General features: G+C 36.8%; 3 protein-coding genes across 3 annotated transcripts; 1 reads left to right on the top strand and 2 right to left on the bottom strand.

The window, feature by feature from the left end:
• Window positions 1–1427: 1427 nt before the first annotated feature.
• On the top strand, window positions 1428–32315 carry WC2_15 (blue light receptor). The gene is made up of 9 exons (XM_051217311.1): window positions 1428–1571; window positions 12890–13219; window positions 14008–14270; window positions 15930–16232; window positions 17328–17851; window positions 19400–19709; window positions 21327–21405; window positions 23485–23697; window positions 29086–32315. The coding sequence occupies exons 1-9, from the start codon at window positions 1469–1471 to the stop codon at window positions 32118–32120; spliced, it is 5160 nt and encodes a 1719-aa protein (XP_051064698.1). The 5' UTR covers window positions 1428–1468; the 3' UTR covers window positions 32121–32315.
• MS3_00008973 (uncharacterized protein) lies at window positions 7460–12404 on the bottom strand. Its single transcript, XM_051217312.1, has one exon. It carries the CDS (start codon window positions 10316–10318, stop codon window positions 8408–8410), a length of 1911 nt encoding a protein of 636 aa, XP_051064699.1. The 5' UTR covers window positions 10319–12404; the 3' UTR covers window positions 7460–8407.
• A 15275-nt stretch (window positions 32316–47590) lies between the features above and the next one.
• MAP2K6_5 (Dual specificity mitogen-activated protein kinase kinase 6) lies at window positions 47591–70241 on the bottom strand. The gene is made up of 10 exons (XM_051217310.1): window positions 70208–70241; window positions 67336–67472; window positions 67181–67292; window positions 66975–67035; window positions 64209–64316; window positions 60514–60753; window positions 58492–58543; window positions 56163–56290; window positions 52611–52991; window positions 47591–50176 (listed from the first exon to the last, which is right to left on the bottom strand). The coding sequence occupies exons 3-10, from the start codon at window positions 67249–67251 to the stop codon at window positions 50054–50056; spliced, it is 1164 nt and encodes a 387-aa protein (XP_051064697.1). The 5' UTR covers window positions 67252–67292; window positions 67336–67472; window positions 70208–70241; the 3' UTR covers window positions 47591–50053.
• Window positions 70242–72089: the final 1848 nt, after the last annotated feature.

Raw genomic sequence — 72089 nt, 5'->3', positions numbered from 1 at the left:
TTCTGGTTCGTTGTCCCCAACTCTGCTAACTCGATCAAGAAGTCTGGGTAAGGTGTAGAAAGTGTATTCTACAGACAAACAGCAGATAACAAGTCAAATCAAACACACAAATCAAGCGTATTTATACAATTATTTACAATCGATATTGTCATAGAAAATTTTTAAACATTAATCAACGAGTTCATCAATTGACCTATTTGCGCATTTAATCGATAGTTCATCAATTGACCCCAATAAAAATATCTAACATTTAATCAATAAGATGATCGATAAGATAAATTTTAAAAATATGAGTTTGGGAATCTATCGTCCCCAACAATTGGAGCACGACATTCACGATGTTTTTTTATTTCAAAATTTAACTTTCACTTCATTTGCTCACTTCATCCAGTGAGTTGAGATCAGTCTCAGAAATGTGTTCACGGAAGACATATGTAGATGGCTTTATATGACTAAAGTGTAGTTTGCAGTAAAATTCACACTCCTGTGTGCTTAACTGACACACTAATCGAACGGAAAATGGTCGACAATTCAAATCCAGATCTTATGGAGAGCGCCTTATATCAATGAGTATTCACCAACTAGGTTATGGGCGTTTCAGATTTGACCTTATAATGATTTATAGAATTCTAAACACTTTTGAACATTGCCTTAGATACTCACTTTATCTTGGTCCAAACACAAACCTCAGGGTCGACGTGCAGAAATGAGCGAGACAACACATGTGAGTGGACTGTTGATACGTTTCTTACTCTTTACGAGCAGCCGAATTCTAGAATCCTTTGTCTGGTTAGGTGTTCAGAGGGATTTCCCAGGAGTCAGTTGAGAAAAATCGTGACATATTCCTAACGAATCAGGACAGTATCCCAACTTAATTTACGAAAATATTTCTTTTGCCTTTAAATATATAGAGGTAAATAAATAACCAAACTCAACAGCCCTGTAAGTCTTCGACATTTGATGTTGATCACATTGGTTTTGTTGGACACATTCAGTTGAAGACACTTGGTCACGCATTCGCACCACATAACTGGTGGGTACTTAGTTCCATGCATCCCTTTCAACTACTAGGCAGCTTAGACCAAACGTTACTTCGACATATCGACAGACTTACAAATATATCTCTGAACTCCTGTATTCCTGAATTCTGATTTGCCTGGTTTGGAATACTCTGACTATAAAGGCTTTACTGATTATGGCGTTGTCAAACTGGAATACTTGTGGCATCTTCAAATATACCCAGGTTCCTATCTGGAGATGTTGGTGATCCACAGTTACTAGATACGGAGGTCCGTTAGGCGAAAGCTTCAATATTCCGTTCAAAACCATTTGAACAGTTTAGGTATCGTACTTTTACCGACCACTGAGAAAGGATGCTTATCTATGCGCATTGAATGTACATGTGAAAATTGAAAATGTGTGGTTACACTCAATGGTTAGCGCCTATCTTAAAATGTTGGTATGACTGATGTCTTCTCGTAAGAGATCCTCCTACAGAAGGAAAGCATCTGTTTTAGCTGGCCTGGAAGCCCTCAATTCCTTTAAGGTTCCGAAAAAGCAGAGTAATTTATGTAAGTGGAAACTCAACTGTTTGTGTCGTCTTTAGTCTGGGTTGCATTGCTTTTCCTGTTGCCTCATGTTTTGCAAGTATCACTTAATTATTCAGGGTCCACTAATCCTTTTGTGGTATACATGACTTTTAAGCTATTCTTACTGGTATTGTCGTGAAGATCTCCAAGTCACGCGTTTTGAATTAATATGCTCGTTTAAATGGGTATGTTATTGGAGATTCACTAATGTTCTACTGCCTTTGCCTTGATGCATTCCTTTCTTATGATGTATAGTTAGAGATATATTATAAAAATGTCTTGTGAAACTGAAACAGTCGTAGCATGCCATGCCTACAAATAAACATAGTCACACCTATTAGCAGAGAATTTCTATTCGCGTTAGCGTTGAAGCAATAATTTACCGTGTTAAAACCACTTAAGAAAGAAGGTGAAGCAGCGGCGTATAGTGAGTTTACTGAGATTGATGTCTTTCCCATAAGTTCATGAAGAGTAAGCCTATAGATTATTCATAGTCTATTTGACAAATTTGAAATAGGATGACAGAACGGTAGTATACTTGGAATTGAGTGCGGGTAAAAATGTAGATCAGTTTTTTATATAGCGATGGATTTCGAGCATTCCCTACAAGAGTTTTCAAATCATGAAATACAATATCTTTCAACACTACTGAGACCATTTCACACATCATTTGATCAGACCATTGACGTATATGTATATTGGTTTCTTGATGCAGTTTAAGTAGTGATTCTATATATCTATAAAACATATGATTGTTGTAGAAAGAACATTCAGATACTGGTAAGTGCGGAAGTCATACTTTATCTAACTTATGAAGAATTACTTGAACAGATTCACTTATCAGTGATTATTTATTTATTTTAACACATAAGCATTGGTACAAGGAGGCACCAAAAAGATGTGCTCCACATAAATAATTCGATTTGTGTAGGGGCTGGGCTACTGCTTGGGTACCCAAACCGGAGCACGTGCTTTTCTTAGGAGGCCAGTAACCAACGATTGACTCATACGCCACTTGTTGCTTCAGAATCCTGGAGCCCATATGCACGATTGGTTTAGAATCAGAGTTTTCCAACTCCCTTAGGTGGACTCTCCGTGCCCACCAACACAGTTAAAGAGCCGGACATTCGGTCTTCGTCATCCGTTTCGTAAACAACAGTAATGCCGCGAGGTATTGAGTAGGACTTTCCTAGCAGTGGTTGTATGCACTTGTCTATGTGAGAACATTTGGGGATGAGCTGACTCTCTCCGCTCTCGGCTGTACTAGCGCATTTAGCGGTGACAGTCCCGTTTCATCAGGAAGCTGACAAAATACAGTCTTTTGACCGCCTTTCATAATAATGGCGACATATTTGAGTTGCGTTACCTTCCGTCTAAATGTATATTGTTGCTTCAGGACTGGTCTATGTCAACACCTGGAATAATAATAGAAAGTGAGTTAGTTGAGTGTGATGACCACTTCACACATCTCAAAAGTGTGATCGACTCTGATTGATTTGTGTCTTACAAAATCTGGATACGGATTCGTCAAGCGCAGATGGCTTTATACCAACTTGCATTACGTGCAGCACAGGCGAGATGTCTTTCTTCCAACCAAAGGACGCGTTTACTGGTTGGAAGTTCGATTTGTTTCACTTTAATACTGAAAAGTAGCGTTTAGAAATAAAGGATATTCATAGGTCATTAGTTTTTTCCATCAACACCTATCTGCACTCATCCTGTGTAGTGAGCAGATAGAAGTAGTCGAGAAGCTCGTGTATCTGAGTAGCTGAATAACTGCTGGTGGTGGCGTGATTGATGAGATCAATCCATGTATAGTGAAAGCCAGAGAGGTTTATGCCAATCTGGGTCATCTTTGGCGCCTTCGTGATGCCAGCGTGACTGTCAAAGGTCGGATCTACAACGCGTTGGTGAAAGCAGTTTTCCTCTATGCTTGTAAAACCTGGCCTCCGATTCGGGAATGTTAGACGACTCTGTGATTGATCATCGTTGTCTCCGAAGGATTGCTGACATCCAGTGGCAACAACATGTTAGTAATGCAGAGGTTCGGCATCGTGTGTTCGGGCACAGCGACGATACTTAGATCGGAGTCACTGTCTTGAAATACCGACCTCGGTGACTTGGACATGTTCTACAAATGTCGTCACAGAGAATTCCACACCGTGAATTATTTGCCGATGCTGGGAGCGGTTGGAAAAATCGGAGAGATGGTCAGTGTGTGACACGGTGTCGTTGTATGGAAGAAAGCTATGCAGGACTGGCTTCTGTTGGACCTTCACAGGATTTGAATCGACAATTGTACCTCTGTGCTAATGTGGTGTAGCAACTCGAACTGATGTACGTACGTACGAAGTTCTACGTTGTTGCTGACTGACTGACTGGACCTTCACGACTCGGTAGTTGGGGTCCTAGAGATGGTGCAAAACAGTGGCCTAAGACGTTATTTTCTTTATAAAATGCGGATGTAACTTTAATTGGAAGAATTTGTTCTGGTTGTACCTTTGCTAACTGAACTGTCCCACTATTATTATTTCACCATCATACACTAATTTCTGTCCGTTGTTGTTCCCCTTTTTCTCATACGCACTTTGCATTCTCTATCTGTCCACATTCTCATTGTTATTGTGTGGCGCATATCTTTTTGGTGTCTTTTCGTACCAATATTTTTGTGTCCAAACAAATCAATATTGGAACCAACGAGTAACCTAGGTAAGGACAGTTAGTCGGTTGGTGATGTTGTAGAGATTCGTTAACTGGGAGTGTTCGGGACATGTATTTCTTATGCCAAACCACCACCTCTTTCGATGAGTAATGCCAGCTGATGTGAAAGTAACCAGTGGGGAAGCTACTGGAGACCAAACAGCCACATAACATCAGTCCATGACGTCATTGTTTGTTATTCTGCATCATGTAAGATACCGATCACTTGGGGTTTGTATGATAACTGCCATCAATGGTTGTATGTTTGTTGAATTTGTTCGGTACTGGTCACAGTGATGCCACGTTCCTTATTTCCCTATAGATCCTAAGATCCTATATTCCTTCATATATACCTTCATTCAGGTCTTTTCGGACCATGTTATTATTGTTTAGTCTTTTTCATTGCCATCGCCACCAAACCATTTAAACCTCTTTACTACTCATCTTGTTAAGTTCGTTTCATCGTGTTATTTTGATATGACCTGGCTCAATCCACATTTGTGCTAAGCTCTGCGTTCATGACTGACTATTGAAAAGTTGATAATCGACTGTGAAGTAAATCTTCATGGACTTATTCTTAAAAGTTCTCGTATACGGTATAAAAATAAAATACGAAGATGTCGGAAATTTGTTGATTGATAAAAATTGTCCAAGGAATACTTGCTACTCTACGTCGTTCTTTATAATTGTAGTGACAAGTGTAATTCGTTTAGACTTTTTCTATGATATGACTTAGCTCGGTAATTAATTGTCTTTATGTTTATGGGAAAGGATATCTTGTGAATCATTTATATGGACGTATCGTCTAAGACACTGATTTACTTATTTATTTGAACACATAAATATTGGTACAAAGGGGCACCGAATACATGTGCGCCACACTAGTCGCTTGATTTGTGTGTGGGCTATGATACTGCCTGGGTGTCCAAACCGAAGCACGTGGTTTTCTCAGGGGGCCACACCCGGAGACTTCGACCTAAAGGTCTGTTTCACAAGGCAGTGGAGCAACGTCAGGAGATAGTCCCACGGTAGCCAGCGACCAACGGTTGGCTCATACATCATTTCTCCCTTCAGGATCTTGGAGCCCATGTGCACAGTTGGTTTGGAATCAGGGTTTTTTCACTCCCCTAAGTGGACCTTCCGCGTTCACCAACCCGGTCAGGGCTCCGGACATTCGCTTTTCGCAATTTCTTAATCAAAACCCCGTCTCGAAAAGGCAGTGAGTAGGACTTCCGTGTCACTGGCTGTATATGTGTGTCCATGTGAGAGCATTTCTCCCCACCCTCGGCCGTAATAGGGCATTTGGGGGCCACTAGCTTCTGTAAAAATCGGAAACCATTGATTTAAGTTTCTCGTTGGTTGATAGTATAGGGATTTGTGCCTGCAAAGTCGTATTACCATATAGTAACCTATTGATTCAGCATACTTGATAAAACATGTTTTGATGGCATCAGGAATCGACCTAACCATATTTAATAACTTGCATGTATTATGGCGGCGTTGTGACCACCATGTTTTACTTAACTGATAGTCCTGACCGTAGCTGCTACCTTTATGTGATGGTCGGGTGTGCCTATCATAATGATCCGATCAAGCTATATTGGCTGGAGTAGTTGTTTTTTAGGTTCTAGCATACCAGGTAGTTCGATTGGAGAACAGTAAGATTATAAACAACAAACTTGTGGTCTGGGGGTAAAGTCTTATTGTTGACTGTACAACGTTGTGGCGGTTGTGAGTTGATATGAGTTATGTTGAACCTTCAATACTCCTAAATTGTTATTTACATTTTATGTGAGTGGTTTTATCAATAACGGTTTGATACAGCCTTATAGCGACTTCTGGTTATTCAGGTTAAAATGTAGTGCGCGCGTGTGTGTGAAGTCACCAACTATTACAGTCATATGATAAATTGCAAGATTTCTAAATATAGTATATTTGATGATAAATTTCGGTATTCGCCGGTATGCGATTGATCAAAACTAGTAATAATGTATACTACTACTTTGTACGTATTGGTTCCATATTGATTCCTGTTTTTTTCTTAAATGATCCATTTCAATATCTTTCTTCCTTGTGACTTTTTCCTGCTTTGCCAACAAAAAAAACAATGAAATGATGTATGTGTTTAATAGATTCACTTTAATTGTTAAATAGAACAAAAATTTCACTAGTCAGTAAAATTTGTCTCCAAATGCTCTGGTACGGCCGAGAGTGGGGAGAGTCTACTCTCCATCTCCAGATGTTCTCATATGGCCATAGCCTCTGCCAGGGAAGTCCTACTCATTGCCTTCTCGTGGCGGGGGTGTTGTTTACGAAATTGAGGACGAAGACCGAATGTCCGTCTCTTTAACTGTGTTGGTGGATACGGAGAGTCTACGTAAGGGAGTTGGAAAACCTTGATTCCAAACAAATGGTGCACATGGGCTCCAGGATTCTGAAGCAACAAGTGGCGTATGAACCAATCGTTGGCTACCGGCTACCATGTAAGTGCATCTCCTTACGATGCTCCATTGCCTTGTGGATCAGACATTTAGGTGGAAGTCTCTGAGTGTGGCCTCCTAAGAAAACCACGTGCTTCGGTTCGGGCACCCGATCAGTATCACAACCCTCACACAAATCAAATGAGATTTTTGTGGTGCTGTATTGTCGGTTATTATGTTAAGCCCGTATACCTTATTCTCGCTTTCGGACAGCCCATCCTATTTATCCTACTTGAGTCACATTCTGACACTTATTTATTCGCTTATCAATCTTGACTGCTTTTATATGAGTGCGTAGGTGTGTGTACGTTTCTTATCCCATCACTCATCACATGTTTGTAACTTACTTTTGTGTAACTATAAATATTGATTAACGCTTGGTTAAACGGGAGTTGGCTTACCAGCCATCTGCACTCCGCGTCGTTTCTCTTCTCTCTATTTCATTCGGTTTATACAAAAAATACATGTATTCACAAGTCCATTCTCGTTATTCGACATTTTTAATTCCGTTAGTGACTAACGCAATTTAAGTCGATGATTATATACGAGGATAGGCGACATATATATTTCAACAACAATCATCATTACAATCTGTTATAATCTCTTCCTTACGGTTATGACCCAGCTATTCCTATTGTTTAGTATTCTCGGACACCGATTCACTCGACAAGTCCCCAAATCAGAACACGCTTGAACAGAAAAGAGATTATATTCCAAATAACAAAGTTAGATGGAAGTAAGAAGCACAATAGGGAAAACGTTAGTATATTTATAGTTTTTACATGAGAAGATTCCAGAGTATTCTCCAAGTATTGACTAGTGCAGATTGGATAAGAATTAGTCAATCAGCATGCACCAAAGCAATCGTGCATTGAGCATGCTTTAATCCAGTCTATTTCCCTCTAACACAATCACATTGGAGTCAGAACCCGGGTATTGTGAGTCGCGAGTTGGCTACTCTAAATTCTACCAATTGACAAGCTTCAGATATCCCAGTTCGACCCCAATACTGTTCCCAATCTCCAATATATCAGAACACGAACCGTAGATGAAAAATCGTTTATGGGGTCAGGAGCAGCAGAATAATGATTTACAAACAAATGCATATTTATACAGTTAGGATTACTATAAATATTGACCAACAGAAAGATGACACGTTAATTAATATTGACCAATAGGAAAATGACACGCGAAATAAATATTGATCAGTAGGGAAACGACCAATAGGGAAATGACACCATTTAACGTTCAAGGGTAGCGTTAGACTTAACCGGATAATTGTTTCTGGGATATTCTTCTGAGTATCCCAACACCTCCCCTTTGGAGAAGTTAATAGCGACGTAACCGAGGGTTTACTTGAAGTTTCTTTGGGTGTCTTCTTTTGCGATCCGACCTCCGAGGCAACCACACAGAACCAGAAGGATGTTCTACTTGAGTAGATGACTTAGTCGTCTCTGTTGGAGGTATTGGCGGAAGTTGAAACGTGTCCAACAGCAAGTCGAGTGGGACATGTTTTGTAATTGCTTCTTTCTCCTTCGCTTTCCTTGACCTGAGTTGATTTGTGGTGCCTGGTCCAGATTTCTTGGTTCACCTTGACATCATACATGACGTTCCCATGTTTTTGTGTGATTTCACCCTCTACCCATTTATCACATCCATGTCTATAATCTCGCGCATACACTTTTGTACCAACTTCGTAGGGAATCTTTGCTGGGCCACTTGCTTGGGTTTCATCGCACCATGAACTGTCCGTAGCTTTCGCCCCATAAGCATCTCAGCAGGGGATTTGGAGTTTGGCAATAAGTCATGCGGGGTCGTCCGGTACGCAACTAGAAATCGTTCTATGATATCTTCTGTGGTCCCCTCCCCTCGTGCTTTAAGCATGGCTCGTTTAAATGTATCAACGAACCTTTCAGCTTGTCCATTAGATTGCGGGTGATATGGCGGAGAACGAACATGGTTGATCGAATTTTGCAGGCAAAATTCTCGGAATTGGCTAGATGTGAATTGTGAACCATTGTCTGTTACTATTGTTTCTGGAAGACCATGCTGAGCGAAGATCCGATTAAGGAGTTTGATGGTTCGAGTTGTAGAGGGTGGCGCAATCGGCAATATCTCCGGCCATTTGGAGTATGAGTCAACCAGTATCAGATATGTGGTACCATCTAGGGGTCCGGTGAAGTCAATATGCACTCGCGACCATGGTTTTTCTGACTTCGGCCAAGGTACTGGAGGCAACTTAGGAGGATTTTTCGCAGCTTTTTGGCAATGTGAACATCTTTTGACGAAGTCGACAATCTGCTTGTCCATATTTGGCCAATATGCATAGCTTCGAGCGATGGATTTCATACGGTTTATCCCTGGGTGTCCAGAGTGGAATTGGCGTAGTACTTTGGAACGTAGGGTTGTTGGAATTACTACGTGATCACCGAACATCAGACAGTCGTTAACAATACAGAGAGCGCTGCGACGATTCGCTAGTTGTTGCATATCACCACTCAGCTGCTTGACTGGCCATCTGCTCTGAACATAGGTGATCGCTTCTTGGATAATCGGGTCTTCTCTGGTAGCTCCCCGAACATCTTCAGCGGTAACAGGCATTGCTCGAACGGCATTCGCCAATAGTGTAGCACCGGAATCCTCTTCGGTTGATACTGTGGCTATGAGTGTGTCCTCATCAGTGGTAGAATGGTTACTGATAAGTCTGGACAGTGCATCCGCTTGACCAAAATCTTCGGAACGTCGATACTGGATGTCGAAGTCGTACCCCAATAACGCCAACGCCCAACGTTGAAGACGATTAGCCGAATGGGCAGGAATGCCTTTCTTTGATCCAAAGATTGATAACAACGGCTTGTGGTCTGTGAGCAAGGTGAAACGGCGCCCATAAATGAATTTGTGGAATCGCCGGACAGCAAAAATTAGGGCTAACGCTTCCTTCTCTATCTGGCCGTAGCGTTTCTCAGCAGGTGTTAGTGTTCTCGAAGCGTGCATCACCGCTTTCTCTGACCCGTCGGGAAAGACATGTGAGATTACGGCACCCAGTCCATGTATTGAAGCGTCAGCAGCAACCACAATGGGTAGTTTCGGATTGTAGTGGGTTAGCAGAAGATTGGAACTTAGCATGGCTTTAAGTTTTGAAAAAGCTGATTCACATTGCGTTGACCAATTCCAAGTAGCATTCTTTTCTAGCAGACGATTTAATGGATATCGTACGTCATGCAGTGATGGAAGAAATGCTGAATAGTAGCTAATCATCCCCAAAAATGATCGCAGTGAGGAGACATCAGTGGGAGCAGGCATTTGTTGGATTGCGTAAGTATTCTGAGGATCAGGGTGTCGTCCGGAAGCATCAAAGATAAACTCCAGGTACTTAACGAAACGTAAGAAGAATTGGCATTTTTCTGGGCGAAGGCGAAAACCATTATTCTGGAGGCGTTGCAGAACTAAGTGGGTTCTGGTATGCAATTCATCAACAGTTGAGCCGACAATGAGCACATCGTCAAGGTATGTAGCAACACCAGGAACATCTGCCAGAATAGTGTCCATGATCTGCTGGAAGATCGCTGGAGCAGTTTTGATACCGAAGGGTAACCGGGTATACTGAAAAAGTCCTCGGTGAGTGTTGATTGTCAACAACTCTCTGGATTCTAGAGCGACTGGAATTTGGAGGTAAGCGTCTGCCAGATCCAGCTTAGCAAAATAGGTACCACCATTTAAAATAGTAAATAAGTCATCTGGGATCGGCAGCGGATAGTGATGCTGTTGTAGAGCCGCGTTGAGTCCTGTAGAAAAGTCTGCACAGATGCGTATGGAACCATTGGATTTTTTTACAACCACAATTGGTGCAGCCCATGATGAATAAGAAACAGGTACTAGGACACCTTCAGTTTCCAAACGTTGAAGTTCAGCGTCAACCAGAGGTAAAGATGCATATGGGACTGGACGCTTTGGGCGAAAAACTGGCGTAGCTTCTGGCTGCAGTTTTAAAACAGCTTCAGTTGTGGAACAAAGTCCGAGACCAGGCCTAAATAATTCAATAAATCGTTTTCGAAGGTCTTCAGTATGCTGTTGTGTAGAAGCAGTAGTTTGGACTTGATTGCAGACAGCGCTAATAGGAAGATCAGCGAGACCAAGTTCTTCGAACCAATCTAAACCTAAAAGGTTGAGCGGAGAATCGGTGATGTAGCATGTCCCATTGAAGGTTGTACCTCTGAATGAAATACAGCAACAGAGTTCACCATGAAGGCGGAGATGACCCCCACAAGCACTGACGGCTGTTTGAGAGGATGGTTTGATGGGAGGTTGACCCAAGGTTCGCCAAGTCTTCTTCGACAAAATGGTGATATCTGATGCAGTGTCCAACTGCAAACGAACAGGCTGACCATTGATTGAGAGGGTCAGAAATTTGCGTCGAGTCGCGGCATGAGTATGAAAGACTGCTGCTAAACTCCTTGAGGTAATCGGCGTTTTGTGAAAACGACGCTGCGTCTGTGCATTTCGACGGTTATTGAATCGGTTGGATTTGCAAAAGCCGCTTTTGTGACCAACTTTCTGACAGCGATCGCACACATGCTGTTTGAATGGACAGAACTTCACATAATGCCAGGCCCCACAGTGCCAACATGGCGAGGGGGTTTCTTCTGAACCGGTTTAGAGTGATTAGAGATAGAAACAGCGCTGGCGTTCGAAGGACTCGAGTTTGTCGATCTCGAAGATTTTTTCTGGTGCTGAACAGCATGAACTTCGGAACCACCCTGGCCCCCAGATTGAACCAAAGTGGTGTCACGCTGCTGATTGATGATACGCTGGTATTCGTCTATGATCGCATTAAGTGTCAGTGTTGGATCTTGTTCAAGGCGGTTGAGCAACCGAGTTCTGATGTCGGAGAATTTGGGTGACTGAAGACTGCATATGAGTATTAGGGACTTGAATTGGTCTTCAGTGAGGGATCTGAGCTTGAACCGTTCGCACTCACGGTTAACAACGCCGACGTGGGTCAGGAAGTCATCAGATTCATTCATGACCAGTTTTAAGCAGCGATATCGGGTACTGAAGAGTGAGTGATGATCACCAAAAAGTTGGCTAAGGGACTGAATAGTGGCGTCGAATGAACGGTCGCGTGGGTTCTGCGGTAGAATGAAGTTGCAATACTTATCCAGCTCGGATGGACCAAGTTTACGGAGAAGAAGACGCACCTTCCACGAATCATCTCTGTCAACAAAGTCAACTTTGAAAAGGTCTTCATAACGTCTGAACCAGGTATCAAATGTAATGTTGGCATCAGGATCATAAATAAATTCTGAAATACCACTGGTAATACCATCAACTGATTCAGGAATTGTCGGTGCAGTTGGGACTCGGGAAGATATATGCGTCTGAGTAGTCATCTCCATCAGCTTCAGCTGCTGTTCGAACAATTTTTCTAATTTGGCTGGATCCATGGTTAATCACCAACTTGTTCCTCAATCTCCGTCGCCAAATTTATTGTGAATCGCGAGTTGGCTACTCTAAATTCTACCAATTGACAAGCTTCAGATATCCCAGTTCGACCCCAATACTGTTCCCAATCTCCAATATATCAGAACACGAACCGTAGATGAAAAATCGTTTATGGGGTCAGGAGCAGCAGAATAATGATTTACAAACAAATGCATATTTATACAGTTAGGATTACTATAAATATTGACCAACAGAAAGATGACACGTTAATTAATATTGACCAATAGGAAAATGACACGCGAAATAAATATTGATCAGTAGGGAAACGACCAATAGGGAAATGACACCATTTAACGTTCAAGGGTAGCGTTAGACTTAACCGGATAATTGTTTCTGGGATATTCTTCTGAGTATCCCAACACCGGGTCACTAGTGTGCATATGTATCTGGTGCCCGCTTGTACCAATATCTATTTTTCAAATAAAAATTGGTCTTATACGTTGGTTTGTATTCTTATTTCAATTCAAAATAACCAGCATTTCAATAAGATCATTCTACTTAAGTGTAATTGATCATTTCTGTTAATTCATGGAGTTTTACTTCTCAATTTATAATAATAACCTTTTCAGTTTTATGATATAATTGTTTTTTTGTTTTCTTCATTTGTTTAACTTATAGCACTTCTTCAAAATGTTGACTTAAATTCTGTGGATTATTCCGAAGAAATCTATCCTCAAATTAATCAAAGTTTTCGTTTTCCTCAACTTTCATCTTATTTTGATGTTGAAAAAGCTTGGTTTATTCATAATAAAACATTAGAAGATTTATTTTCTCAAGCTCGTAAAAGATTTCAAAAAAATCCTATCAACAATATTGTTACAGGCGTAGAATCAAGTTTATGTACTGGTTTTTTAGTAGTTAATAATTGGAATGATGTTGAGAAAATCGCTAGTGATGGTCTTATTCCTGGTAATGATCCAGATACTTGGCTTGGTCAACAAAAGTTAGGTGAGTGTTTGATCTATTCAGATGTATTCTTTCTTAATTACTTTGTGTTTTCAACTTTGATTTTCTTATTCAGTAACGAATCGTTAGTGTTAGTTGAGAAAATTTGTTATTGGTTAAAGAATTATTGGCTTCAATTCAGCTTTCATTTTATATTTATCTACTAATCCATTATACACTGACAAATAACGTTCAGTCATGTGTACCATTTTTTATGTGAGCCGAGATATTGTCGAGTTACTGAAACTAAGGCAGTTTTCTTAGAAGGCAAATTCCGAAGTCTTTGACCTAGAAATCTAATCCACAAGACTGTAGGAACTCTAGGAGATGCTACCACATAGTAGAGTAGCCGGTAACCAAAATAGGTTCATACACTGTTCGTTTTTTCAGGATCCTGGAGTACGTGTTTACAATCGGTTCAGAATCAGGATTTTTCGAGTCCTCTAGGTGAATGCTCCTTATCCACAGGCTGTTTAGACGGGAGACCTTTGGTTTTCATCTTCCGCTGCGTAAAGCTAGTGAGTAGGATTTCTGTGGTAGAGGCTATAAACACATGATCGTATGAGAGGATTCTGAGGAAAGTGAAATCTCCCCCCTTTTAGCTGTACCACAGCATTTGGTGGGTGCATACTATTCAGTAGAATGTTTATATATATATGATTTCTACGAATTTAGAAATGGAAGACCCAACTGACTAACCAATTAACAGGGATCTACTCACATCTAGTTCAAATGTCACGGGTTTCCTGACAATTTATAAATTTTTACTTCACATTATTTAAAATCTCCAGGTCTATCAGTGAATCAGTGTGCAGATTTAACAATCGCTCGAGAGCAAAGTCGTTTGTCGGGTAAAAATAGTAATCAATTTCTTTACTTAATTATGGTTCGTTGGATCAAATCTCGAGCGTATATTGTATCGCCAGAAGCTGAGAATAGCAAAGATCGTTTAGAACCTCAACCCGGCTATGCTTGCCATGTTTCCACCTGGTCTCGTATGGACTTATTAGATCCAAGTAAATTAACTTTGGAACAAGCATTTCATTTATCTCAAGTAAGTTTTGTTTACTTTGACCCATATATTTTGACAAAATTGATAGATAGTCGCGCATCATAATTAGTTCGAACTGAACTGTACTCTGTAAGTTTGATATTCTGCACAATAACCTGATAGCTCTTTTTAAGCTGTCAATAGAAGTGACACATTTAACACCAATCATGGATTTACATGTTATCTCAAACAAATCCCATCGCTAGTGAATGACCCTAGAATAGTTTGGAAGCTTCTGCTATAAAATATATGTAAATGCTTGTTTTCGCTACCATATATTTTGTTCGGATTTATTGGAATATATATATTGTTCTCACACAAGTTTTGTTATGGTTTGAGACAAGTCCAGTGCAGTTACACTGGCATACTACACAATGAAGACTTGATAATACATAAATACACAAATCATAAAACAAGCTGTATATGGTTTTTTGATGACAAACTAAGTCTTGCAAACGTATGTATATATATTGCAAGGTTAAAAAAAATAAACACTTAAATCCTGTGTGTATACTTCTAAAACGCAAAACGCATCTATATCTCGGGGTATCAGCTCTTTAACTAGAGGAGCGTGCTGTTCGATTTGACACAAAGCTCTAACGTTACAACATTCAAGTGATAGTACTGTATTTCCATATCATTAAAAATGGTATGCCAGTGAGATCAAAGTAAAGACGGGTTTTTAATAAGGTTACTAACAATGAAATACAATGAAGAAAGCAAATCAGGACACCAAACAGGTAGGCTTTTGTGCTAGCAGGGGTGGGAAAGTGAGTACTGCTTTAAATATCATCTCATCGTGTGAATTAAAGTCTTAAAATACTAAGAAAAGAATAGGGGCTAACGTTGCACGCCGGTCATATTGTCTTTCTAGAGAGAGTGGTAATAGAAAAGTTTCCTCTTTTTTGTTTTGAAGAAAAGAATGTCACTTAACGGAAAGCTGGTTGGTCACCCAGTCAGTTTTGAGCACCGTTAGAAACCCCTGTACGGTTGCCACTTCCCAACAGCCCACACCGTGGAAGGTGAGACCGGATTATTAATGGTTTTAGCGGACTGGAATTGTAACTACAGAGGCTAAGCGACAATTGCTTGAGGCCGAACACATACGGTGTTTTTTATCAGTTTTTTTTATCTGTCTACTATGTACTTCAAAAAGCCTTACCACCGACGACGGAAATCCGTGGGGTAAGGTAAAGTGTGACATTTCTAGGGTCAACCTTTTCTAAATCCTTCAGTTTTAAAACGGTAGCTTCATTGCAGATACTGGTTGCCTGACAAAACACTACAGCCGCCACAACGTTGTACAGTCAGCAATACGACTTCGCCCCAAGACCATAAGCTTGTTGTCGCTGATCTTACTGTTCTGCACCCGACCTACCTGATATGGTAGAACCTGAAAAACAACTATTCCAGTCAATATAGCTTGATCGGATCATCATGATAGGCACACCCGACCATCACATCAAGGCAGCAGCTACTGTGTAGCAATGTAAACTGATGCACATGTGTTTTGTGTTGTTTATGACTGATCGACAACCAATCAAAAACTGAGTTTAATGAATAGACTATGCACGATATTAAAAACACGAAATGATGTAAGTTGCATGACGATAATAATTACCATCATTTTTGTAACAATCTTTCTATACACTTCTGTTTCAGGTGTATTTATACGAATTTGATGAAGATTTAGAATTACGCACAAAGCTAGAACATGTAATTCCCTACGCTGTTTTAAAATGTCGTTGGATGTTGACTTCCAATGTAGCTTCAAAACTCGATACAATCTCTGTAGCTAGTGGTTCCATTTTGATTATTTCACCACAACCAGATATCTCATGTCTTTTGTCTGTATCACGTACAGCTCTACTGCCAACTCCTCAAATCCCTCGTATTCATAAGAAGTCTTCTCGTGCTCAATCACACAAACCTGTCATGTTGAATTTTGATAATAAATCAAAATCCGTAAGTGTTGTTGATGGATATTTTGCTTTATTTTCATTTTGTACTGACTTCGTTTTTTTTTTTAAAAGAAAAAGCTATACCCTTTGTTACTAATATTCCTGTGGTTTTAGCAAACAATCAGTAGACAAAAATAACTCGAATGACTTCAACGATTTATGTCAACATTACCATTTCATGTCGAATCAATATCTGAAGAAAAACCAACTGAACACAGTTTAATTTGATGGGAATAAATACAATTGGAATGACACAAAACTAAAGATTTGAACAATGATAGAAAGTAAATGCAATTATACACTAATTCAGTCAACTTTGAGCCATATCAAGCCGCTTTTTAAATTATAAACGATTTCAACCAAGAAGTCTACATTTATTGGTTGGCACTTAGGTAGAGTTTTGGTCATGAAGCTTTCATTCTTCTGAATAATATAATCAGAACAAAATTCAGGTAGGAGTGAAGTATTCGAATTTCTTCAGGTATAACTCACAGCTTGTCTTGTTGAACTCGATCTTGATTGGCTATTGTCGACCTTTATCCTGTCATTGTCTACAACAAAACTAATTAAGATCGAGGTCGACAGGACAAACTGTGAGTCATATATGGAGAAATTCGAATAGTTAACTTCTACCTGAAGTTTGTCCTGATGATGTTATTTCAGAAGAATAATGAAAGCTCCATGACTAAACCATCCACCTGAGTTACAAATCTCCACTGGTTTACATGATCTATTCCTATAATTAATGAATTTATTCATGAACTGATTCCATATTATTATTTGACTGATCTTAGCTCTTCTGTCAACTTACTCATGTGCCAGTTTATATTGTTGCATGTTCGGATAATAGTCCGTAGTTATGCCAAGCATTTGATGATATTATCCAGTCAACTTTTCTTTATTTTTTTAAAAAAAAAGCAACTTATTATTACTGAAGAAATATATAATAGATAAATAACTGTGAATAATCCAAGTTGTTTTTGGTCAATTATTGGACTGATTCTACTGAATCACATAACAGTAGTATTGTACATACGTATTGTTTTTAAAAAAAAAATTCGTTGATAATATTTATCTAATTATTTTCATTACATTTTAGAAAATTGCTCATTCTAATGTGTCAGGATGTAAAAATCGTTACAGATATAAAGCACCTGCACTTCTACCTAGTCCTACTTCACTCAGTAATAATAATAATAGTGTACTTCAAAGCCCTCCTATAAATACTACTATGTCTCCTGTTGGTTCTGTTACCACTGTCGGATCAGATAATAATTCAGATCAATTATCATCTCCAGTACAAAGATCAAAGCGGCAAGATTCTGGTGTTTTAAATATTTACATTGCAAATGCACGAAAATTACAGGCAAATTGTAATTTGTTTCAATTTTCTGAATGCATTAAATCTATTGATAATAATACAGTGACTGATATAAGTAGTACTTGTAGTGGTGGAGTAATAAATTATGATAATCGTAATCATAATAATACAATTGTTGATGAATTACCTTCAACTGTTATTGGAGTTTCATTACTTGTATGGGGCTATCCAAAACCGGAATATTCATTGGCAGTGGAAATATCAACTTTTCGTAAAGGTGAAATAACTGTATTCGATGGCATGTAAGTATTGTATTACTGTGTAATACGTGTTAATGAAAGTAAATGTGATTGACCATTAAGTGTGTACAACGAGGGATTCAATTTACTGATTATTAGATATGTGATTTCTTTTGCTCCCATTGAGAGTCACTGAGTGTGACTGCTTGTAATTATGTTGAATCAAGTATTATTTAGCGTTACTTTTGTTCGCTATTCTTGATCGTAAATCCTGAATATAATATAACGTGATCCAGTCTGTGTTTTGTATTCGAGTTTCCAATCTATCGATATTACAAGCTCAATCATCCAGACCAGCTTTATTATCAGATCACCGTTTTTGCGTAGTATATCGCAGAAGGAGAGAAAAAATGTTATAAACCATCCGTTAAATCATGTTATTATTCTGAAATATAGATATTACTATGTTTAAAAGTTCATACTATGATAGAATGTCACTAGGCAATTATATTTAGTGTTACAAATTATTTCTATAACTTTTCTAACACCTATACAATGATGGGATTTACTCTAAACATCACAACACTAATACGTTGTCCTTCATTAACATCTGTGAATTTACTGGTTGATTTTACAAAAGATATTGAATTACTGTACTGTGTGAAGCGAAACTGACATCAATCTGTCAAACATGACATTGCGGCCATTAGTTAAGTTGTTTGATAAATTAGTTAAGATTCTAATATTTAGAATTCAAGTGACTTTTTTGTTTTGTCTTGTGATCGCCAATTTGTTATGGTTTAAGTTAAATCAATCCAGGATCATGTGTTAAATTTACCAATCAGTATTCTAATCTATCACTTCTCCGCATCTACTATCTCTTCCGTAGCCTAGTATCCTAGAATTAACCAATTACACGTCTGACCAGCACCGTTAACCTTTATCTGACGCAAGCTAAGCTCCTTTTTGTCTACTATCTGTGAGCACCTCTCTATCTCTTAGCCAGAGAGAAATCAGGAACAAGCCTCTACTATATTGTTTTGAGCTTACGTGAGTTTATATACAAACATGAGCAGATCAAAGTATAAAATGAAAAATCACAACAGCTAAAAATAGTTATGAATAAGGCAATCTATAAAAAATCGACAACAATAGTCAATGGATTGAACATAAGCTTACTCAGTAATTATGCAATGACAATATATATATATTATTAAAAATCTATGAACTAGTTCTCGGGCTTAACATTTCTTCACTTTTCGTTCTGATACATCAACAGTGATAGTGTTTGATTTTCAAAATTGAAGTAGGTAGACTAAGTTCATACTTATGAATTCAATGCTTTAATCACTAAACAACCGTTAAAACTTGACCTTTTCACCAATGTTCCAATTCAGTCGCGTCAGCAGATTCTGATATTTCTAATTTATTGACTAATTATTGTGTACTATTACAGTTTGTGAGAACTTTCAATGATTTTTATATTTTGCTATTGATTATTACCCATCATCAAATATTTAATATGTATTTACATGTAAGATTTTGACAGTGTTTTTAAATCGTGATTATACAGGTACTCTATAAGGAAGGTTTTTTTAAAAAAATTTATAGACTTCAACCATGCCTACATATACAACGACTAGTTACTCATACATCTTTACACTATGAACTTGCTGGTTTACAACCTTGGACAACGAAACCGTTCGATTTGAATGGACCTCCAGTCTTAGTCTCTGTCCCACGTGATCAAGAATGGTGCCTTCCTCGTTTGAATCCTGTTAAAGCATCATCACTACACTCGGATCCAAGTCCATTTGGTGGTTATCGAGGTAATTATTTCCGTCTAACATTGCACGATGAATCTGGTGGACGTCGGACAGAAATGGCACAATTATGTCAAGCCTTACAGAATAGTGCAATGGTGAATAAATAGATATTTAATTGTTCGTTATAAATGAATTTTCCTCAAACTGCTTTTAATTTCATTAAGATCACTAACCGGTCTAAACTAGACAACTATTGGAAATCTGGAAGCACTTAATTGCCGTTTCGTAGTATTGGGACTCCTCAGGAGTGTGCATCCACGGCCCCGCAGTCGGGAATTGAACACATGCCTTTCAGTCTCGCGCGTGAATGCTTAACCTATAGATTACTGAGCAGGGATTCAGTGGTGTACAAGTCTAACTTCTACTTTTAATTTGTTTATCAAATAACTTATTTTCAATGACAATTATGTGTATCGCACCCAATACACACATCCAGATCATATTTTATAATGTTTAACTGAGCGAAATAAGATAAGAACTTTAATTTGTTACTGGATGAATCACTTTAAGTCACTTTATTTTTATAATAGGAAATTGTATAATAAACCCAATGACTAGAAAAAGGCAAGATAGTCTAAAATGAACCTAAAATTTTTATTAAGTTGTATATCTATGATTTCTGTCAATCTACCACGAATAAGATATGATACAGGAGTGTCTCGCTCCAAGATTGCCGTACATTTGCATGAAGAACAGTGGGACAAAAAATTATTATTATGTACATCTAAACGTTCCATACTATTAAAAAAGCACAAGTATTTATAAACAATAGTCTACGCAAGGTACTTCAAATCCATTGACTGGATAACATCAGGAACAACCCACTATGATAGAAAACAAACTGACTTCCATCTTAAGAGGAAATTAGGAAAAGACGCCGGAGGTGAGTAGGGCGTACGCTGAGAAAATCATTGAACTGCATTACGAGGGAAAACCTAACTTGGAATCCTGAAGGGAAACGGAAAAGAGGAAGACCAAGGAATACATTGCACAGGGAATTGGAGGCATATTTCAAAAGAATGAATAAAAATTGGAAACAACTGGAAAGCATAGCGCAGAATATAGTTGGTTTGTGAATCCTGGTCGGTGGCCCATGTTCCACTAGGATAACAGTGAAGTGAATGCCGAAATGGTCGAATAAATCATGGTTTTCATACCTAAACATAGAGGGCATATAACACAAGTACAAAATAACATCAAAGCTGAGGATGCAGAAAAAGCTAATACAAACCCATCTTTATCATTGCGCATGAGATTGAACAATACCATCAAATGTCTCATTCAATTAATTTACATGTTTGCGTACCGCATCAAGGTAAGACGGTAGGCAAGCCATTCTAATCAAGGCACGCTATCGGAGGAAGTTGATTTCGCTCCTAGCTAAAGTTTCAACCTACATACCCTTGTCTGCGTTAGAAAGGCAAATATATGCATACCAATGCTTTGTGTGTCAAATTATCGGGTTACGCCAAACTACAGCTTTCTAGCGTTATTTCAGTGTTGTCATTTTTATAATGGGCTTGGTTTTCTGTAGAAAGTGTATGTTGTAACCGAATTGGACTGGTGAGTAAAACAACTTATCAGATAGAAACAACTGATCACGGCTGAAAATAAGACTCGTTTAAGTCATCATATATCGGTAGTGTATATAAGACGTTTTTACAATTAATTACAAACCCCTATCAAGCTTTGTACTGTTTCTTGTATTTTAGGCTGGTGTTGTCTTTATGCCTTGTGATGAATCTAGTATCATGTTTTTATTCCCTGAATGTCAATTTTCCAAGTCAATAGGTATGTGTATAATTCAATATATATGCTACCATGTTGTATTGTTATTATTATTTTGTATGTCAATAATGGTTGCTCAAACCCTGTGAATGACCAATTTTACACTCATGAAAAGACTACAATAAATTCACTTATTTTTTTAATCTATTTTTACTTATTACATACGTGTTGTTTTTTCCAACAATACTTGTATAATTCGTCCTCAGGACATTTTGATGTAATCTTAGGTGTAAACAGATTAATGAATCAGTCAGTCAGTAACAACGTAGAACTTAGTATGTAGGTACGTACGTATATCAGTTCGAGTTGCCATACCACATCAGCACACAAATACAATTGTCGATTCAAACCCCGTAGTGGTAGAGATAGTAAAAGTATAAGCAGTAATTGGAAACATTAGGGTTTGAACATGTTATTCAACGAGTATAATACAGTGAAATAAATTCGGAAAGATAAAAGAAGGTACATAAAGAATTGAGAAGATTAGAATTTGGCAGAATACAAAGAGTGGATGCATCTGCACCATTGCAAACGATTTTGAGCGATGTCATTCAAGGTTTCTAAACATCGGTTGCTATCGTCTCGCGGATATCTTAACCAGGTAGTGTACACCTACGAACATGTCTCAGTGCACTTGCCAGTGACTTGATGGATTTGTTCCATGTTTTGATCTGGCTACCCTTATCTTTCTTCCAACCTACTCCGACACCATAAAACATCGGTTGTCGGGGCAGTCGGTGTTTGAGCAGACTAATGAATAAACCCATTATTTTATTTTTATTAATAATTATTGAATGCAGAAGTTCATCAAATATATTGTTTTCTCTTCTAAATGAAGTTATTTTTTAAGTAGTTCGATATGCATTTATGTTGAAAAGTGTTCACCTCTGTCATAACTTGTGCCCACCAATTAGAAAACATTGATTTATCGATTGGACAAATGACACATATAACCCGTACGAGCAGTCTAGAGTCCTTATCGGTGGTGCTTACCGCCTAGCTCATCCTGTTAAGTCCTGTTAACACTAATCGCAGCCTCTGTGATATGAATCATGTATTTCAAATATACTGGGTTTATATACCAACCAGACAGACCACATCGTACCATAAAATAGGAAACAACATTTGTACAAGATTTAGGCAAACGTGGCTGTGAATAAGGGAGATAGTAATTGATAGACAAGGTATAACTGAAGAATGGTAAATCGTAACATAACAGTTCATAGATCAAAATAAAACTTATGATAAGAGGAATATGAATATGTATAGTTTAGTTATTTAACAATTATACAATAAAAATATACATATAGTATTGTTCCATAAAGAGGTCCCAAAAGTTACCATTCATTATTATCATTGCGACATAACAACCTCAAAACTGCAACATTCTATTCACAAATTAACGGACATGTAATCTAATATTAATTATTTTAATGTATTGTGGAAACTTGAACACTTTACACTGTAAAGTGAACCTCATTTGTGCAAAATTAAAGTTCATATAAGATAAATATTTATTGTCATATTGAATATCCTTTTTGTCGATCGAAACTCTACTATTATTTAATATATAATGTTAAATAAACCTATATTTTCACAGTTTAATTCATGAGTCGGTCTAAGCTAGATCATCATTAAAAACCTGGAATCACTGGATGGTCATTTTATCCTGGTATGGGACCCCTCAGCAGTGTACATCCGCGATCACAATACATGGGACTCGAACCAAGGACCTTCGTTGAGCGCAAACATGCAGTGCTGAGGAATCCCATGGCAGAACGAAACGGCCGTCCAGTGTTTCTAGGTTTTCAATGGTGGTCTAACTTTGATCGACTCATGAATTCAACTTTGGAAGTACCACAATCTCCATAAATCCCCATACTGATAAACTTATATCATTAGTAGTATTTAGATATGCTTCTACAAACTGTATTTGTGTGATGTGAATAATACCTCTTCTACATTGACATTCTCATATTGAGTGTTTCAGTATCTGTAAACTCGTATTATAACTTATAAATATAATTTGTTACCTTTCAATCTTCTATTTTGTTAATGAGTTATTTCCATTACTGTTTTTAGGCATACCTGTTGTTGATAATTTGGATAGGAATTTTCTACATGCAATATTACTTACACCTCATAGTTTACATCGATATCCATATAGTGAAATGTGTTGTTGTCAATCAAACAATGATGTTGTCACCCCTACTTCAAATGTATCACCATTTGCAGTGGCTTCTGCTTTACCGATGGGAACATCTACAGACAAATTGTTTGGACAACGGAAAACAAGTAAATTTCCTGTCATTTAAATTTATTTTTTGCTTCGGTCGAGGTTTATTTCAGTCGAAAAATAATCGCTATTAATCCAGTTTCCCTTCAAGATATCCTAAGAAGATTAATTTATTTTATTTTATTTGAACACATAAATATTAGTACAAAGGGGCACCGAATACATATGCTCTACACAAGTCACAAGAAGAATTTGCCTATTATAATGTGCGCATCCAAAAGATGCCAACCAACCACACTACACTTACAACACTGGAGAGTACTTTGTTTACAATTAGATCCCTTCCTTACATCTTAATATTTCTTCTGCCCCTACAACCAAACCTTCTATGGCTTAATCTTTGTCCCTAATCGCCATTAGTGCCAAAAATTCAAATTCGCAAAACGCTACTCCTGGTCTTTTGATACTGCGTCTTAAACTACATGTTGGAGCTTTCAAACTTATAATCTTAAGTCAAATTGAATAATATGGTTCGTTACCTAAGACTCTAAAATTTTGTGCCGATCGTATTATCTTAATTGTTACTAATTCCGCAAGCATTGTAACCCCATACTGAACCACAAATCAACGAAATACAACAACACACATACCTCTAAAAAATTTGTGTGAGTAATCAATTGGGTTTCATCGGGTCACATCACATGTTACAGTTGGAAAACCGAAAACTGATGACCACCTACGGTAAAAGGTACGTCCCACTCAATGTGGACTTATCTAAACTCATTCTCAGGGTAGCAGGTGTAAGGAAGTAAGTTTCACGGTTTAAGCGAGTGGAACGCGAACAAGGGATTTGTGAGTAATTAGTTGAAGTGTGAATGTAGCATATTGGAGATACGGAATGAGTTGTCATTTATTTATTTATTTGAACACATAAATACTGGTACATAGGGGCACCAGATAAATATGCGCCACATAAATCATTCGATTTGTGTGAGGACTATGATACTGACCGGGTGCTCAAGTCGAAGGAAGTGGTTTTCTTAGGAGGCCACACTCAGAGCCTTCCACCTAAATGTCTGATCCACAAAGCAGTGAAGCATCGTAAGGAGATGCAGTCCCATGGTAGCCGGTGACCAGCGATTGGTTCATACACCATTTGTCCCCTCAGGATACTAGGGCCCATGTGCATGATTGGTTTAGAATCAGAGTTTTCCGACTCCACTAGGTGGACTCTCCATGTTCACCAACGCAGTTAAAGCGCCGGACATTCGCTTTTCGTCCTTTCAATTTCGTGAAAGATACCCCTCCGCGAGAAGGCATTGACTAGAACTTCCGTGGCAGAGGCTATATACGCATGGCCATATGAGAGCATTTGGAGATGGAAAGCGGATTCTCCCTACTCTCGGCTGTACCAGGGCATTTGGGGGGATGAGTTGAAAAGAAACAAATAAATGGTAGGAAGAATAAGTTAGTATCTGTGAAATAGAACAAATTTGGTAAGCTTGACATAAAATGTCTACTGATGATACGGCATGAAGACAATTTACTAATGAGAAAAAACAACAACACGTTGACTATAAGTAAACCTGACAAATGAGAGCAGGTATTTTTTATGGACAAAACTGATTACACTGGTAAAATGATAGACAGACAGACATCAACATGGACCCTGATACAGACCGAGAGTCAGTAACTTCGTGTAATAATGCTATGTTTTAGTTTGACTGCCACTAACTTTCTTTTAATCTTCGGTGTATGCTGTATCTCCGAAACATGATTACACGATTCGAGTCTAATCGTTCACTTAACCTTACCGTGTGGTATGCGCTACTTGCGCGGATAGACATAAGTAATGTGTAGTAGCAATTGGAAGTGGGATGTGTACCAACAGAAGATTGAAATAAAGGGAAGAAGAAGGGAAACTGCGAGCAGTCGGAATAACAACAAGATTCGAAGAATAGTCGAGAGTGTAAAGGAAAACTCGAGAAAGATATACAAATGATGTATTCGATGTATGATTTTCATGTTTTATGAATGCACTGTAGTTTTGCGTAAAATAGTATACTGGTTTACCATACCTGAGTTTTCATACACTACAAGAGGACCGGCTCGATATATGTTTCATGTATTTAAAGATTTGACTGCCACCTCTTATAGCCTAGCTGGCGTAGGTATAGCGCTAAGCTCTTAAGAGGGACAGGTCCTCTTGAAATGGACTACTGTTAAGATTAGTTTATGCGCTGTCCGGGTTGTAAGAAAACAGAAAGATAAGGACACCCAATTACCTCCTAATCATTTCTGTGTACATTCCCAGCTACCTCACTTCAGATACAGTAAAGGATAAGTTTTACAGGAAGCTTTCTACTCTTTTGAAAAATTAAAAACGTTCTAATATCCTGATTGTAGCATGTGACTTTAACACCCAAGTAGGTAGTTTTAATTAAAGTGAAAGACACTCATGTGGATTCTACAGTGTCACAACTCAGCGAATAGACAACGGCTACAATCTGCCATAATTGTGCTGGGACAACTAATTATTATTAGGAGATACCAACTTTAGGCACAAGAATTTCGTCTAATAGGATGCCCTTAATGTCGGTCTAACAACGTACACGTGTAGACTACGTTCACATCAACCGCCATAGAGGAAGCTCAGCAAAAGGCTACTGATCATTCTGGAGCACACAATTAGCATCTAATGATACTCTAACACGAGCATGTGATCGTTTGGATCTTATTAAATACAGAAAATCCACAGAAGAAAAACCTTTTAGAGTTCAACTTAATGACGAGTATTTTTCAGCAACTAGTGAGAGAGTTGGTCTATCGTCAAGGTGATGCTCACCTTGATGTCGGTTAAGATGACATTCGAACATCTGGCTCAGCACCAGTGACTTAAAACAAAAATTAAAGAAGATCAGTAGACTTTAACAACCTTTGCTGGATTGACAGATGCTCGAAAACTCACCGTATCAGGTTCAAAACTATGAAGAGCAAAGGCAACTTGAATGTAGAATGACGTAAAGTTTACACAGCCTTCGTAAGCAGTAGTGGACAGCAAAAACAAAAGAGGTGGGAATTGTAGAGGCGATAGCTAACAGTAGACAACTATTCCAACTGGTCGAGAAAACAGATACAAAAACGTCAGGTGTTAATGAGAATGTGACCCAGTTTCAGTTCAGATCATTAGAACGTTGGACGAAACACTTCATAGAACAGTCCAACTAGCTTCGAAACAAACCAGATTGAGAGATTAAAATAATTTTCCCTATTGTTAATGAAGTTGAGAAGGTTATAGGTAATCTGAAGTAACAGAAAGCAAGGAGCCCTGATGGGCTTGTTGTGGAGAACTTTAAGTCCAGTGGTTCAGTTTTGGCTAAAGTTTGCAAGCTGGACTCTGTTGGCGTGGTTTTAGGGTTTACCTACCGTGATGACTCAACATTAATGTATTTCTTTCAGTCAACCAGCGTCTCGAATAAAGCTGCCTTCCTATAACGAAAGGAAGTGTTTGAAACAGGTCAACCCTAAACATATCACACCTCACCTTACCATATAGATTCTTGTCGCCCATGGTAAGGTCTTTAGAACATAGAGATATAATACATTGAGGACTTCTCAGCAAAACGACGTGTGTGTTCGGCCTCAATCAGTTATTTCTTGAGCTCTAGGGTTATGCTCACAGTTCGTCAAAACCATTAGTAATTCGAGTTTGGTTACAAGGCCCCTAAATTACCCGGTACCCGAGGTTGAGGGAGATTCCACTCTTCCGCTCGAAATGCTCTTATATGACCACGCGTATATACCCACTACTGAGGAAGTTGTACTCATGGCGAGAGCGTCTTTAATTTATTGGGCGAACAATAAACAAATTTTCGGCGCTTAAATATGGTTGGTGGATGCAAAGGATCCAATCAGGGGAATTGAAAAACCCTGGTTTCAATTCAGTGGTTCACATTAACTTCAGGCTCTTGAGGGAACAACTAGCTTATAAACTTGTTCTTGATCATAGACTACCTTGGGACCGCATCTCTCAATGTAGTTCCACTGCCTTGTGAATTAGATATTTAAACCGAAGGTTCTGTTAATGGACCCCTAATAAAACCACCTGCATTGGTTTGAGCACCCTGGCAGTATCACAACTCACACAGTAATTCAATGGTTTTTGTGGCGCATATATGTTTTGGTTCCCCTTTGTATCAATGTTTATTTGCTGAGGTTAATAAATAAAATACAAGACCTCCAAAAGCAAGTATTCTTCCAAAATGTGTACAGTTGCCCACACCTTCCCCCTAACAACTTTCAGGTTAAATAGCGTAATACACATAACATATATACATGGTCAATGAAGTACATTAAACTGAATTATGATGAACTTCATCTACTGTCCTTTTGTAAACGGAATATATTCTAAAATATTGTTTTAACAATGAAATATCAATATATTCGGAATTACTGAATACACTTTGTTGAAATGTTTGAATTATTTTTTACTGCTAGTAATTTCTACTTGAGTTTTATTGATAATGATAATCATTTATCAGAGTATACCGTTAATTTTAGTAATAGAATGAAATATCAATGGTTAAGATCAAGGGGCAGTTGAAGCTAGACCACCATAAAAAGCCTGAAAGCACTGGACGACAGTTTCGTCCTATTGTGGGACTCCTCAACAGTGCGCATCCAGTGGTCTAGTGATTAAGTGCTCGCGCGCGAAACCAGTAGGTCCTGGGTTCAAATCTCGCAGGGGCGAGATCGTGGATGCGCACTGCTGAGGAGTCCTACAATCAGGTGAAACGGCCGTCCAGTGCTTCCAGGTTTTCCATGGTGGTCTAGCTTCAACTGACTCATGATCCCAACCATTGAAATTACTATAATATCCACAAAACCCATCTGATAATAATGAGATATTTCACAGATTGAAATCATGAGTCAGTTGAAGCTAGATCACTATGGAAAACCTGGAAGCACTGGACGGCCGTTTCGTCCTAGTATGGGACTCCTCAGCAGTGTGCACCCCGCGGGACCTACTGATTTCGCGCGCGAGCACTTAACCATTAGACCACTGAGCCGGCATCTAACGGTGTTGATGTCTAACTTCAACCAATCCACAAAGTTGCGCCATCATATACCATTGTCTTCAGTGAGCTGATATCTCACAACAGTAATGAGATATGTTAAAGATTTAACAAAGTTTGTATAAGATTTGTAGTTTAGGTGGATGATTTTGATGATGGAGTTTTGTTCTCTAAACTTGGATGGTTTGGTCGACGAAAGTTTATATAAATCGCAAACAATGTTAATTTAATGTAATTGTTTCTTTTGAATTGTATTCCTTCATGACAATTTTTTGTACACTGATTAGATATTTATGATTCAGTAATATATTTTTTTGGTAATATTTATAATAAATTTCTTAAGACCATTTTCTTTCTTTTTTATTGTTGTAGCATCCATATGTACCTCTTCTATGCAATTGAAACTTCCATTAAGTAGTATTCTCACAACATTAACCGATGGTGGTCGAAATCTTCTTGGTTCAGCTTTAATATCAGTATTAGCTCATCAAAGTATTGTGAATGATAATAATAATAATAACAATAATAATAATAATAATACAGAAATCACTAACACAAGAGTATTGTCAAATGATAATGATCGTAAATTACAACATAATCCACATTTAGATCCACGACTTCATCGTCGTCAAATTTATCCAACAGATGAACCGGATTTGTATGCTCTTGCCACTGCATTAATCTCATCAACATATCAGAGGAAAACTGAAAAGCCATTAGAGGAACAATCACAGTTAGAAGAACAACAAAATAAAATTCAAGAAACTGCTACTGCTATTAATGAAACTTATGTGGAAAGTTGTGATCCTAAAGAACTAATTCCTGCACCATCTAGTCCAGAAGTTGGATCTGAATATCATTCGGTTTCATTAATGGATGCACAGATTATACCAAAAGAGATTCCGCTTGATGGGCAGACTTCTAATCCGACTACAGTTGTAATGAATCCAATTATAGCGTCTAGTCCATCAAATTTCGATTTATGTCATAATTCACCAGTAATGCATCAGAATACATCTGTTGACATGGAAATTGATAATAATGATCCATGTGATCAGTCATCTCGTTTAGATAAAAGTGATATGGAAATTGATCATCCCTTTGATCAACCTGCGAACACAAGTCCATTAACTCTAAAGTTTCATGAACCTGCTCCGAGTCCACCGAAAACTACAAACTGGAGTTGTCCGTCACAGCTATCAATATTAGTAAGTGATTATAGAAGAGCATCGTCACCTAACTACCGGCGATCTACACCACCACCCAATGATTCACATAATTCTTCTACACATCGGTCAACTAAATCTAGTGTTAAACGCCTTCATAGGTCGTCTGCATATGCAGACAGTAAATATAATCATAAATATAATGATTATGATCATGATACGAATCGCCGATCTCGTAGTCCTAGTTATCATAGATCAAAATCGAATTCATCATTTCGTGGGTGCCATAGGTCGTCACCTATTTCAAAGTATAGTTCTAATGAAAGGCCTAAATCTAGTTATTCAGATCACCATCGTCGTTCATCTGGTCACTCTCGGTCAAGAAACGCTAGGGATAGGGGACGGCGCACACCTCGTCGCCGAATATATGATGAGGAGTCTCCGTACAGGTATTCTTCCCGTCGGCATCGAAGGAGTCCATCATATAGTGACTCAGATTATTACCATAGTCGTCATTATCGTTCATATTCTAATGATTCTTCAGTCACTGGGACAGATTCTAATTCAGTCACGTCTATCAAAGGTCGAAGAGATTATCATCACTCAAATATAAAAAAGATAAGAGAGCGACATCCATCTAAATCACAGCAATCAGAACGGAATTCGCACCAAACAGCTCAGTATAGAAAAAATAATTATGTCGAAGTAAAGTCGGGACATTCCAAAGAAAATATTGATCAGTGTCAAAGCTACAGCAGTATTGACAATGAGAATAATAGTGACAAGATTATTATTAGTAATAGTAGTAATAACGATAATGATAATAATAAGCGAACAAGTTTGAATAGTAGTGATAAAAAAAGCCAGGATTCGATTGACAACACTAATCAATATAAGAATCTCAATATTAATGATGATAACAATAATAATAACAATAATAATACACCTGTTGTTTGTAACACAAGCATCGATCCAATCACCTCAACGGATTTACCGTCAATAAATTTTAACAAACCTGTTGTTGATGAAAACGAAGAAGGTGAAGTACTAGATGACGATGATGATGATGGAGATGACTGTGACAATGGCAATGAAGAAATGATGCAAAGTAAACACCATATTAACATCAGTACTTGTCGTAAATCTGAAAATCGGCAAATAGTACACTCATCTCGAGATAGAGAACATCTTAAAATACGGAATAAAGGGACCACTAGTCATAGTGCAAGTACCCCACGTAAGAATAGTGATAAAAAAGAAGAAGAGCAGGAAGAAGACGAAGACTCATCAGTTGATCCAAGTTCATTTCAGCGCTTACAAGTTGGCTATATTTTGAATCACTTAGCTAAACACGGGAATGTAGAAACCGAACCTAATATTGATGCTGATCGGCAAGCAATCATCTCAATCGATAGTTCACAAAGTGTTTCTCGTGATGACGATGAGTATAAACTGATAGACGAGACATTCAACTCTACGGAATTGTCAGATTATTCTATTCAAGAGAGTGAAGTGTCTTTAGAGGATGAAGATATGCGACAGTCTGACCACCGATCCGTAAAACATTATGGTAATTTCTATCCATCTAATGTGTATCGTCATATGCTACGTACGCGTCGTATACAAAGAAAAAAGAACGATGATTCATTCTCGGATCGCGACGATGAAATTTTCAATGGTCACAAAGAGGACACTGATTATCGACGACCTCCAACAAACTGGTCTAGTGAGCGTCATCATCGTCGTCCTTCCCTACTAGGCACTTACGTAGATTCATCCACATCCAGTGGTTCTGAATCTCAGCCTCGATATTCATTTTATCGACCAAGAGGATCAAATTCTAATTTTCCTAAGACCAGTCGTAAAAGAGCATATTCTCCACGTTCTTCGTCATTGTTACCTGACGATGATATCAATAGACATAATCTACCACGTTTTCAAGATGTATCATCGAATACTTTTCATCAACCTTCTTTAGAGTATCGTCCTGAGATTGCTCCACATTGTCGTAATAAACCCAGAGATCAACCTTTACTTGGCCCACCTTGTGTACCTATTATCCCATGTGTAAATCCTGCCATCTCTCATACCCCTAATCCCGGTTTACTTCCCATGACTATTAGATATCCTCCTCCTCAACTTACTTCAACTGTTCCACCTACATATATATGGTCTTCAATGCATCCATTCTATTCTCAAACTGTGAATATTTACAATCAACCTTCAAAACCTTGGCAATGATTATATCGTTTTGGTTTGTATTTTAAAAGATAAAACTAGTCAAGTTTTTCAATTCCTCTGTTGTTATTATTATCATTGTGTTTTTTTAAACTTATTCGCATTTATTACTTACAAATTTGATATTATTAGATTATATATTGTATGAATCAAGATTGGTGGTTGTGTATTGTCATCATCAAATTACCATCTATATATATATATATATATATATATATATATATATATATATATATATATATATATATATATATATATATATATATGTATATTATATATTGTAAACATGGTACATATTTTCATCCCTATTATTGTTTTACATTGTTTCTTTCTTTCTTTCGTTCGTTCACGTTTACAAACAATCGCAAAAATTGTAACACATTCAACTTACTTTTTTTTTTGTTTTAGTGTACTCATTGGGGGTGGGGTGAATGTACATATATATATATATATATATATATATATATATATATATATATATATATATATATTGATGGAGTTTTGTTCTCTGAGTTGGATGATTTGGTCGTGGAGTATTCATTGTTCTTCTGAACGACATTATCAGCACAAACTTCAGAGAACAAAACTCCACCAAAATCATCCAGCTGAGTTACAAATCTTCTCCATCATCTCATATATATATGTATACATACATTGATAGCAGATAAGTGGATATTCTTCATGAATTGTTCTTCCTTTTTCTTCTTTGTTTTTTAATTACTTATTATTCTTTAATCAAACAACAGATATATAAATATCCATATTTATTATTGTGAATATTTTGCTTTAATTAAAATAGAAAATTTCCATTTGAAAAGAAAGAAAAAAAAGAAACAACTTATTCCATTGATATTAGTTATAAGATTCATAGAAGGTTCATTCAATAGTTTTGGAAGATATTCAATCAGTCAGTTGGTAACAACGTAGAACTTAGTATGTAGGTACGTACGTATATCAGTTCAAGTTGGCATACTACATTAGCACACAAATACAATTGTCGATTCAAACCCCGTAGTGGTAGAGATAGTCAAAGTATAAGCAGTAATTGGAAACATTAGGGTTTGAACATGTTATTCAACGAGTATAATTCAGTGAAATAAATTAGGGAAGCGAAAAAAAGGACATGAAGTATTGAGAACACAAAGAGCGGATGCTCCTGCACCATCGTAAACGATTTTGAGCGATGTCATTCGACATTTCTAAATATCGGTTGCTATCGTCTCGTGGATCCCAACCAACTAGTGTACACATACTAACATGGCTCAATGCACTTGTCAATGACTTGATGGATTTGTGCCATATTTTGATCTGGCTATCCTTATCTTTCTTCCAACCTACTCCGACACCATAAAACATCGGTTGTCGGGGCAGTCGGTGATTGGGCAGACTAATGAATAAACCCATTATTATTTTTATTAATAATTATTGGATGCAGAAGTTCATCAAATACATTGTTTTTTTCTCTTGGAAATGAAGTTATTTTTTAAGTAGTTCGATATGCATTTATGTCGAAAAAAGTGTTCACGTCTGTCATAACTTGTGCCCACCAATTAGAAAACGTTGATTTATCGATTGGACAAATGACACACATGAGCAGTCTAGAGTCCTTATCGGTGGTGCTTACCGCCTAGTTCATCCTGTTAACACTAATCGCAGCCTCTGTGATATGAATCATGTATTTCAAATATACTGGGTTTATATACCAACCAGACAGACCACATCGTACCATAAAATAGGAAACAACATTTGTACAAGATTTAGGCAAACGTGGCTGTGAATAAGGGAGATAGTAATTGATAGACAAGGTATAACTGAAGAATGGTAAATCGTAACATAACAGTTCATAGATCAAAATAGAACTTATGATAAGAGGAATATGAATATGTATAGTTTAGTTATTTAACAATTATACAATAAAAATATACATATAGTATTGGTCCATAAAGAGGTCCTAGATGTTACCGTATCTTTCTTCCAACCTATTCCTATACCATAAGACATCGCTCTCGGGGAAGTTGGTGGTTAGGCATACAAACAAGGAATACAGTGGTGCTATAAATGGCAGCTGGAGCTTAATACAACTAAATGTATATGGATATGCTTCGATGTTACATCATTCAACTTAGTTCTTACCATAAACAGTGAAGTGTTATCTAGGTTACATACAGTAGTAGTAGACTGAGGACTTAGATATTCGTACGATTTGTTTACAGAACAGATATTGAACTTGACTTTCAAGTCTCAACGTCTTATAGGTTACATAATTCGAATCCTTTATAACAATATGTCTAGTATTTTAATGCACAAAGTTTGTGTTCGACCACTTCTAGAATACGGCCTGTTTATTCTTAGTAATGCGCGCATAAAGGATCAATGAAGGCTGGAATCATTACACAAACGATTGACACTTCGTATTCTTGGAACTGACTGTACCTTGAATTATAATTCTAAATGTAATAAACTTGAGCTTTACTCTTTATGGTAGAGGAGATTCATACTAAATCTTTTTCTTCAAAATACTTAATAAAATATCCTTTATATTTAATCAAGTAATTCAATATACAGAGACTTCGCATTACGATATCCGTAACTCCTCATTAGTGAAACAAACCCTTGCTAAATCATCTCTTCATGAGGATTACTTTACCTGTAAACTTTCTAGACTCTGGAATAATTTACCACAATCAATCCGTACTTTAAGGTCACCCCTATTCTTTGTTCGCTGCATTGATGCATACTGCTCCTCTGATAATGCATGAAATGTTCGAGCACCTGTAAGTGTATCTTATTCCATAAGTGAGATTATAGGAACTTTAAATGTTTAGCCATCCTTATTAGTGAATTCCCTAAGTAAAAGCACCTACCTACTGTCACTTTATGTTAACATTGTCCCTAGCAACCTTAACTAATTTGAATAATATCTAACATCAATAGTATATCACTGTGTCACATGAAACATGCATTATGGTAAACTTGATTGACATATATTGGTAATTATTGCTTTCAGTAGTTGAAATCATGAGTCAGTTGAAGCTAGACCACTATGGAAAGCCTGGAAGTACTGGACGGCCGTTTCGTCCAAGTATGGGACTCCTCTGCAGTGCGCATCCACGTTCCCGCACCCCTCGAGATTCGAACCCAGGACCTGTCAGTCTCGCTCACGAGCGCTTAATCATTAGGCCACTGAGCCGGCATCCAACGGTGTTAATGTCTAACTTCAACGAGTTTCGCGGGGGATTGCGAATGCGCACTGCTGAGGAGTCCCATACTAGGATGAAACGGCCGTCCAGTGCTTTCAGTTGATTCATGATTTCAACTATTGAAATTTCCAAAATCTCCACAAAACCTCTTCTGATAATTATTGCTTTGCTGTTCCGTGATCAATGCTTCCATTCAACTTTCTTTAGTTGTAAATAATTATCACTAATTCGTTCTGGCATAGGAAATGACCTTAGATACACCGTTCATAAATCAACAGGCTGTCCACTTAAGAAAAATCAAAATTTCTCGGCTGATGTATTGGATTACTTTAATAAATGTACTACTTAAATGAATCACTGAACTAGTTTACTTAAAGCTATCTTAGATCACATGTATGTTCTCGACATTTAATGTCACCATTTATATCAATCTGATCATGGCTGTAAACTGGCGTAAATTATGTAATTATTATTTTTATAAAAAACTAGTCATCGATAAATTCACTTCAGGTTCTACAATTCACAGATTCATATTATTAATCGCGAAAAATGGTCAGACTGAGGGCAAAGTACATCGTTTAAAGTTAAAGTATGTGAGTGGTAAGATTGTCAAACAAAATAGAATAAAATTGTTCATGTTGATATGACTTATATGGAATGTTAACTTTAATCTGGATATATGTTAAATGAAATTTTCACAGATTGCAATCATGAGTCAGTTGAAGCTAGACCACCATTGAAAACCTGGAAGCACTGGACGACCGTTTCGTCCTAGCACGGGACTCCTCAGCAGTGCGCATCCACGATCCCGCACACCGCGGGATTCGAACCAAGGACCTATCAGTTTCGTGAGCAAGCGCTTAACTACTACACCACTGAGTCGGCATCCAAAGTGGTAATGTCTAACTTCAACCAATCCACGAAGTTGCGCCACCATATACCATTGTCTTCAGTCAGCTGATATCTCACAACAGACCTGGTTGTACTCCACTGGTAACGGCTTCCCACTAGAACTCCAGGAGTATCTCTTGAAGTCAGTCACTAGTGAGCGGATGATTATTATCAAAAGGGGTTTGTGGAGATTTTAGAAATTTTCACAGATTGAAATCATGAGTCAGTTGAAGCTAGACCACCATGGAAAGCCTGGAAGTACTGGAAGGCCGTTTCATCCTAGTATGGGACTCCTCAGCAGTGTGCATTCGCAATCACCCCGCGAGATTCGTTGAAGTTAGACATTAACACCGTTGGATGCCGGCTCAGTGGCCTAATGATTAAGCGCTCGTGCGCGGAATTGACAGGTCCAGGGTTCGAATCCCGCGGGGTCCGGGATCGTGGATGCGCACTGCTGAGGAGTCCCATACTTGGACGAAACGGCCGTCCAGTACTTCCAGGCTTTCCATAGTGGTCTAGCTTCAACTGACTCATGATTTCAATCTGTGAAAATTTCTAAAATCTCCACAAACCCATTCTGATTAAATAAAACTGTTAAGTGACCCATGATCCGAATAAATATGGGTCAAATAGGGTGAGAGATAAATAATAGTACTGTTATAATTTGATCAAATGTTTAATGGAAGACTATATTGTATGAAAAATTAGCAAGGTGGGATGAATGAAAAGTGAATGTATCATGTATTGGAGAGATTAATAATGATGTTTAACCAATACTAATAATATAAAGATTTGTGAATAAACATAACAGAGACAATTACATTTCACTATAAAGGTTTGTCAGTATAATGATCAAATTAGGTCATTCAATAGCTAAGGTTACTATTGATTAGTTGGCCAATAGAGGAGGAGTGGTTGGAGATATTTCGTCTGTACGTATAGCTCCGGTTTCTTCATCCTGATGGCTACTACCTACTTCAGCCGTTTGGAGAACTTTAAGTGTGCCAAGCTTATGCAAAAAATTACCCTATAAATAATTGAATAAGATTGGTTTATACTGGTACTATGACCAGTTTGTAGTAAATGGACCAATATCGAACTGTTCACTTTCTTCACCAAACCTTTATTTAGCCACTGTGAAAGTGTTCATGAGCATAAAAATGTAAATTCCTGGAACTTCGACCAATATAACTTGCTCCACAGGAGCAGTCGAACTGATAAATATTTTCTATACTCATCTTTAAAGGTTCAGGTTTCTATTCCAGTTATTTTAAGTTAGGTTGTTTGATGATGAATTTCGGAAAACAGTTACAAGCGAAGTTAAACATTGGCATATTTTGCAGTGTCAACTTTTGTCCAATTACACTTATGTGGAATAGTATTCAATACAGTCTTTTAACCTGTTCCTACACTAGCCACAACTACATATTGATGTGGGTGGAGGGTGGGCTTTTGTGATGTCTTAGCTACCCCAGTCAATTACAATTCACACCCTCATCAACTGGTTTGGTATATTTTCTTAGCATTTCGTGTTTAACCTTCCTCGTTTGGTTTCTCCACGATGCATTACAAATGGTCCAAAAACATGCAAGCTTTGTATATCTTCTGTTTTCATAGACCATGTTTCAAAGCGATGGGCTGTCGCCATGGACGTTCACTTAGAAATGAACATCTCGCTTACTCTAAAAGTGATAAGTTGACCGAACGTACTGAGTTCGTGCAGCGATTTCAAATACCAACTTACCGAAATTGATGAGACTTCTAAGATGACTGACGTAGTTTACTACTTCACTGCTTATGGTTTATCTAGATCTTGATGCAGACTATTCCAGAAGCAATATTGTACAATCAGAGTGAGAGAAACCCATCACAAGTCTGATCCCATTGTTACTTTTAGGGTTCAGATGACTGAATTTAGTCTGTGACAAAATTGAACGTGAAGATGGTGAGCAGGCTAGACGAACACCTCTCGGTGACACTACTACAAACTTGGCAGTATGTAGATAAAAGATCTGTATTTGAGTCAAGGAATGTCTATTTCCTGCCGTCAGGAATTATCCCTGATTTCCAGAATTATGCTCAAAGTACATATTCGACTGATATATTAATGCACAAATCTGCATCCACTCTAGATTCCTTTGGTTTGATGTTTACAAGCCTTGGGGTGGCCTTGAAAGTTTATTCAGGCTAATACTTTAATGACCAGTTCAGTTAGACTGGTTTCTTTGCGGATATTACGAGAGGATCAAGAGATTACGTAAACATCAGAACGACCAAAGTTCCAGACTAATCACTCAAAAAGCTAATGGGAGTTAACTTACGTTGCGGGTTGTTGCTGCCCTCTCTCTCTCTCTCTCACCTAAAGTTAAATATGACCCTAAAATTTTCAAGATTTGGGGATAATTGAGAAAAATTCTCGTTCAGGCTATTTGGAAACTGAGGGACTACAAATGAAGAATAATTATTTCTAATAAACATTTGTTAGTCAATGTTAATTTTTCTCATAAAATTGCAATGACTCTCAGTTACTGCTCAGAACAGAAATCGGTAGCGATCACAAAGTCAATTTCCTGTGCAGGAATTTCTCAAAAAACTGCATGTATAGATCTTCGCTTTTCCCTTGTGTGACTATATTCTCCTTATGGACTATAGCATTATCCAACTTTTTCCTACTAGCTCCGTCGTTTTATTATTTGTTTAAATACATAAACAGTTGTACAAGGAGGCACCAAATATGTATGCGCCACACTTCATTCGATTTATGTGGGGGCTCAGATGCTACCCAGACGCCCAAACCAAAGCAGGTGGTTCCCTTAGAAGGCCACATTTCGGGCCTTTGACCTAGAGGTCTAATCCATAAGACAGTGGAACAACTTTAGGATATCCAGTTCCATGGTATCCAATGACCAACAATTGGTTCATACGCTGTTTGTTCCTTCAAGATCCTGGAATCCATGTTCGCCATTGGTTTGAAATTGTGGTGTTCCAATTCCCCTGGGTAGGTCCTCCGTAACCACCAACCCAGTCAAAGCACCGGACATTTGTTTTTCATCCTCTCAATTTTGTTAACAACACTACCGATGAAAGAAGGTAGTGAGTAGGACTTCTGTGTCAGTGTCACATTCTGTATGATTCTTCCGATTCACAATTTCTTTCTATTTCCGTTTTTCTTCTCTTCAACTCGATCTTCTCACCCTTCTATTGCCAGGTTTTCCCCTTTCGATTAGTATTACATACTGTAGTGAAGAAGAATACAAGTAGGGACAATCGAATGTATTATTTCGATTTAACAGCAATCATTTTTTGTTCTCGTTCTCTTTATTTTGATCTTCTTAACCCTCTACCTCCAGGCATTTCACTTTCAATTTAACAATACATACTACTTTTATCTGTCAACTTCAATAGCACACACCACAATACTACTTATGTCAATAGACACCACAATATTACCTATAGGAGAATTGATTAGTTGGGATAAGAGGCATCAGTTTTATTCTCAATATGACATTTGGACATTCTTGATGTAACATTTTAGTTAGTATGATGTTTGTTTTAAACTTCTCATTGTAACATTATCCCAGGTAAATATCTTTTTTGTAATCTTCAATGTAAAGCTCATTCAGTATGACTGGAATGGAATTTCATCCAATGTGACAATTATATTCTTTATATTGTTCGGTGTAAAATTTGTGTTTTATATTACCCCGTGTAATTTTTCATTGACATAATAGTATTAATCAATTAGTTAATTGTTTACAAAATCAGTATAAAAATGAATGTGATTTATGATGACTTATTTTGAGAACTTAGTATAAGGATGGTGACCAAAATGTGGCATCAGTGTTTGAAGTCACTAACTTCTAATCTTGGCCATGTTGGTAAATGCAGACTACTTGATTGGAGTCCGTGTAACTATCGTAACCAATGGTTGGAGACTGTGGGTGACATGGCTCAGAATCGATCACACTGGTGAAGGTGTATACACTCACTATCTTCCTTTAAACTATCAGATTGAAATTGCTTTATATCTTTCTTTCAACGAACCAATTCTTTCTCCCTGTATCATATTCTTATATGCAATCTTTCTCTTATACTTTACTACCATTGAAGTGACTACTTCTATGAATTCGGTGTTCATCTATTTATGCTAATGAGGTATAGCAACTTGAACCGATGCATTTATGTGCCTGGTCCTACGTTGTAGCTGACTCGCTGACTATGGAAAGCCAATAAACATTTATTTGACCCAATCTTTATGTTCTCATCTCCCTTCTTGAGAATAACAGTGGTTCACATTTCCAAATATAAGCGTTAAGATAACGAATAGAGTAGAAATACATAGAGCTACGGTAAAAACTTATACTGAACATAATTCAATGACATGTTACAGGTAATATAAGTGTCTAGCTAAATGGAATTTGCATTAAGTTAATATATATAGGAATGAATACTCCCCAGCAGATTCGTCCCCTTTTTTCACAGCTTCATAATTTGAGACACTAACATCAAGGTAGTTGAGCAGTGACTGACCGCCTGTAAGGCGGTTGATTGATCACTAAGCAGCGAACAATACATTATACCGAATTGAATCCGTCGTTTCGCTGAAGATTCCAAACACCTTGGTAACGAGTTTCAACTAGCACAAAACCTAAGCCGACTAAGGTTATCTACCAACTACCTCCAACCACTTAGCATCAATGCATATTACATGCCATCTCAAATCACTTAGATTAATAATCAAATTACAACCTGATCGATAGAATTGAATCAGTACTGTAGGATTAGACAAATATGACATTCGTCACTACGAAATGACTAATCAGTTGTGTAGAATGAGTTTACTGATTTAATTCATTAATGTAATGTAGGTACAATTATTAAAGATTTCGCAAGTATATAATTTCAATCTTCATTGACCACTTTTAAGTAGAATTCACGTTTTTTTATTTGTTGCCATGGATTTTTATTCATTAATGATTGTATAGATTGAATTCAAGATTTATTTCTGAGATTGATGAACTCTCAAAGAACATGATAACAAATAAAATTGTGAAAGGTGACCAGTGGAGTTTAACCAGGTCTGTGGTGAGATATCAGCTCACTGAAGACAATGGTGTACGGTGGCTCAATTTCGTGGATTGGTTGAAGTTAGACATTAACACCGTTGGATGCCGGCTCAGTGGTCTAGTAGTTAAGCGCTTGCTCACGAAACTGATAGGTCCTGGGTTCGAATCTCGCGAGGCAAGATCGTGCATGCGCACTGCTGAGGAGTCCCATACTAGGACGAAACGGTCGTCCAGTGCTTCCAGGTTTTACTTGGTGGTCTAACTTTAGTTGACTCATGATTTCAACTACTGAAATAAAATTGTATTGAAATGTATGTCATACTATAAGGAATTAAGTGATTTAAAAGGTAACCATGTATTACAAAAAGATGGTGAAATTACAAATAATTTTAACACGTTTAATAAGCTTATTAAGTTATAATATAGATAAAGTAAACTGAAATTTATCGTACCCAACAATCCTAATCCGTAACTTCTGACCTGAATTCTACTAAAATTAAAGTTCTCAAACACAAACTGTTAGGCTTCACACTCTTAAACGTTGACTTCTAGCCACAATATTCCTAATCTTCAGAATTTATTACACAAGAAAATAATCATTTAATCCATTTAAAATACGAAATCTAGTCTAAAAGATGACTACTATCAACAAGCTATCCTCAATGACGTCTTCAATTCTCTGTCAGTCAGCTACAACATTGGACCAGGTACATACATGCATCGGTCCAATTGGCCACACCTCATTACCACAGCAAGACGAACAACGGACTCATTGAAGCAGTTAACTCAATGGTGGTAATATATAAAAGAAAGATTGCATATAAGAATATGATACAGGGAGAAAGAATTGGTTCGTTGAAAGAAAGATATAAAGCAATTTCAATCTGATAGTTTAAAGGAAGACAGTGAGTGTATACACCTACACCAGTGTGATCGATTCTGAATCATGTCACCCACAGTCTCCAACCATTGGTTACGATAGTCACACGGACCCCAATCAAGTAGTCTGCATTTACCAACATGGCCAAGATTAGAAGTTAGTGACTTCAAGCACTGATCTCACGTTTTGGTTTGGCCAGCCCTAACTTTCTTTTAACCATCCCTAACACTCAGCATTGCACGTCGTGGTAATCGGTGTTCGGTCATACGTAACACGCGGCCTAACCATCTCAGTCGATGAATATCTACAGCTTCATCGACTGATTTAGTATCACTCCCTTATACCCTACGTCTAACCTCACTATTACTTACCCGGTGATCCCAGCAGATATGAGCATATTTAGTGGATGATTACTGCATATGAAAATGGAATTTTAAATGAAGATTTCATTGCAAGCCATAACTTTCACATTATCTGTGTTGTTTATCCAGTACGTACGAATAAAGAATACTGACGTATTTATTAAGAACAGACTTTGGCATCGTGTTGTTATTATTATAGGTAGTAGTAGTAGTAGTAGTAGTAGTAGTAGTAGAAATACATAAGTTAACCTTACAGTACAGGTTGTCGGATTACACTGTCTGAATAAAAAATGTGTATACCGGTGTCCAACAGCTGATAGGATATCTTGAAATTTTGTTAATAACATTATTAGTTGGCTGTGAAATTGCTGATATAAACTACACCTATATGCGCATAGGAAGATCATCAACTATGATAATGAGAAGTGACAAAGTACTTTTATAACACATATAAATAGCTCTGAATCATCTATTTCCATCGTTCAGTGTGTTCTACTATTCGAATTGTTTTCTTGTCTGTTCTCCAACGCTGTGTTTTTGATGCACCGAAACTATTCGATCCGTCTGACTACAGTTGCAACTTCGACCCTTCTTTGATCCTTCTACACACTACTTACAAGCAATCTTACGACAAGCGTCTACCACAATATAATGCATTGTCCTGTTACATTTTCATTGTTTAATGCTAATGAAATGATTGGTTATTCCAGGGTAATTACCAATATGACAATTTTATTAAATGTGTGAGAATTAACTGGGCGGGGTTGTTAAGTTTTATGAATAATATCACGAACTGATTTTAGCTAGTCGACTAATGAGAACCCTGAAGCACTGGACAACTGTACCTTCCTAAAATAAGTTCGATCAACGTTGGGTCTGTGAACCGGTACTTCAAAATAGTCCCACACTAGGTTGAAGCTGCTGTCCGATATGACAATCCAATTAGCAGTAGCCTAACGAGAAGGACAATCGACGGGAAACAGAAGTGACCTAAAGGACGAAAGTATTTCATTGGTTGAGAAACGGATCCATGTCCCAAGGGTTAGAGTGGTATATATATATGAATGAGTATTTGTGCATTTTATTCAGTAGACCAGTATACTTCCTCTCGTACTCTTGTGTTCTTGCTCAAGTAGTTAGTTGGAGGATTTCGGAAACCACCTGTCACAATATTGTCCGATGCTTCCTGACTTCTAATAGTTGTTCAGCTAAAAATTATCTGTAATATCAACTATAATACTCATTTGTTTACAATTAGGTCAAATAATTTTGTTAAAATTTTTGAAGTATTTACTGTTTGAGAGAAAAATCATGCATAGTATGTGAATCTTTTCAATTCAATGTTATGCTGGCTTTAGTTTTATTTTATTAAATGTTATTTTAAAACATACGGAATTTTAAACAAAGTGCCATAATAGGACAAGCATTCAGTCAGTCAGTCAATCAATCAGCAACAACGTAGAACTTCGTACGTACGTACAACAGGACAAGTATTGGAAAAGTTGAACTTTCAAAACCGCTCTACCTGTAATCAATGTTTATATATATTTATATCATAAAGGTTTTGTGGATATTATAAGACGAAACGGCCGTCCAATGCTTCCAGGTTTTTCATGGTGGTCTAACTTCAATTGCCTCATGATCTCAACCATTGAATGTTTATATCAGAAGAGGTTTTGTGGAGATTCTAGAAGTTTCACTGGTGCGGGATCGTGGATGCGCACTGCTGAGGAGTTTAATACTAGGACGAAACAGCCGTCCAATGCTTCCAGGTTTTCCATGGTGGTCCAACTTCAATTGACTCATGATTTCAATCAGTTGTTGTTTAAGTATTAAGTTATTGTATTTTTGTTTTCTGCTTATCAGCTTTTCCTTGATGCATAAACTGTAGATGTATGTTGTACGTTACTTAAGTGATTCTGAATTTGTTACGCAACTATTACTTCAACTATAGTGTAGTCATGACGTTACTGTGATTGTTTTTTTAATTTTGTTAAGTTGTAGTTAAGTGCTTAGTTTATATAATGGTATGTTTTAACTCGTGTTTAAATTGAATATAATAGAAATTGACTGTTGACTACCATTTAATCTCAAGGTACGATATAAAAAAGCTTGTGGATAGTGGACCAATAGAAATTCAGCTTGCATTGGCTCAAGGTTAATTGTCCAAAGTCAGATATGTAATTGAGTCTAGAAAATTGGGCTACATTATAAACAACAGATGCGGGATAGAAAAAAAAGATTATAATCAAGATTATGGTTGACGACTTTAGTATGTAATATCGATCAGTGTTGTTACGTTCGCTAATTGATTAAAGCAGAATACAGTAAACAAACACGGCACTCAAATATATAGGACCCCTCACAGTCGCAAATAAAAAGACAGAAGACGATTGAAGAAGTGCTTGCTGGGTAAGAATCAAAATGCACAGAAAATCATGGGTATTTATAGATATTAGCGTTTGTTATATCAACATTATAATCCAGACAATCCACAAAGGGGAATGTTATGCTACTTTCCAATAGTAGCATGGCACATTGATATTATAGAAAGCTCCATCATGTTCTGATTGGATGGAAACTCTTCGGCTCCTTTAGGGCCTCTGGAGGCACCGTCGTAGTTCTAAGAAGCCGTCCCAACAAGTGTCACAAGCCATAACATAAAGTTATACCTCACCTTTTCTAACTGATTCGAAACTAACAATGACTACGTTATTGATGTTTAAAAATATTTAGCATATACATAATGTGTATTACACATATTTTTAATCATTTTATTTTTTCCGGTTAAAAATTCATCTGGATATTATGATCTCCTACCAGAAGGTCCACTTATGGACTTAGAATACGCAGATGATATAGTTCTGTTTGGTGAAGATGCTGATAAAATGCACTGAGAAACAACGCCAGGATGTTTGAGATGAGTTTCTTCCCCCCTAAATGCAAGTTGTTGCTTCAGGACTGGTCTGTGTCAACACCCGAAATAAGGATAGGGAGTGAAGTAGTCGAACACCTCGACAACTCCACTCATATTGGAAGTCTGATCAGCCCTAATGGGTTGGTATCTGACGAAATCTCAATACGGATTCGAAAAGCTCATTTGGCTTTTGCCAACTTACGTCACTTGTGGTGAAGGAGAGATATCCGTCTATCGATAAAAGGACGAGTAAACTGCGCGTCAGTCCGTTCTGTTTTACTTTACGGCTGCGAAACGTGACCATTAAGAGCAGAAGGTACTCGTAAGCTACTCATGTTGGACCACAGGTGCCTTAGATATATTGCTCGCATCTGCTGGGATCACCGGGTAAGTAATAGTGTGGTTATATGTAGAGTATTAGGGAATGGTGATAAATCAGTCGCTGAAGCTGTAAATATTCATCGACTGAGATGGTTGAGCCGCCTATTACGTATGCCTAAACACCGGTTACCACGACGTGCAATGCTGACTAGTGTTAGGGATGGTTAAAAGAAAGTTAGGGGTGGCCAAACCAAAACGTGAGATCAGTGCTTGAAGTCACTAACTTCTAATCTTGGTCATGTTGGTAAATGCAGACTACTTGATTGGGGTCCGTGTGACTATCGTAACCAATGGTTGGAGACTGTGGGTGACATGATTCAGAATCGATCACACTGGTGTAGGTGTGTACACTCACTGTCTTCCTTTAAACTATCAGATTGAAATTGCTTTATATCTTTCTTTCTACGAACCAATTCTTTCTCCCTGTATCATATTCTTATATGGAATCGTTCTTTTATATATTACCACCATTGAGTTAACTGCTTCAATGAGTCCGTTGTTCGTCTTGCTGTGGTAATGAGGTGTGGCCAACTGAACCGATGCATGTTTGTACCTGGTCCTACGTTGTAACTGACTGACTGACTAATACAATGTAGAAGAAAACTATCATTTTGGTTATCATCTTAATGCGAATTATTATAAATATTTATCTGTCACAATAATCTATAATAACACTATTGAGACTTTACTAAATATTGTTTTCGAAAAATTTAACATTATCATATATATCTGTATTATAACACGGATGCCACAAATATAAATAAAAGTACTGAACAGCTGTTTGGTCCTAGTATAAACCTCAGTATTGTGCATCTACGACTCGCCAAATTTCAAACTTTAGGTCAAACCTGTCTATTTCATCCAGAATAGCTATGATAATCTTGAAGACCGTTAAGTTAGATGACACGAGTTGAAGCCTTACAGACAGAATTAGTCCCCATAACATACCAAGTAAAACTTGCTGACGACTGTCATTTCTTGTGAAAACTGAGTCCAGCGATCCCTGATACTATGTATAATCATTTAACTTCTCGGGAAAGTGTACATGATATCTAGTCACTTAAATTAGTGTTCGCATTACAATTTAATCGAAAGAATCTGATAAACACTACATATCAGATGAACATTAGTCACTAGTCAATGATCAAGCAATATAACTAGTTTAAACGTTGAACATTCGACACACTTATAACTGATCTGTAAATTACATTTGAAATGTTCAGATATAATGATCTCTTTGTGGATCTATGGACATGATTACACTATTAAACAGTGATATCAACTACCTTTTGAAAATTTGATCAATAATTCTCTAATATTTGTAAGGGTTCCAAATGTTCCAACAAAGTTCAACTAAATAACAAGAATTTTATAAAAGAGTTGATAAACTCATGTTGTATGATGGTTGTTAGTATAGAATTCAATATAACACCATTTCATTTATTAGATTTAAAGATGAAAAGCTTTAAACAATAAATAAGTAAACCATGAATTACCAACTGATATTAATCTGAAGAACATATTTGTAGGTTGCTAATAGATTCGATTATAGATCCCATTCAAACATTGCTGGCATTTGTTGGGGAACACTGTGTTTAAACTAAGAATACTCGTTAAATATGAAAAATCAGATGATGCTTTTGTCTTTAACTTCAACTGTGATTAGAATATTCAGTACGTATCAGCAATCATCAATTAACACACTGACAGCTGATGTAGGAATATGTTGAGCGATAGGTAGATAGAACAAACCATTACGTCACACTAATCTATTAAACTATCGTTTGTTGAACTTAGCTGAGTTAGTAGACTCTGATTACCTAATTGAGATCTGCATGGTTATAATAACAAAAGATTAGAGACGATGAATGAAATGTTTCTGAATCGGTCGTAATGTTATCGATGTGTTCACTCTTGTCTTTTCTAGCATCCTGAGATTCAAAATCATATTGTCTTTTCTTATTTATCCCATGAATTCATTATTTTCTCTCGAATCATATTGGTTATTCCTAATCTTTTCCAGGACCATTGACACTGCTACTACTTTTAATAGTCTGTGACTGATTTCAGTGTCCTAATGTAATGAACCGAAATACATATTATTAGGCTCTACGTTTTGTATGACTGACTAACTAACAATCTGAGGTGATAATTATGAATAAAGCAATTTTCATAAATCTCAATAATGATGATTTTATGTTCACTAAAGACAAGCCTCGACATGTCTTAGTACAATGTTATGTGAGAAAACTATAGATCAATAGAACTTAAGCATTGTTGTCAGTGCTTAAGTTACTGACCGATAACACTAAATATAAATCACAAATCGGTTATTTAAAAGTCCACAATTTTAGTTTCAATTAAAGTTGAGATTAAATATAATTTCAAATAGGTTCTTTGAGGGTGGTAAAAACAAGACACAGAATCAATATCTTAAATCATTGACTGTTTATCTGAGCTATGCTTACAGGTTGTTGGGGACGTTAGATCCCCAGAACTCACTTGAAAATGGTCCTAATTTTGTAATTTTATTTTGAAAATTTGAATTTTTTGGTTTCGCGCCAAAAGCGCTCTCTTCAGCCTCATGTTGTATTTCCCATTTGGGAGAATCTTAAACGCTATTGGTCCGTTGTGTCTTTTAGTATGCTATTTTGTAACGCTTCCCAAGGACGGTTTTGTGCTGTATATATACGTTTTGATTTGTGTCTGTTGTTTTAGCTCGTACTTCTGGTTTTTTGAGAAATATACTTCCCTGTTCGGACTTCGACTTGTCTCTCTAGTTAGTAGGGCTGGGACGCAATAGAATAGATAGTTCATTGGTCTTTGTTCACAAGTCTTTTTTTCGTTCACAGACTAATTGAACTCGTAACCACTTCAAACCTAGCACAGATGAAGACGATAATTACAGTCAGCGGTTCGAAACGTTAAGTGACATGATTAAGAATCAATCACAATGGTGCAGATCTATTTATTGGTTACATTACTGAAGATTTTTAGTTCCAGTATTCCTTTATATTGGTATAAATTCATTTTGATGCTCATTTATACCAATATTCTTTAATGTACACTATTTTAATTCGTCTTCTTGAACAATACTCTCAAGATTCAATCTTTCTCATAATCATTGCCATCAGAATAATTTCAATTCATTTGCTATCCGTTTCTTTTTAAACTTCGTGGAAGGCCGTTACTTATTATTGTGGGACTCCTCAACAGCACACATACACGATCCCGCCCCGCGGGATTCGAACTCAGGACCTATCAGTCTCGGGAGCGAGCACTTAATCACTAGACCACTGAGACTTTTAAACTCCGTAGCGTTATATTAATATGACATGCTAACCTGGGTTAATGCAAATTTGTGCCAGGCGTTACAGTGATTATAACTGTCAAACTGACAACTAGATCCTACACATATTCACATTAAATAACATAACAAAACATTCAGCAAATACAGTATCGAGGATTTATACAACTTGTAACACGGCAATTGAAAGTCATGATTATGACATTCATAATAATAATGAAAACAGTAATGGGAAAATATAAATATTTGAAATATAATGATGGCGCCTATGTCTCTAAGAGCAATAGATTAACAGAAACTCGATTGTCACAGCCAAGTAAACAAAGAAATTGTCGAACTACGCAAGTACGCATGTACACAGAAAGCCAAACAATGATATTAAAAAAAATAGTGAGCTATGATAGTACTATTATTATACTACTTATAATAATTGCACAAATTCATAAGTAATATCTGAATAAATATCTAAATTTATACAATAAGAAAAAGTTTTCAATGAAAACAAATGAAACCGGTTGTTTGTTTGTTTTTTTTCTAGAAAAAAAACAATGAGGGAAGCAATCAGAAATAAAGAATGATTTCACTCCATATAAACTTTTATGTATAAGCACTCTCAAATCAACTCAATACACACGTATCCCCACACAGATAACTTGCAATAATCAAAATGGAAATGAAACAAAGTTATGTATACACATATGAGAAACGATTGTGGGTTGCTTTTTTTTAAATCATTTTAGTGTTTATCTAAAGTAATAATAATGAAATATTTGCACAGCGGGAAATTTAAAACAGAAGAAGGATTTTTACTTTACGCGGTCAAATCTCTTGTATACAGCATACGACGTGACTGGAATGATACATGGTGTTATTTCCGAAAACAAAGAGATATTCATAGATAATATAAATAAATAAGTAGATAGGGCATAATGTCAACTGTGAGTTTGACTTAATTCATTCATATTCATGTGAGGAGGAACTTTATTTAATATCGATTGAAAATATTTTCCAACGTCAATAAATTCACTTAATGAACGTAAATAGAATGGATGATGCTAGAGTATAGACGACGATAATAGAGGAGGTGAAGAGAAGAGAAGGTGAAAAAGAGAAAACAGTAAACATACACATAGAGGATAATCTAAACGCCAAGGTAATAGTGTACACGAAAAAAATCCAAACGATACAAGAATACTTTACTGTTTTAATATAAAAAAAAATAAATATCTACCCATTAGTGATGAGTTTTGAAAGGTTAGTCATGGAGGTCCGATGAGAAACTGTGACCAATGAAGTTTAACCATGTCGGATGTGAAATAATTACTTACCAACGGTATAGGAAGATGATTGTGAAACGTTATGAGTTGATTGAAATTAGAAATTTAAACCAATGGATACCGTTTCAGTGACCTGAAGACCCAGTGTTCGGCGAGAGATCAAGTGTTAGCTATTTCGTCGCTCGTGGGGTCGCTGATGCTGAAAAGTTCACATATACTAGGACAAAATAGCTATCAAATGATTCCCGGTTTTTAACGGTTTCCCAATTAAGATTAGTTCATGATATAAACTTTGAAAAATAAATATGTCGAAATGATAAGGCGGTAATAAACAATACAGTAATCTCATGGCACATGGTTTTGTTTAAGACCACCCAAGTGCAAGTTTAATGTTCTAAGGTACCTTTGTTTTTTAAGTCTAGACAGCTTAAAAAGATTTACAGGTTTTACATCTTTTTGGTCTACTGAATTCTCAATCTTTCACTAAAATTCCTTCTCAAGAATATGATTTCAGATATTTTAAGCGGTGAATGTAACCGACTCATACACCATGTAAATGTTAAATTAGTGGTTGGTTTTAAGTTCCACTTTGATTGTATGACATTTATTGCAATATTGAAGTTGGAGAAATGGTACTTAAATGTGACCAATAATAAGTTTAAAGTTGAATACCTTAACTACTAAGTAAATGAATACCACGCTCTAAATGGAAATTAAGGTGAATATTAGCGGGGTTATTTAATACGATCTAGAAAATAACCTACTTAAAGTGTACATTTCACAATGTGAATATTCTTCTCTTAGGAAATCTGAAAAAGACTGCTATTGATGACTATGTTAACCTGAAGGCATCATCTCAGAAATAAGAACACAACTCAAGATCAGTCAATTATGAAACATTTTCAATGGTGATTTTACTATCGTCTATATCAATGTAGCCATTTGTTGGGGTGATCCAGAAAATTGCTTGCAAAAGACAAGCAAGCATCAGGAAACACTAAGAATCGTTTCATCCAATCAGCGTTCACTTGAAGTCTTAGCCAAAAATATCAAGGAAGCGAAACGTCACATGCAGATGCTCTGATTCGTTGGCTGCTACACTGCTACTATGTTTAGTAGCATTCCAGAATCTTCTAGCAAACCAAGGACATTTAAAATATTATAAAAATCCTGTATTTTCTGTATTAAAATGAACCTTGGAGTAAACTACTTCTCGCATACTTTGATTCTTCTCTCTCATGTTCAGGTCACTATATAGTTCTAGCTTGAGGGTTACAGAATAGCTTAGGAGACGAATATAGCGTTTAATCCGCACAGACTTATCACCATTGTATATTAATCGATATTATTTTATATATGGAACACTTTAAAGACATCGAACAGTTAAAAATTCTAAATTCAACAAGAAATTTTATATTAATGTGGGCATTTATGCTTAAGCCCCCAAATGCCCTGGTAAGGCTGAGAGTCGGAAGAGTATGCACTCCATCTACAAATAATCTCACATGGCCACGTGCATACAACCAATAACACAGAAGTCCTACTCACGGCCTTCTCGAGGCACCGGTGTTGCATACAAAATTGAAAGGACGGAAAGCGAATGTCCGGCGCTTTAATCGGGTTGGTGAACATGTAGAGTCCATCTAGGGAAGTTGGAAAACCACAATTCCAAACCAATCATGCACATGGGCTACAGGATTCCCAATGAACAAATGGCGTATGAACCAATCATCGGTCATTGGCTACCATGGGACTGCATCTCCTCACGATGCTCCACTGCTTTGTGGATCAAACATTTAGGTCGAAGGCTCTGGGTGTGGCCCCCTAGAAAACCACCTACTTCGGTTTGGGCACCCGGACAGTATCCTAGCCTTCACACAAAGCGAATGATTTATGTGGCGCATATCTATTTGGTGCCTCCTTGTACCAATGTTTATGTATCTAAATAAAATAATAAATAAATAAATTTACACTTAAAGGAGATAAGCAGTTAATCTGAACAACAACAATTTCTTTCTTGTCAATTAAATTACTACTATGAACAACCAGATTAATTTGATTCAACAAGGCTTGGAACTTTGCAAGTGAAATCATCGGCTAACTAGTTTGGTAAACTACCTTAGCTTAAAGAATATATTAAAAGTGAATTATGTGTAAATATGAAGAACAAAAGAAACATTATCAAAAATACAATAGAACAGGTTAAACAAACCATAAGTGCTTGATATTTCGGTCGACATCTCACATCTTTCTCTAAACACTGTGAAACAAAATTACGAAATTCAGATGAAAAATCTGTTGTTTTTGTTGATGATGATGATGATGATGATGAATAAGATTCATTTGAATTATTGGAATATTCAATATTGACAAGTGTTGTAGTTGATGATGAAGTTTGAATAGATTTTGGTAAGTATTCCGGTAAACTAGGTGAATCATTATCTAATACACAAGTGAGTTGTTCAAATACGGAATTCCATGATGGATAAGGAAATTGTCCAGTGGATAATTCAATCAAAGTAATGCCTAAACTCCATACATCTGAACGTATATCATAACCATTAGCGCTTAACTCTGGATGAATACGTTCTGGCTATAATAATAACAGTAATAATAATAAAAATGAAGAATAATACATTGGCATAAAATTAAAATTTTATTACTCTTATAACTTGTGGCCTGTGTGCCCTGTTAATGTATAACTTATTAATCGGATCAATGACGCGTAAACCCGTATGAGCAGTCTAGAGTCCTTATTAGTTCTGTTTCCTGCTTAGTCCAGCCAGTTGAGTTCAGAACACAAATCTCAATCTCTGTGAAATGAATCCTTTATTTTAAACGTATTGGGTTCATATACCAACCAGACAGACCACAACGTACTATAAAATATGAAACAACATTTGTACAAGAATTAGCCAGATGTAGCCGTGAATGAGGGATGCAGTAATTAATAGACAGGGAATAATTCAAGAATGGTAAATCGTATAATAATAGTCCGTAGGTCAAAATAAAGCTTGTGATAAGAGGGACATGAATATGAATAGTTCAGTTACATAACAATTATACGATAAAATATACGCATAGTATTGATACATAAATGGATCCCAAAAGTCACCATTCATTATGCTTATCGGGGCATAACAATTACATGAATAAGAAAAAAACTAATCATACAAAACAACGATTCAATGATCACAATAACTTAGTAAGTAGACAATACTAGTTTGTGTAATATACTTTTTTCATGCAAGAGTTAATGATATTATACCCCAATAAAGGTTGTTCAAGGTGAACTAGCTGCTTTAATTACTAATCCACTAATACATGAAACCAAAAAGGGAAGTAATAGATAGTCATTTAGTTCCAGTTAGACTCCTCAGCAAATGTACACACAATACAACCAGGATACTGATAAGTTTCGAATCACTGTTGTTACGAATTTATGTATGAAGTGGTGTAACTTCTAGGTAGATTACAAGTCCTAACTTAACTATCCAGAAGAGTCAATTAAGCCATAATACCATAATACACAGAAAAATGGAACTTCGGAAATGTATAGGGACATTGAATTCCCACTACGTATCTGAACTTTAATTTCGTATTAACTGAGAGCCATTAGCAAGATGTATCTAGAATCATGAAAATTGAGAATAACATCTGCAATAGCTTATTTGTAACATCTATGACAGTAGGAAACAGTGATGGATTTTTTTTCTAGAACTATTGGAGGGTCACTAGTGTTTTTCAAAGTTTTTAGATAGATATGTTTTACTGAAAAGTACCACCCTGCATCAAACTTATGTCACTACAAAGGTTTCTGTTGACCATTTATATAATAATTCAAAATCAAGTATAGCCCATCATTATGTTGAGTTATTTAGGTTAGTTAAGCAGTTATAAGTAACACAGAACTTGAAATTATCAAGAGAATTGTCAGGGTAGTGGAAGCCAGTAACAACACCAGTGGTAATGGTATAAAAGATTAGGTATAGACAATATTATTTGAACAAAAATGATTTACAAGATAAAGGTTATGAGATAACTTCAAAACTCACAGTCCAAAAAGCGAAAGAGATTGAATATAACTACGCTCACCATTACCGCTTCTGACCCATGAAATTTAACGCCTCTCCAAACACTAATCGCGGTTATTATACACACTCTAATCAATTGAGTTGTACTTACCGAAATAGCTTAGTCTAGAAATTAGTGACTTTATGGACGAGTGTTATTTTTATTTTGGCTACTCGTAGCTTTCTTCCAATCCACTCCTACACCAGTAAAACTCACGGGTCGAAGTAGGCGCTGGTTAATTATATGTAATATGCATGATTCAATAACCTTAGTCAAGTTATTTATCTTATCAATGCTAAGAATGTTAGGCGCAATATATAACATCAGTTATAACACAGTAATAAATCGGTGCAATTCCTTCACACTTTTATTTGTTGGGTGTCTGTGTGCTTTAACTCCTAATGTAAACGTAAAGCCGGGAGATTCAAGCACTTCCGGTTAACAAGTCTTAAGCTAGACGAAACGAATGCATTGGATCACGCTGTTAGTTACTATGCAACCTTAATACAGCACATGATTGTTTCTTTTCAAATACATAATAGGCATAGATATGAGTTAGCATTGAGTATATTGTTTTACATTCAAAAGTGGTAATGGAGAATATACATTTTATTTGTTGCAAAACACATTCACCATAGTTTTCATCTTAAAATTGAAAGGTTTCTCATTAACAAAAAGGATATATAGTCATTAAACAGTGGTGAATGTGTATTTACGTTTAGCGCGCGCTCTCTCCCTCTCTTGATCTGTGTGTGTATATATTTATTAGGGGGGTTGATGTTAGTCAAATGAAACTTTCTTACAGTAAAATTCAAACCCTGACAAGAAAATTGTTTACACTTGTCTTAGTATACAACCCTAGATATTAGAAATAACGGTAAAAACGAATTGTATTGTAAATGACAGAGTTACTCATACACACGCATATGTACACCTTAATTGTCTTGATATTACTATGTAGAAGAACAAATGAATGAGTTAAATATTAACAATTTTTTGCTTAAAACTTATATTTTTATTTAACCAGAATGAGAAATGACAATGTGATTGAAATTAGAAATGTATAACATTTGAATCCAATTCAGTGACTTAAAAGTTTAGCGTTTATCATAAGACTTAATAGTTTATAACTCCGCCTGGAGCCCCTCTGGGGCTACCACCGGTCCCAAGCCCAGATAAAGGAGGAGGGTTGAGTATGGGGTTAACGACCCCATCCCGTACAAAACTAACTCGCTAAAAAAACGCTAATCAAAAAAAATTATTCAAACCATTTAATCCCTGCCCTGGGAGTCAGAAGGTCTTCAGTTAGAAGAGTTATGACGCCTTATGATGAAAGCCGAATTCCTTCGCAAGTCACGAGACTGATGCCCCTTCTGACAACCAGAGCAACCATTTATTTAGGTACATGGAATGCTCGTACAATGTTAGAGATCGTGAGAATCATCCAAGTTGCTAATAGTTCATGACTCAATCCTTAGTTATGGTCGTAGATACGTACTGACAAAGAGTCACACAATAGGACATAACAGGTTTTCAGTACTTCCTGGTTTCCATTAACTATATATAACTAAGGTTGTAATCCATTTAATTTCACATAAATCATTGATTTAGATCCATATATAGACTAACAAATAAGAAATCTGAGAAAGTTACGAAAAACAAATAAACAAGGGAGTTAATTAAAGCTTACCGCCATATACGGTTTACAACCAGCATCACGTGACCGAGCAATACTATCAACCAACTGACCAGATATACCAAAGTCACATAATTTCACATTACCGTTACAATCGATCAGAATATTTGATGGTTTTACATCTGTATAGTCGACAAATGATGTACAAAATAAAATATTGTTATTTTCATGTGGTTTACATCACAAACCCATTATAGCCAAATAAAAATAGAAAACTGAGAAGTGATAGACAGATATTTTGTCCTAGTATCTGGCTCTTCAGTACCATGCATATACAACCCTGTCACCACGGATAGAGTGCTGGACCTTTTAGGTACCGCAACGAGTGACTAACTATCAGATCACTCAGCTGGTATCCGATAATTTCAATGCCTAACCTAAATACGTTTGTGTTATTGCGCGATTATCATCTTATACGATAGGTAGGTAAATGCCTAACTTTCAGAAATTACCTCTACATGTTAGTCAATAGTGAGCATATGATTGAAGTCAGAAATGTTAGCTATGGTATACGTGCTTAGTGATCTGATAGTTAGACTCTGTCCTTGGGTTCGATACCTGGTAAAGTTATGGATGTATGCCACTGAAGATTTCCATACTGAAATAAAACACCTGTCATGTGCTTGGTGATTTTTTATGTTTGCTTCGGTACATTCAGTCTGTGGATGTAAACTACAAAAAATTCAACGATCTTCATAAATCTTCTAAATTAGAAAAAACAAAACAATTAAACAGTGGAATGTTACACAATCTTACAATAATTTGCTTGTGGATTGGAAAGAATTCCCTAGAACAGAGTTCGGCGGAGAATCCAGGTGGGTGGCCTATGCTCCTCCTCGAGGGGTAACAGGCGTAAGTAAGTAATTAAAACTAGACTATTCATTATATACATAAATGTAATTGCGTATAATACCACTTAATTCTTGACACTTTGTTAGGAAAAGTAAGCGTCTAAATGTTGACCCGATGATAAGCAAAGAAAATACTTAAATCAGTCATTATATTCATCAAACTTATATACATTAATGATGTAAACAGTGGTAATAGTTTGAAAATAGACAACTTTCTTTATGGATTCAAATTAATTGGCGATCTTTTTGGAAATCATGAAACATGGAAGAAATGTGAGCTAATGAATAAATACCCGTTAAATTACTGAATGATACTATGTTATCAACGTTACACACATGATTTATGGATACAATCTACTACTGTACGATCTTAGGTGAACAATTTTACTAATAGAATTAAGATAATTATCTAATGCTTCTTGATTTTTAATGTGTTCTATACATAACGAATACTCTTTGAGAAATGTACTTCATTGAATCAAATATAATTAAAATGTAAGAATGAGTTGAAAACAATCCTATACCGAAAGATAAATAGGAACTAAGAAAACACAAATCCGTTGGCCGGACACTATTAGCAACAACCTACTGTGGGAAAGAACAAACCAGATATCAGTGGAGGAAGAAATCAGGAAGAAGCGCTGGAAGTGGATAGGACACACATTGAGGAAAGCACCCAACTGCGTAACAAGACAAGCCCTCACATGGAATCCTCAAGGCGAAAGGAAAAGAGGAAGACCAAAGAACACATTACGCCGGGAAATGGTGATAGACATGAGAAAAATGAACAAGAATTGGATGGAACTAGAAAAGAAGGCCCAGAACAGACTAGGTTAGAGAATGATGGTCGGCGGCGTATGCTCCATTGGGAGTAACAGGCGTAAGTAAGTAAGTAAGTAAGTAAGTAAGTAAGTAAGAAAACACAAAAGGTTAATATAGAAAAAAAACAACCTAAGAAGCTTCCAACACCTACTTCAGTGGATCGAATCAAATAGACTAGTGAAAAGAAAACTAGTAAATCAATTAGCATATATTTCAACACTTCAACTAAATTATTATTGATCTTTATAAAATTACCAGAACTAATAGGACGAAACGCGCGTCCTGGATTCCACTACTAGCCAATATCCATCACTGCTTACAAAAAGCTTGTGAATTAAGGCAATATCGAGGCATATGCACATAAACCAATAACAGACTGATCAATTGCAGTCTTAAATCTCAATGGGAAGATACAAGCCAAACAATACCAAGTGAATTACCCGAACTAAGTTTTAACAAGAAAAAAGTAGTTTAGAGACTTGATGTTAAAGCATAAACTTTTGTTTGATTAAGATAAGATAGTGTAAATAGAAAAAGTAACGTGTATATCAATCCCCTTGAGAATCTTTCTATACACCATTAACTACTACTCATACTACAACCACCACCGCCACCACCATCACTACTACTACTATTTCATGTTTACTTACCTCTGTGAATGACTTTAAGAGCAGTTTTCAAGTAATCAAGTGCTGAAACAGTCTTTTTATATGTAAAAGAAAAAAAAACAGAAAAATCAGTAAGAAAACCAAATAAGGTAATAATAATAGATCGATTAAATGTATGATTAATTTGTTTGAAGATGTTTTGTGATGGTGAAGATTTATAGCTCAGGTGGATGATTTTGATGGAGTTTTGTTCTTCTCTGAGCTGGATAGTTTGGTCGTAGAGCTTTCATCATCATTCTTGTGAACGACATCATGAGCACAAACTTCCGGTAGAAAGCTCCACGACCAAACAAACCATCCAGTTCAGAGAACAAAACTCAATCCAAAAGAAAAGATATTTTGTAGTGAGTGATTTAACTTATAAATTATATTCTTCATGAATTGATCACTATTAGAGTATCATTTTAAAATCAAAGCACAATGGTAAAACCTCATTTAGTTCTACTATGAGATTCTTGAGTAGTGAGTAACTACAACCTAGTCATCAATTGAACGTATGACCTTCGCATATCTTAACAAATGCTTAATCACTTACACATATATAATCATTTTCAATATTTTTGAATTCTAATGTTGTTAAGTAAGACATTAAAAATGTAACCGATTAGTCAAATAGAAATAAGAAGTTTTCTACTGGCAGATCTTGATTCATACACCCAAGTGATTTGAATGATCTGATCGTATAATTTATTCTATTGATCAAACTAATCAGTCATTTCTCTATTGTAAGTTTAAGTTAATTAAAAGTGATAAAGAATTTTGAAACATTTCAGAGTAAAATATGTTAATTATTATATTTTTTGTATTCTAAAGTCTTGATGGAACAGAGGCTGCTCAGAGAATGGAGCCATTATAGGAATCATAGTTCCTGTCAATTCTTATTGTCTAGAACACTCTACTCATGTTATCAAATGCTTTAGTACGACTGAGAGTGGGGAGAGTCAGCACTCCATCTCCAAATGCTCTTATATGGCCACGTGCATACAACCCGTTATGACTTTACGTCCGGCTTTTGCCACGTGATTTATCCGCCAATCAAAATACGACTTATACAATCTTAGCACTGTGTCAAACCAATGACGTCCTACCGGTATGAGCAGTCTAACGTCCTTATTGGTCCGCCCGTCCACTTGAGTCCAGAACACAAACACCAGCTTCTGAAATATGAATTATTTATTTCAAACATACTCGGTTTATATATCAACCAGACAGACCACAACGTACCATAAAATAGAAAATAACATTTGTATAATATTTAGCCAAATGTGGCTGTGAACGTGGGAGGCAGTAGTCCAAAAACTGAACATAGCTTAAGAACCGCAAATCGTACAATAATAAATTATAGGTCAAAATAAAGCTTATAATAAGAGGAATATAAATATACGCAATCTAATTATTGAATATTTATACCATAAGAATGTATAGATAATATTAGTCAATTAATAGGTCTGAGAAGTTACTCGTGATTTAATCTTCGCTCGGAAACACAACCACTAACACATAAGTCCTACTCACTACCTTCTACGAAATTGAGAGAACGAAAACCGAATGTCCGGCGCTTTAATCGGGTTGGTGGACATGCAGAATACACCTAGGGGAGTCGGAAAACCACAATTCCAAACCAATCATGCACATGGGCTACAGGATTCCGAATGAACAAATGGCGTATGAACCAATCATCGGTCATTGGCTACCATGGGACTGCATCTCCTCACGATGCTCCACTGCTTTGTGGATCAAACATTTAGGTCGAAGGCTCTGGGTGTGGCCCCTTAGAAAACCACCTACTTCGGTTTAGGCACCCGGTCAGTATCCTAGCCTTCACACCAATCGAATGATTTATGTGGCGAATATGTATTTGGTGCCTCCTTGTACCAATGTTTATGTGTTTAAATAAATAAATAAATAATAATAATAATATATCACAGTTAGACAACATTGAAGGAAAGAGATAACCAATCAAATATTTAAATACATATACACATATATAAGCATATAACTTACAGCTGTAGTAATTTTCCCAATAATACTTTCAGGGATTCGTGATTGTAAATAATTATAAACAAATTTATAAAATTTATCTAATGATGTAGACATCATTTCCATGCATATCCAACAATCACCTTCTGTAAATATTGCACCATAAAATAGAACAATATTTGGACAATTTGCTGAATTCATAACAACATCTAAATCTTTCAATGTATTTCTTTGTTCACGTTCATTTAACGTTGAACGTATTCTCTGTAGAATAAAACAACAACAAAAGAACTCGAAGACTAGTCAAGTAAAACAAAATGTCTGAAGAATACTAAGCAGTAAGAATAGCTGGATCGAATAACGTCATATATAACTGTGATGACAGGGGAAAAAAAGGGAAACACACTGAAGATGCATATATCAGATGACCAACTCAACCGAATTGTACAACAGTAGCAAGTACAACTTAATTCACAAACCTAGTTGTTATAAACTCTGACACATATTCACTGTTCGAGTTCATATGCTATGTGAACTATTTCTTGTGATACAGTTGCCAGAAGTATTTCAGAATTCATTTATGACCCTGAAAGTGGGAATACTGTCTTCAAGCAATTCAACAATTGAGAAGATACAGTCACTCAGCTACAACGTAGGACCAGGCATATATATGCATAGGTCCAAGTTGCCACACTTCATTAGCACAACAAAATGAACATCGAAGTCACAGAAGCAGTTACTTAGAATAGAATTCTGCAAACAAGATGACGTTTGGAAGACTCGATTGCTGATGAGGAAGTTGGGGAGAAGTGAATATACACGCTACGTTGACCACTCACTGTCGAGGTTACCACGAAAGCTTACTTTCGAAGAAATAGTAACCCAACTGTCAGAGATATTCGTTGAATCGTCTTCATTGTTTAGTATTCGATGATAGTTTCTAAATTTGGTGAGACGTAAAGTTGGTGATTATAGTGCTCTGATGGATGAGTCTAAAAGGCTGAAGAACATCAGTCACGACAATGAATTAATTGAACAGGTAAATCCGAATTTAACCTGAAGTAGTGTGAATGTTATTACTAGGTCAAAACCTCAGAACCCAAGAACATTAGAAACAACTGATAACAAACCAATGACTGCTTGTTGGTTATGTGGTGGTTGGAGTTATAAACGATTCTGTTCATTGAAGAAGCATAAATGTCAGATGCTCAGCAGAGGCGGACATAAAAAAGGCTATCGTCCAATCATTAGTATGTCCCAAACTAGGAAGAAATATAAACTTCTTCGACACATGAAGTCAGCCAAGTCCTAATCACTTCATCTAGAACACACTATGACATTCGGAGGAAGTGTGTTACTATCCTAACTAACGGCACGTAAACGTATCTTTAAATTGAAACGGCATCCAATATGATCCTGATATCTAAAGGAACGTATGAACTTAATGGGAGACTAGCAATGAAACCACCTAAGACAAGTAATGTATTGAAACCTGTTAGTGAACAACAGTGTGAATTTTCTTTCAGCTGAATTAATTCTAAAAGAATATGTTTTCTAACAGACTGACCAAACTCCGGTCTCTTTGGTCTAGATATGTTAGAAAAACTTCTAATATTGGATGAACCAATCAACCATGTCCGTAATGCTCTGTGCACACCACTAAAAATTCCAATATCTGAAACAAAAACGGGTGGAAGAGAAAAAATTGCTCCGGCCTTTTCAAGTTGATTTTGTTCATTCCACCATGGTGAAAGCTCATCTACTAGTGTCATCAGGTGAGGTAAAAGAAGAATTTCCCCAAGACCAAGTCCTACAATAAACTAAAAAGTTCCACTTAAGAGGATGGCCCTCGAAGATCTGCTAGGCAGAGCTTCAGCAGTTTTAAGGACGCAGACTATGTACTTCAATCTCAGAATTTTTCGGCAGGACGGAATTAATCATTTTCGGACGTATCCATCCCATCCTCAACCCAATAGTCAAGTAGAATGGCTTGTTGGTGCATTTAAAAACGCTCTGCAGAAATCAAAAGAGGAGGAAACCACGGGAAAGGTTTCAGGGAGGTTCCTGATCATCTATCGTCCTATCCCAAAACCTCAAACAATTAACGGAGTCTCTACAACTGAAACTTTACTTGGCAGGAAAATACATAAATATTTAGAGGCTATTCGTCTTATCCCAGACCTTGAGCCTCAACGAAGCAGATCTATGAAGAAACACTTCAACTGACATCATGGGTTAAAAAGATTATTGCTCACCATGGGTCAAAAAGTACTTGCTATGGACTGTAGTGGCAAACATCCTACATAGATGTTTGGCTGGTCAAGTCATGCAAAGGAAAGAAAATGAGGTTTATGAGGTATCAGATGGATTAGAAGTTTGGGTACGTCATGCTAACCAAATGAAAGCAACTTCGATTGCCGGCAACGAGAACCGACATATATTACCTCTTGGTGTTCTGCTGGACATCTCTGAAATCGAAACCCCTGAAACAGATAGGTCAGTCTCTGTGCAAGTAGAGTGATACCATTTCTTTATTGCCTAGAACGTGGATAAATAGAAAGCACACACGAGTCACATGGTTGCAGGTGGACGCTAACACTAGATCCAACAAATCTACTCAAAAGGGAGGTATTAGAGGTATATAGATTAGATTAATGCATGTTCTATGCAGGATTGTGTTGAAGCACGTTGACTGGACATTTTTTAGACAATCACCACTGGCAAATAATTGAAGAGAACTAGAAACTTCTCGTGCAAAATTATAAGTACACTAACGTTTTTCTTATTGTGATTCTTAGTCCCATTAAACTTTGTTTACTTGGAATATAATTACGTTCTTATATGGGGACTAGTCAAGTGCAGTAAGGTGTCCGAAAAATATCAAACAATGAGAGCAACTGAGTCGTGTAAGGGAGATTTCAACGAGTGCATTGAAACATTTCTAAAACAATAAGGTTTTCGTTGTCACAACATGACTAACGTGTATTTTTACTAGGACAAACAAAGGACAAATAAAAAAGAGTGATTGTTCTACAATGGAATCGAATTTGATAAAATTCGTGTTTTCTTTTCTGTTCTTTCGACAAAATAGAGCTTAGTATTTGGTAATGTAGCTTGTGATTCCAATTGTGTAATAAAATTCAATCTTCGTCTTTCCGTTAAATATTGAACATTAATATGACTCTAAATCTTTCATTCTAATTTTTTGATGTTTAGTTTGGATCGTCGTTCGTACTATGATTTTTACGCTCTTCGTTTCTTATCTTGTCAATTTTCTTTACCAATTTCATGTGGAGCGTAATAAATTGGACCGATACTCTTCAGCTTTATTTTCTACATCACTTATGACTGATTGACAGATTTATCCACTAGGTTTTTAGTTAAATGTTTTGTATTTGAGAGCTGACGATACTAACCGACTGTCAAAATCAAAGTGGGTTCAGCGACTCTTGAGACTGAGCGCTTTAAAATCACCAAACCACTGCTTTATAACTACTCATCTACAGTAGAATAAAATCCTGATTTCATAAATATATACGTTGAACAAATATTCTAAGATCTAAAATGGATTAATGGTGCATCTGATTGTAATTATCATTAGAGATCATGGGAATGCTTCAAGTCACATAATCTTGTATCAGGCAGTATATCTTTGTGTTAATTGCAAAACCTAATCACGAAAAAATGGAGAAACGAACTTATCAGTTATATATATATACCTTAACTGCCATAGCTGTTTTCGTAGGTCTATGAACCATACGATTAACAAATCCATATGCTCCTCGACCAATTTCTCCTTCATCCATAAGATCTTCAGTTGAAAATTTCTAATTCGAAAAAAGGGTATAAAAAAGTGGAAATAAATTCAAACAGCACATATAGGTGGATAAAATTGCTTTCGTGAATAACTGCCTCACATCTAACATGAGTAGACTACACTGATCAGAGTATCCGACTGAAACTCCAGGAATTACTTCTCAAAATAAGTCACTAGTGACCACATAATTATTACCATTGAAGGTGGTTTGTGGAGATGGCTGAATTTCCCGGTCTGTATCAAGGTTTGACCTCAGTTAGACAACTATCAGAAGCCAGGAAGCATTGGAGAGCTACTTCATCCTAATATGGGACACATTAGTAGCGGGCATCAACGACCCAACCTTCAGAATAGTGCGTTGGGATTTAATGGTTTACATTATCAACTTCAGCCATGTGCTCACTTCGAAATATAATTTCCGAATTTTAGTGAGCTATGACTAATGGAGAATAACAATATTTCTTTCAATTAGATTTCCAGAAAGCTTAACTTTAAGATACAATAATATCTATGTGTATACATTGAAAATATAAGACTAATCAAGGCAATTTATCAGTCAATAGTAACAATGAAAAGTGACTACATAACTACTAATAATAAGCAAAAGTATACGTCGATTGTAAGGTGATAGACATAGAAACATACAAATAATAAATAGTAAGATACCATGAATGGATATATGGATATGGTAAAAGTAGATTAAAGCTTTTAAAAAAGATTATCTAATATAATTAATCCTTAAAATTACACAATATGAAGTGTATATGAGGATAGTCAGCTTAAAAAAGCATATAATAGAGTAGAGAAGAGAAACAAAGAAATAGTAGGAAGAATTAGTTGAGCTTCTTTATCAGTCTTTCTCTGGTTAACAAAAAGGAATATAAGATGTTATGAAATTTTCTAAAACATATAGACTATAACTGATAGCTTATGTTCTGATTTGGGGACTTGTCGAGTGAATCGGTGTCCGAGAATACTAAGCAATAGGAATAGCTGGGTCATTAACCGTAAGAAACCAGGGATATAACAGTGGCGGAGAAGATTTGTAGCTCAGGTGGATGATTTTGATGGAGTTTTGTTCTCTGAGCTGGATGGTTTGGTCGTGGAGCTTCTATCTGAAGTTTGTGCTGATGATGTCGTTCAGAAGAACGATGAAAGCTCCACGACCAAACCATCCAGCTCAGAGAACAAAACTCCATCAAAATATAACAGTGGCGACGGGGAAAAACTAAAGAAAAATGGCGATTTCTTTAGAACAGTTGCGGTTAATATTACAGCACCAGCAGAAGTTGTTAGCCTTGCAACAACAACTATTGAACACACTTTTCACTCGACCAGAAAATAAGAAATCTGTTTATGATGCAGTAACAGACATTTCAGAAGCATATCTAGTGGAGGGTTCAAATCCCTTTATACCTGAATCAGAACGTAATATTTGTAACGTGTCCGGCTCACAGCAAGAAAATACTGTGCTGAATGCTCATAAAGTTGTGGCAATACGAAATGATCAAGAGCCAGACCCTGTAGATGAAGCCCGGAGTCCAGAATTGAATGAAGCACTACTGGTCCTGTCTAGCTCTGAAAATAACTTTCAGCTAGAACAAATTTATGGTCCACGTGATATTAGCCAAGAAAGCTATGAGGACTCGTATTCAGAAAATAGCTGCAGTGACACAACGAACCCAATCATACCGAATGTTACTCAAAATCATTGTGAGACAGAAACTTATATTGAATCAGCTTATCCGATTTCTAATGACAATGTATCAGACATGGGTTCTCAGAACAATGCATGTTATTTTGATGAAATTTCTTATAAAAATCAGGAAAATATATCAGCTGAGTCAAATTATGGTCAAAAGTCTAATTTAATTTTGTTGGATGATGATTTCCGTAATGATCCATTATCCACTGATGAAATTCCTAATTGATTTGAAAGGAATGCTTCAGAAGAACTAAACTTTGACCTCAAATCAAAGGTCGTTCATTATCATCTAGTCGTTTCTAGTGGATCCGACATTCAATGCGAGAAACGTCGTTTAAATAAAGTCCTATTATTTGTAACTTGGAGATATAAGGATCCGACATTGTTTCGCGGAGGAGGAGAACGTTGGAGAATTAAAAGTTATGCATACTTTTTTTAAGAAAAATCAAAACGCCGGGAACAGACATGTCAGTCTCTGTGCAAGGAAAAAGTGATAATTCTTCATTGCCTAGACGATGGACTAATCGAAAGCACAAGCCAGTCACTCAGTTGCAGTTGGACCCTAGCGCCAGATCCTACGAATCTGCTCAGAGGGGAGGTGTTAGCGGGACATAGACTAGATTAAAGCATGCTCAATGCATGATTGTTTTGGTGGACGCTGATTGGCTGATTTCTTATCCAATCAGCACTAGTCGATAGTCGGAGAATACTCTGGAATCTTCTTATGTAAAAACTATAAATATACCGACGTTTTTCCCTATTGTGCTTCCTACTGGCTTCTGACTTGCTATTTGGAATATAATCTTTTTCCTGTTCAACCGTGTTCTGATTTGGGGACTTGTCGAGTAAATCGGTGTCCGAGAATACTAAGCAATAGGAATAGCTGGGTCATTAACCGTAAGAAGAAAAGAGAGAGTTATAACAGCTTAAATACCTAAAAGAAGTCAATTTGAATTGACATACCAAATCTTGACAAATATTTGGAATGGTTAGCTTTCCTTGACATGAATGATATTTACATCCTCTAAAGTATGAAAAAAAGAGATAAAACATTGAGAAACAGATAAAGTAGTAATAAAAATCTATGATATTAATAATAATTATTATTATTATCGGTAATATATTTAAGGAATATATTTTGAAAAGTAAAACACAACAATAATACTAACGATGTTAATAATCCTTCAGACTTCAATTGTCCCAAAGGTGATCTGCCAATTAGCTGAGGTCGACAAGACATTGTTTATATAATATCAAATCTTTTTCCTAGTATCTAATATTCTGTGAAAATAAATGAAATTTTTAACAGATAAATCGTAATTACTTGATTCGGTTTATGAGTCTATTGTTCGATTATAATAAACTGTCATTACAGTCAACATACAGACACATTGGTATTTGTCAAACTGATTTGGAATACTTATTCGATCATTCAAAATGAAGTTGGTCTGTTTACGCCCTCTAAACAAAAAAGTAATGTGGATTCATAAAAGGGAAACTAAGTACAAGTATTAGGATATATGCAACAAATAAATATGAAAAAAACATGTGTAACAAACTGTTGTTTGTCAGAAAACCAATAGGACTGTTATCGACCCATACGATATGAATCCGTAATTAATCTCATCTCACTATTTCATATCATTTCTCTTCATGAACTTTACTTGTGTACCCGTGGAATCACATTGTCCATTATAGTTGGATAAATTTACAAACAACTGCATAGATCCATACACTTTAACAGCTGGAAATTTCATTTAAACCATTGACCAGGTACCGATTAGTGTACTTGACTTCGAGCTAAACTAATTTTAAGGGCATGTGATACATTGCCCAGTTTCCCAAACCGAAGTAAGTGGAGTAATGTTCAAATCTGAGGCTTAGCGGCTGAAAGTTGAACGCCTTAACCACTAAGCTATCGCATTAATAACATACGGGAACAAGACAATTAGATGAAACATTCACCTTCAAGCTAATTAGTAGTAGACAATGAATTAAAATAATTGCTTGGAGATACGGAAAGTTTGAGAAGTGGCGGATTACTGGTAAATGTACTCGATTTTCGAGCATACGACCTCAAATTTAAGGTCTCCTGCACTTAGTTTGATTTAAGCAGTCAGTTAGATTTATTTATGTATACAGAAATTCGAGTATGCATGTAGTTGTGTGGAGCTGACCGCTATACTATAATATGCCTTAAATATTTCCCCCGAATTCTCTGGTACGTTCGAGGGTGAGGAGAGTCAGCTCCTTTCGATAAAAGTAGTCAAGAAGTTTGTGTATCTAGGTAGCTAAGTGCCGTCGGTGACGTGGTTGATGGGATAAATTCAAGTATAATGAAAGCCAGAGCGGTTTATTTTAATCTGGCTCACCTTTGGCACCTTCTTAGTGTTAATGTGGCTAGAGAAGTTATCATTTATGACTTGGAATAAAAACCAGTGGCGATCCTGCTGTAACTTTATTTTACTTTATTCACAAAAGTGAACGTAACTTCTTTGACTCAAAGAATTCCTTCTGGCTTTATTTTTCCTAACTAAGCTGCTTCTTCCATTGTTATTGTGGTTTATATCGTATATTACTCGTTAATACGATTCCACACAACATGCAATAACATAAAACAAGCACAATTTCAACTAATAAGGCTCAAATTAAAAAGCCAACTAGTTAGCAGGTAAAAATGTTTATTTCATGCCTAACAGAAGATATTTTATAGAAATTCGTCTTTGAGATCCAGCCCCTAGAAACTGGAACCCTTGATCTAAAAACTCAACTTTACTCACGGGACCTGTAAGTTTAAAAACAATGACTTTTAGAGTCCTTATTAGCTCATTACTACCGTACATTCGGTAAATATTGGATTTCCTACCAATAAAACGAATGAAATGGGAGAATAGTAGGACAAAGATAACATTGGAACTCAAGTCCTTCAAGATAGAAAAATAAGTACATGTAACTACGATTGATTTTAGGCCACGTTGCGTAATAATAAATTGCACCTGTCAAGTTAAGTAAGCTATACTATGACAAGAATTGACCATAAAGGGTACATTTTAAATAGCTATGTCTGGGAGTATCGCAAACGGATAGACAGACGGACATTAACATAAGACCTGATACAAACACTCAACAATCTCAGTTTTCACACCTCGTACCACAAGGAAATAAGGTTGATGGAAGCGAAAAAAGAGGACGTAAAGATTATGAAAACGCAAGTAATAAAGGATTGAATAATAAAAGTCGAAGAACAATTGACATCGGTGAGCATAAACTAGTGAATATTGGTAGGCTTAAGACTTGACTTGCGCTACTACAAACAGTTCGGGCCTTGTTACCAATGATTTTACTCTATTGTTCACAATTATTTCAAGGACACAACTAATGCTTGATGACAGTTAAACTAAAAGTAATGGAAGAATTTTAGGGGACACCAGAGTGACCTTGAGAGGAGTCAACTACATACTGGGGCCGTGAAGGGATTAAAAATTCGTGGGAGATTAGAATAATAGCATGGATTTGAAAACTACAGTAAGAGTTTTCGTCAAAAACTGACGTCAGTTATAATGCCAAAACGTTAATTAAGCCATGCTCCCACTTTTACTATTAACTCAATCTCATCCCTAACCTCAACTTTAGGGGCAAACGTATGGGCGAGCTAGTAAATGATGCCCGAAGCCGCCCATAGCCCGGGCCAGTAATCCTAACTCACAACCACAGATCAACTCATCGTTCCTAACACTCACCTTTCGCATAGCGGAGGACGTAGTTAATGAAGAGGAAGCTTTATAGGGTTACCGACCCTACTCACAACACAAGTCTAAATCCTATTATTTAAAGCGAACATTGTTTTACAACTATAATGAATAACTCAGCATGTAAAGATTAGTTAATCACATCATAAATACAATATAATTACATATAACAATTGCCATGGAATGTTCTACAACAATTTTGTCGCTTTTTCTGACGTTTTTTGTAGCCAAATGACGTCTCATGATTAGCTGATAAGTCCTTCAGTGTAGCATACTTTTACTTCATGTGTTTTTCGATAATTCATTTACACTAGCTTATTTTACAGACAGGTCCAGGCAAAAACAATATAAAAAACTGTATTTTTAAACTAATTAAAGTGTACAACCGCCTGTTAATTGAAAACAGAACATTTAGAACTGCAATTTTGAGCAAGTAACAAGGCTCACCAAACTAACAAGTACCGCACAACTTGTAAATACCTCCATTAATAAACCGAATCAGTTGTTCAAATGGTTCAAATGAGTTTAGATGGAATAGAAGAACCCTTTACCTAACGGGCTCTTGAATCTAGTATCGGTGAACCGCCGGTGCCTTCAGGTGGGAACCTAGGTAAATTTTCGATAAAAGAGGAAAAAGAACAAGAGATGGTAAATCATGGCGAAATACTGTCATTACTCCTTAAGAATATGTCAAGTTTTCTCTTAAAGGTCTCCTGTGAAGTCGCTTGGACTGACTCAACCAGAAACAAATTCCGTAGTTTGACTGCTCTCAAGAAGTAGAAGGTGTGCCCAAAGTCAATTCTGCTGTGTTGTATCTTTGTTTTTGGGTGTTACCTCTTAGATTTGTCTTGGGACTAAGCTTAGATAGGTGTTTAAGGAGATGTCTAGTAGTGTCATTATGAAGTCACCTCTAAGACGCCTGTACTCCAGTAGATAAGGGTTCGGTGACTGTAGGCGCTTTCCACAAGACTTGAACCTAACTGATTTCGTTGGATGCGATCCAGAGTGTACTTATCCTTTTAGAGTGAGGAGGAAGTACTATATTTCCGTACTCTAAATAGGGACAAATAAGACTGTTAAAGATTATGTGGACGGTTCTTCCGACGAACTGGCTATACTGACTTCAACGTTACCACTACAAGGTTTATTCGGAAGGCATTTTTTTGCAATTAGCATATGACTTATGATCGCAATGTACCAACACTCCTAAGTATTTTTCAACTTGAGAGACCTCTAGAGTAGAGTGACCTAAGTTGAATTTGTATTCTGCAACACGTCTCAGATGGGTTACTTTACGTTTCGAAGTGTTAAAGGTAAGTCCGTTGTCATCTGCCCAACGTTGAAGTCGAGTAAGATCCTCTTCACAGTTTCACATCATCAGCAAAATATATTCAATCTGGCGATACTTGTCGTGGAAGATCGTTTATATAAATCAAGAAGAGCAGGGGTCCTAGTACTGGACCCTGGGGCCCCCACTAGGTTATTCGGCAGTCTGAGATAAGGTAAAGTTAATCTTGACCATTCTTGAAACCAGGCTGTTGGGGTGAAAAGAAGTTTAAGGATAATAAATAGTCGTGTATACCGTCGCATATCAGGGACTCCATAAATGTTCAGGGTATAGAAAGAAGAGCCACCGGTCAGTAGCTTGAAGTTTCTTTGAGTCGACCTTCTGTGAAAATTAGTCTGATGTGAGCCAGCTTCCAATTTTCTGGTAATGTGCCTAAGCTTAGCGAGTGTGAGAACATCAGGCTGAGCTGTGTCGTCAAGATTGAAGACACTTACATCAATATAGCAGGATTGACCATATTCAGGTCAGCAGAAGTGTCCTTGTTTAAGTGCTGCAGTTTCTGATATGCCTAGCCAGCCTCCAGGTTCACTTCTGAAAGTCCTGTGGATTTCCAAATGAAGCTCTCATCAACATAGCTAGCGTGGGTCAGTTGAAATTTCCTGGAGTACTGTTCTGTCAGAAGGCCGGTGGCGTCACCTTCACTGCTGATTGAGCCATTAGAAGCTAGAAGTTAGAAAACTCCGGTTTTGGCTTGTCGAAGAAAGAGGATGCATGACAGAATGAGCTCCTCGGATTTGTTCGGCGAGGTTGACTTTAGAAAGATTGAAGTCACCTATCATCAGAGTTTGAGTATACCCGAAACGAGTAGAGTTGGATAATCCCTACATCACACTATTTTCATACCTGACGCCAGCAGTAGGCTTTCTGTAGATGACTCCATCCAGACAACACGATATTTCAGACAGTATTACTAGGCGCCATACATATTCGTCAAGATTTGTAGAATTACGGTTTACTATAACATTAGTACTGCTCTAATAG

The sequence above is a fragment of the Schistosoma haematobium genome, chromosome 5, assembly GCF_000699445.3.
Source record: "Schistosoma haematobium chromosome 5, whole genome shotgun sequence".
Taxonomy (NCBI): domain Eukaryota; kingdom Metazoa; phylum Platyhelminthes; class Trematoda; order Strigeidida; family Schistosomatidae; genus Schistosoma; species Schistosoma haematobium.
The sequence above is the reverse complement of the archived record's forward strand: the minus strand, read 5'-3'. Positions and strand labels throughout refer to the sequence as shown.

Coding starts and splice junctions, on each gene's coding strand:
- WC2_15 (XM_051217311.1), top strand. CDS start 1,469: ATGTCTTCTCGTAAGAGATCCTCCTACAGAAGGAAAGCATCTGTTTTA. Junction 1,572..12,889: donor GAAAAAGCAGAGTAATTTAT/GTAAGTGGAAAC, acceptor TTTAACTTATAG/CACTTCTTCAAAATGTTGAC. Junction 16,233..17,327: donor TTGATAATAAATCAAAATCC/GTAAGTGTTGTT, acceptor ATTACATTTTAG/AAAATTGCTCATTCTAATGT.
- MS3_00008973 (XM_051217312.1), bottom strand. CDS start 10,318: ATGGACACTATTCTGGCAGATGTTCCTGGTGTTGCTACATACCTTGAC.
- MAP2K6_5 (XM_051217310.1), bottom strand. CDS start 67,251: ATGTCTTGTCGACCTCAGCTAATTGGCAGATCACCTTTGGGACAATTG. Junction 64,317..66,974: donor CAAATATTTGTCAAGATTTG/GTATGTCAATTC, acceptor TTTTCGAATTAG/AAATTTTCAACTGAAGATCT. Junction 52,992..56,162: donor GTTGTAAACCGTATATGGCG/GTAAGCTTTAAT, acceptor TTATTATTATAG/CCAGAACGTATTCATCCAGA.